This window comes from Lagenorhynchus albirostris, chromosome 10, assembly GCF_949774975.1.
Source record: "Lagenorhynchus albirostris chromosome 10, mLagAlb1.1, whole genome shotgun sequence".
Lineage (NCBI taxonomy): Eukaryota > Metazoa > Chordata > Mammalia > Artiodactyla > Delphinidae > Lagenorhynchus > Lagenorhynchus albirostris.
In genome coordinates this window covers 47,017,188-47,087,920 of record NC_083104.1, presented here as the reverse complement: position 1 = coordinate 47,087,920, position 70,733 = coordinate 47,017,188, and the positions used below count along the sequence as shown (strand labels likewise).

Sequence of the window (70,733 nt, the reverse complement as noted above, 5' to 3'; positions counted from 1 at the left end):
ATTCAAATGCAGTGAGTGTAGGAAAGCCTTTAATCAGATCTCTCAACTTGCTGACCATGAGCGAATTCATACTGGAGAAAAACCCTTTGAATGTAATGAGTGTGGTAAGGCATTCAGTCTGAGTAAATGTCTCATTCGACATCAGAGACTTCACACGGGTGAAAAGCCCTATAAATGCAATGAGTGTGGAAAATCCTTCAATCAAAACTCATACCTCATTATTCATCAGAGAATTCACACTGGTGAGAAACCTTATGAATGTAATGAATGTGGGAAGGTCTTCAGTCATAATTCTAGCCTTATGGTACATCAGAGAACCCATACTGGGGAGAAACCATATAAATGCAAAGATTGTGAGAAATCTTTTCGTGACAGCTCACAACTCACTGTGCACCAAAGAGTTCACACTGGAGAGAAACCCTATGAATGTATTGAATGTGGGAAAGCCTTCAGTCAGCGTTCTACTTTCAGTCACCACCAGCGAACTCACACTGGAGAAAAGCAGTCAGGTCTGGCTCGGTTTGTTTTTTAAGATGTGATTCTCTAAGACAGCAAGGAACTCTGAGTTAAGGTTTCTATAGAAGAAGTATGCTCACCCTGGTCTCCTCTTGGAACCACTAATCAAAGTGGATCATTCCCTAAATGCTTTCTGGTGGTCAGGAAGGTGGGAGAGTGGGAGTAACAGTACCATCCTTCCCCACTAAGGACTACACATTTCATGTGCTTGTAGGTTTCCTTTTTCTTCACCTTTTTTTTTTTGGCCATGCCATGCGGCTTGTGGGGGAGCTTTCCTGACCAGGGATCAAACCCACGCCCTCAGCAGTGAAAGCAAGGAGTCCTAACCAGTGGACCACCAGGGAATTCCCGTCTTTCACTTTTAAAAAAAATTAAAATCTATCTTGTTTCTTAATTATTTGTCCCACAATTATATTCTTAAGGAAAGAGATATTTCCTTATTCTATTCCACCTCCTCCATTTTACCATTTATATAAAGTCATTCTCCAAGACTCTGAGTCATACTTTCTACCTCTTGAATGTGCCCCTTTAAAAATTACTTTAATCTAGACTCTCATCACTTGTGTTCTCTACCTAGAAAAGCTTTTCTTCCTGTTGGCCAATCTGTGTCCCTTGAACCTTTAAGATCTAGGTCATCTCTGAAGGACTTTCTTCTTAAAATGCTCATTTTTTCCTCCTAACCTGTTGATTGACCTCAGTGTTTTGAATTAACCTGTGCTGTAATTTGCAATTGTTATATAATTGCCTTGTTAATTCTCAACCTAATGCCCCTTTGTGTCCTTTTATACTAACTTCATGTAGGCTTTCAGGTTGGGTATAGTATCTATTTCTTTTAGCATATAGATAATACTTTGCTTATTCTAGTTGTTAAATAGCTTTTAAAAACTCGCCTCTCCAACTGAACCATGCTTAAAGTGGGCATGAACTCCCCTTTCACCACCAGACCTAAAATTTCTAAAGATGGGTATCATAGGATATCAAATACAAAGGCCTCATTCATATCTTCTCCTTGTGTCCTTTAGAGTCTTACTACTGTTACCTCAGCCTCAGAGAGTTAATGGATTTGTGTTTTAGTGTGTGCAGGTGTGTGTGTATATGTATGTATCTAGGTATTGGAGGCAGCTGTCACGTTCCAGTGATAATGTACTTTGCCATGAACACGGACTCCGGTTCTGTACTAGCTTTCTCCACCCTGCTGTCTAAGTACAAGAACAGCATCAAAGTTTACTGCAAAGAAGACTCAACTTCCATGGCAATTTCAGTTCCTAGCATTCTTGGATGATTGAAATGAACAGTAATGAAGTTTGTGACAAGATAATAGAGTCACACCATTCTGATTTCCTTACCAACTGGTTCTAGATGCCTGCAACTGTCATCTGATTTTTAGGTGAGAGGTGTACGCTTAATTATTGTGATTATCTTCTGGGCCAACTTTCATACCTCAAAGGCATAAGAAAATCTCTTCAGGGGATTTCCTCTTCTACAGTCATGTATCAGACACAAGTTTTTCTTTCCATCCTTGTAGTAGGGCCTCAATGCTAGGGGATCTTTGCCCCTGGTAGCTACCCTCTTCCTCTTAGCAATATGACAGGATCAGCAGTGTGGCAGAGGAGGAGGAGGTTAGAGGGGCAATGTCAGGCACATAACCTAGAGGAGAGAGATTTTTGTGAGCTGTGATTTATGTCTCCAAGACAGTGGAGAAGAAGGGGAAGAGAGTTGAGGCTCAAGAAAATTAAGAATTAGGGGCTTCCCCGGTGGCGCAGTGGTTGAGAGTCCGCCTGCCAATGCAGGGGACACAGGTTCGTGCCCCGGTCCGGGAAGATCCCACATGCCGTAGAGCGGCTGGGCCCGTGAGCCATGGCCGCTGAGCCTGCGCGTCCGGAGCCTGGCTGGGCCCGATAGCCATGGCCACTGAGACTGCGCGTCCGGAGCCTGTGCTCCGCAACGGGAGAGGCCACAACAGTGAGAGGCCCGTGTACCGCAAAAAAAAAAAAAGAAAGAAAATAAGAATTAGATATGATTCTGGGTGAGGCATCTCAGAAAATGTTAGAGTGTTTATTAGGAGCCTAAAAAATTACTGAACCGAGGACAGAACTGGAAATTTGCCATTTGTGAATATTTTAAATTTCTGTTATAGCTATATTTTTGGTGTTTATTTTCATTTTTTTTAAACCAATAGGACTTTCTTTTTAAAAATATTTTACTTTGGAAGCTCCCAGATTCCAGGGGAGAGCCTAACCCCATATGAACACACGGGTCCAGCCCTCTACTCTGATTTCAACATGACTGGTTATGTCTTTAGTAGAGAACCCTCTGTCAAGTATTGTAATTTTTTATCTTCTGGTTCTGCTTATACCGTACCACACTAAGGCTCTGGAGGGAGGGGTCCAGCACTGTTCATAACCCTGTTAGCTGACCACCATCCGTCCGGGTTAGGTGCTAAGTAGCAGTGAATATCCTTACTTGCTAGAAAAGCACTCAGGCTCTTGGTTGCAGGAAAAGAGGCTACGTTTAAAAGCCACACCTCAATTTCTACTGGTTATTGCTAGTGTTTTAATAATTAGTGATTTAAAAAAAATTTTTTACTTGGATCCAATTACCTTGCTAGATTAGTTTTGGTTTGAAGAGTTTTTCAGTTTCATTTCCTAGCTTTTCTAGGTATACAATAAGTAACGATTAGTGTTCTCTTAATTCTAATCTGTATGCCACTTACGTCTTGCATGAGCACAAATATTTTTAAAATGTTGAATAGTGAATAACAGGCGTTCAGTGTCTTGTTCCTAACTTTCAGGAGAAAGGTTTTTTAGGATTTCACAGTTTTATATGGCGTTCACCCTCATTGTTTGTGATAAATTTCTGTTTGGGAAGTTTTCTTCTATTCCTATTTTTAGAAGAAGCAATATGTTATAGTGGTAAAGAGCACAGATTTTGTGCCTGGAAGCCTAGGTTCAAATCCTGCCTCCACCGCTTTCTTTAGGTGTGTGATCCTGGGCAAGTTGCTTTGCCTCCTTTCGTCTTCCATGTGTAAAATGGAGCTACCTCATAGGGCCTTGAGGATAAAATCAGTTCGTAAGTGTAACGCACTTGAAACAATACTTGGCATGTAGTATACCCTATAGCAAATTATTATTATACTTAAGTTTTTATTAGGAATGGATGCTAAGTTCTGTCCGACTTTTAAAAATCTGTTGGTGTAATGTTATGGTTTTATCATTCTTTTCAGAATCGATTTTGCTGACAAGTTTCCAAATGAAATTTCCTTGTGTTCCTGGAATAAAATCCATTTTTTTTGTGGTGATTTTATTTTAATTTTTAAGTACAGAACTAGATTCAATTTGCTTTGCAAAATGAATTTGGAAGTTTTGTTTTATTCTCTTATTACCTGGAAGAGTTTGCATAATGAGGGGATTATTCTTTGAAGCATAAAAATAACTGGGCCTGATCCCTTTTTGGGAGGAAGGGGATTGGGGGGGACATATCTTTAGCAGCTGTCTTAGTTTGGGTTGCTATAACAAAATACCACAGACTGGGTGGCTTAAACAACAGACATTTATTCCTTACAGTTCTGTAGGCTGGGAAGTCCAAGATCAAGTTGCTAACATGGTCAGCTTCTGGTAAGGATCCTTTGAGTCTTGGCTGCCATCACCTTCTTGCTATAGCCTCACATTGTAAAGAAAGAGAACAGCTCTCTGTCTCTTCCTCTTCTAATAAGGACATTACTTCCATCATGAATGCCCTACCCACATAAACTAATCTAACCCCAGTTACTTCCCAAAGGCCCAACTCTACCTACCATCACCCTTGGGATTAGGCTTCAATATATGAATTTCAAGGAAACAAACATTTGGTCCATAAATTCTGAGTCCGGCTTTCCCAAATTCATGTCCTTCTCATTTGCAAAATAAGTTAATTCCATCCCAACAGCCCCAAAGTCTTAATTCAGCACTCCTAGTGGAAAGGCTGAAGTCCACAAATTCTCATCTAAATCAGATATGGGTGAGATTTGAGCTACGATTCATCCTGAGGCAGAGTTCCTCTCCGGCTGTGAACCTGTGAAACCAGACAGGTTATGTGCTTCCCAAATACAGTACTGGGGGCTTCCCTGGTGGCGCAGTGGTTGGGAGTCCGCCTGCCGATGCAGGGGACGCGGGGTTCATGCCCCAGTCCGGGAGGATCCCACATGCCGCGGAGCGGCTGGACCCGTGGGCCATGGCCGCTGGGCCTGCGCGTCCGGAGCTTGTGCTCCGTCACCAGAGAGGCCACAACAGTGAGAGGCCCGCGTACCGCAAAAAACAAACAAACAAACAAAAAAACAAAATACAGTGCTGGGACAGTTATAGGATCAACATTGTATGTTGAAAAAACCTGCAGTTCTTCCCTCCTGTGTCACCTTCACTACTCAGAACGTTTCAGTTCTTACACTTGAGGTCACCAGATGTGTGGGTGGCTTCCCCCACACTAATTCTCTGCAACACCAGCTGGGTGTCCTACTATTTAACTCAATTCTGACACTACGTGGAAATAGATCGCACAGCTTAAGGGCTTAGTCTCATAAGACTCACACACACCTCATCCCCCCACCCCACCCCCACCAACTTTAGATACTAGTTCCAAGCCCAAGTTATCACCTGTGTTACTGACCAACCAGCTATAGATGAGAGGTTCCAACAGCCCCCTCTTTGGGTTTAGTTTGCTAGAGTGGCTCACAAAACTCAGGAAAACAGTTTCCTTACATTTACCGGTTTATTATAAAGGAATATGATAAAGGATACATATGAATAGCCAGATGAAGAGATACATAGGGGAAGGGCTGGGAAGGTCTTGAGCGCAAGAGCTTCTGTCCCTGTGGAGTCAGGATGTGTCACCCACTGGGGAGCTCTCTGAACCTGGTTCTATTGGGATTATTATGGAGGCTTCGTCGTGTAGGCATGGTCAATCATTAAGTCCATTCCCAGCCCTTCTCTCTTATCAGGAGAACGGGACTGGGGGAAGGGGGCTGAAAATTCCGAGCTCTGAATCATGGCGTGGTCTTTCTGGTGACCAGCTCTCATCCAGGAGCTCACCCAGAGTTGCTTTATTAGAATAAAAGATGCTCCTATCACTTAGGAAATTACAAAGGTTTCAGGACCCCTGTGTCAAGAACCAGGGTCAAAGACCAAATATTAGAACAAAAGATGCTCCTAGAGCTCTTATAACTTAGAAAATTCCAAGGGTTTCAGGGGCTCTGTGCCAGGAACTGGGGGCAGAGACCATTGTAATCTCACACATTCCAATTCCAAAAAGGAGAAATCAGAAGGAAGAAACTGTGCTAGGGCCTGAGCAAGTCTAAAACTTAGCAAAGCAAGTTACATGAGATCTTAAGGCTCAAGAATAACTTTTTGGTCGGTCCTCTGCCCTCCAGGACCACTGGGGTGATGGTCCCACCTTCTGGATGCTCTGGGGAGCATCCAGAGCTCAGATGGAGTCAGAGCTCCAGGGGAGTCTATCCCAAGGCTCTGGGTGGCTCTGCCCCCATGGCTTCTGTGGAAGCTGTCTGGTCTGTTTGAAACCGAGGTGGTAAACCCTGATCATCTCTGAATCACCTTCAGGGTTATTCTTCCTTTGTCTTGAAGAATAAGCACACTTTTGCAATCTGTCTTCATTTCTCGTTTTAGGACTTCAGATGCAGTCAAATTGGAGGTTAGGGCTTCAACATGTTAATTTAGGGGGGACACAATTTAGTCCATAGCAATACCTCAATTCCCCTGCAATACATCGCCAGTGGTCGGCCTAGATCTGCAGCAAGTCTAGTTATCCCCAGAACTACTTTTCATCCACTGTGTTGACATCCTCATTGCTGGCCTGACCAAGAAACACCTTGACCAGTCCGTACCTAAGGTTGTAGATCTTATGACATGCAGGAAGGGCCGACAACACTGATGAGATGCAGAGACCTGCTCAAAAGTGCAGTTTCTGGGAGCCACCTGGGCCAGTAATCAGAGGAGTATTCCTGAGAAAGTCAGCCGAAAACTGCTGTCCTTGGCAGCCCCCGCCAACAAGAAAGAGCCTCCATAACTGGTAGGCCTTCTTGGCTGTCAGAGGCAACATGTATCACATCTGGGTATTCTTTTGGTCCCTTATGTCATGGTTACTCACAAGACAGACATCCTTGGATGGGATCCCCAACAGCAGCAGACTCTAGAGGCTGTGCAAGATGCATTGGCATGGACGCCGTCATTGGGACCAATGGTGCTTGCCAGCCCTCTGGAGCTCCACATCTTGGCGATTTACTTGTGAGGATTGGAGCCTATGGCAACAAGAGACTGCTACTTGGGTACATAGGCCCCTTGGGTTTTGGACTGGTGAATACTGAAGATAGCTGCCAGATACACCCCCTTCAAATGGCAACTCCTAGCTGGCCTTTGGCCCTAATGGAAACAGAGCTCCTGACCACCAAAGCCCTGTATGTGACCTTAAGACCTGAGCTGTCCATCCTCAAGTGAGTACTCACTTATGCTACTAATAAAATAGGACAGGCTCAGCAAAGTGCTATCATTAAATGGAAATATTACATCCAAGATCAAGCCTGAGTGGGATTCCAGGGGGTCAGCCAACTCCATGAAGTAGCTGTCTTTCCAGAAAAGGCTGAACAGGCTGTAGGCTCTCGCCACTCCCTTAGTGAAGTGCAGCCCATGGTTCAAAGATGTTCCAGCTGATGGTATAGTTTGTGTTTGCACTTTTTTTAAACGAGTTGGTCAGTCAGATGCAGCCAGAAGAGGAGACAGAGGAGAGGCACCAGAGAAAAAAAGACCCAAACTTTATTATACTCACTGATCCTAGAGACAGGAGGCATGGCACTCCACACTGGACCACATGGGTAAGCCACCAGGGTGGTGAAGAGTCAGGGGTCAGGAGTGAGGGGAAGGTTTAGGTCATGGTCTTTACAGGGATTTTCAAGGGAAAGGCAAGGCAGTATTTGATGGGTTTGGGGCTGAAGGGGTGGTTCCTAGTTGCCTAGCACCTGGCCCTGGGATGATAAAGGCAGAGGAATATTGTCTCCTGGGGTGTATGGGCCAGTAGAGGTGGTGAGGCTCTGGACTGGTTAGTTTGCATATCAAAGACATGCCTCTGGCTGGGACATTTGCTATCTCTAAGAATTGGCTAGCCCTAGGAAGGGCAGTCGCCCCAGCCAGAATGTTCTTTTGGGGGAGATGTCAAACATCATAGCATACAGAAAATTAAAAAAAATATTTAAGTACAATAAGTCCTCTGAAGTTTTGGCATCATGTTAACGAAAGTTTGGGGTGATGATAATGGAGATGTTTAGAGAGTAGGGCAAAGTTGCCCTAAACAGCATAGAAAAGATTTTATTACGAGAGTAAAATAGAGGAACATTCTGTTCTAGAATGTAGAATTATAAGGAATCTCTGCAGGCCAGCCCATAAATAAGTTTCCCATTTTTTATGGCATTAGCCAAGAAAAATAGATTTGAAATTTTGGGAGTCTAAGAGCCTCAAGGTTAAGAAAAACAACCAATCACAAACAAGTCACTGGGTTTTCCCAAATAAATGCAACCACTTCAGCTATAGCCAATCAAGCAATTTCCTTGCTTTTCTTCCTTGTCCTCTCTATAAAAACCTTGCATCTAGCTCCTGTTGGTGGAGTGGTCCTAACTACTTCCAGGTTGGTGCTGATTTGAATTGATGTTTGCTCAAATAAACTCTTAAAAATTTTAATGTCTCAATTTATCTTTTAACAGTACCAACTGTTGGTGATGTTAAAGGGACATAGAAATTGTCATGACTCCTAGTGGAAGTCCCTCTCTATCAATTCTTCCCTTTGCCTTCCTCTGATCCTAGAACTGGAATAATGCCTTTTGCTGATACAGATGGTTAATGGTCCCTGAGGAATAATGGTCATGAGTCCCCCAGGGGGAGGAGAAACCTCCGGTTCCGGTTGATATGAATGTGCTTCTTCATTAGTGGTCAGATTCTATCTTTGGCTTTGACTCAATGTTTTACCAAGGCTTTTGACCCAGAATCATACTCCTGCCCCTTCCTTGAATAGAAACCAATTATCTCAGTTTCAGAAGGAAGCTGCAAAGAGAAAAAAAACACGGACTTCTTAGAACCACCTAGGCCCAAGATGGTGGAAGATTTGACTTCCAGTAGATCTTGAGCCTCATTATACACTCATTGTAATACATTAGGATGCTAAAATACACACCCGCCAGCACCGTGACAGTTGACAATTGCCATGACAACAACCGGAAAAACCCATTCAAGGACTGAAAAGGCGTGTTGCATCAGTTCCACATCCAAACCACACCCCTGTTCTTAGATAAGTCGTAAATATTCCTCCCACTCTTTCCAATTCCCTACCTTTAACCTCCACCCTCCTATGTATTTGGCGTTTCTGCCCGAACTGGGTTGAGAAGTTGATTTGTGAACTAGGTTTCGGGTTCTCCATTCTTTGGCCATTGAATAAAGCTTGTGCTGTTCCGGTCTCAGCATCGGTTTCATAATTGGCTGTGTGAATCTAATCGGGAAAAGAACCTCCCTGGCTGAGACAAAAGGTCGCAGGTCCAGTCAACCAATTTGGTAATACTTTGAATCCCCCTGTACCTCTTTCAGCGGCACTGAGTACAGCTGCTAATGCCTCTGGATGGTCATCTGCCTGATCCTTCCTGTATGCAAATTACCTGCATCATTTCTTTGGTCTCAAACTTCCTTCTCAGTTCAGAGGTTATTGTGGAGCTTAACAGTAGAACAGCCATCTTAGGCTGGGGAGGTCATTTCAAGATAAGAGAATTGCACCCTCCCCCAGTGGAAAATTACCAGCAGTCACAAGAAGTTGGCGGTCCTGGAAGAGTGAGTAACGACACACCCAGCCCTAACCACCACATGGGTGGAACATTAATCCGAGGGTGACCAGAAGGGACCATAAAAAAAGTCCAGTTTCTCTCCCCCAGGGGCAAACCTCCTCTTGGTCTCACCCGCTGCTCCCTTGCAGTGTACTCAGTAAATCTCGCTTTCTACCCTTGCTTCTTTTTTTTTTTTTTTAACCCTTGCTTCTGACTCAGTAAATTCTTTTACAGCTGGAGTTGCTGCCCCATCACTTCACCCTGCGGTGGTTATCATTACATACCCCTGCCATCCAACACTTGGAATACAGCAATAAACAAAAACAGATTCCATAGTCTTTCTTCCCCATGTCTATGGCCTGACACAAAGATAGACAGATCCCCTACCCATTACCAATAGAGTTTCAACTCCCCATGAGAGCCTTCCTGATGCTGTCTCTACCCCTGCATCCAGAGGCATACCATAATCTTTTTGGAGGAAGATAGAGGAGGACTTAGGGGGGTAAGGGATGGAAGTATGTGTGTGAATTCCTGGTAAGGGAAAAGGGGCTGAATTCCATTTTAAATCCTTTTTAGTACTACTTAAAGTATCAGTATTTCTTTGATACAAGTTAGAAAGTAGTTAAAAAATTCACTTACAAACATCACTTTGTAAAAGAGAACACATTGTTTGATTTCCTGTTTTTTCCCCACAAAGAGGGGCTCAGGGTTTGTGACCAGAAAGAGTGAAAATCCCACCAGGACAATTTTCTTTCTGTCACTTGGCTACAGCTGATTCTCAGTTGTACATTCTGATCTTTCTTCGGTCACAGTCCAGACCCCCATCCTCACTCACCATACCCAAACTTACCTCTTCACATTTCAAAATAGGAGGTAAAGGAAACTCCCTGGCAGTCCAGTGGTTAGGACTCCAAGCTTCCACTGTTGCGAGCCTGGGTTCCATCCCTGGTCAGGGAATTAAGAACCCCACAAGTCTCGTGGTGCAGCCAAAAATAAAAAACTAAACAAAATAGAAGGTAAAAATTAAGGGGGAACCTTTCCCCCTTCTTTTTCAAAGTCAGAAAGCTGATGCAATTTAAATTTGAAAACACGCAAATGAACAAAACCCTTCAGTCTGTGGCTTTTGCACACTGCAGGGAATCAGGGTAAAAGGAAGGATCCTGCACTCCCGGGTAGTCAACTTTGGCTACATGTTGGGATCACCTGGGGAGTTAAAGAAGTAGGAACGCTTGGGCCCCACCCACAAAGCTTTGCGCTTAGCTGATTGTAAGGTCGGATCCTAACAAACGGCACCGCGAGAAACAGAGGAAAGCTTCAAGTGAGCTTTATTAGGGAGCGCTCCCGGGCGAGGTTCACTGGTCCGAGAGAAAGGGGCCAGAGAAGGTGCACCCGGGCGAGGGTTGGGCAAGATTTTATAGGGGAAGAAGGGAAAGGGGTGTGGTGAATCTGGGAGGGCGCAGGGTATTCCTTATTTGGTGGTCTTTTCGGGTATCCTGGGGGACCGTTAGTCCCGCCCCTCGAAAGGCGGGAAGGCTGGGCCGGGTGCAAAGTCCCCAGGTCAGTTCCTGGAACTGGGTGGTCCAGAGAATTTCGGTCTGATGCAACCTGTGAATCTGATTGTGTTCCCCTGCCTCGGGCCAGTTGGCCTTACATCCTGACATCTTTGGTGTAATGCGGCGGCGTTCTGATCTCTGGCTACTTCATGCTGAATGGGGGCGTCGAAAGGGGAGTCAGGCGACCAGAGGTCCGAGGCTTAGGGGAGACCAGTGGGGGGTTCTGTAGGAAGCAAGGTGTAAGGACCGAGGCGCATTTGGTTTGTGGCCACCCGAGAGACTTCCTCCATGCGCCTGCGAAGGAACCTAAGAAAACAGGGAGCAAGCATGCTACGAAGAGGGTGCGGTCCGGGTTTGAAAGAGGGGTGTCAAAGAGTCCCTCTCTCGGCAGGCTGAGGGCCTCTACGACTTGGGGGTAGGAGTGGGAAGGGGAGGTCCCGGTATCGGAGATAGGCAAGAGGGAGGCCGGGTTTAGGCGGTGGGGAGAGGTCGAGGGAGATAGCAGGGTTTTCAATGAGCAGTAGGTGGAACTCCTGGATGCGGGAGGGGCCCAGGAGGGAGAGAGACTTGTGGCCTAGGAGGTCAACCAGCCGGTGGGAGGAAAACACGGTTAGTGGGTGGGCCAGAGTCAGTCTGAGTGTTTGTTTGGTCAGTTCGGCTGCCGCTGCTAGGGCCCAAAGGCATGGTTGCCATCCCCGAATGGTTGGGTCTAGCTGTTTGGAGAGGTAAGCCACGGGGCGGTAGGAAGGCCCTACAGGCTGGGCAAGGAGTCCAGTGGCTATTCCGGCCCGTTCATCCACAAAAAGGTGAAAAGGTCGGTTTGGGTTGGGCAGAGAAAGGGGAGGAGAAGATATCAGAGCGTTACGGAGGGTGAGAAAGGCCTGTCGAACGACGGAAGGAGAGGTGAGGGGTCCTTGAGGGGTTTCTTTAGCGGCTAGATATAAGGGTTTAGCGAGGGGAGCAAAGTTAGGGATCCAGACTACTGGGTGGAGAGGAATTATGGCCTCATTGATTAGTCGAAGGTCCTGGACCAGGCGATAATCCCCAGAGGCCTTGCGGACAGGCAGGATGGGAGTGTTGCAGGGAGAGTCCGTGGGGATGAGGAGTCCCTGGTTTAGGAGTCTGGTGATAATAGGTTGTAGGCCCCTAAGGTGAGTCTCAGAGATGGGAAATTGGGGCCTTGATGGAAATTTGGAGGGGTCCTTTAGGCTGATGAGGACGGGGGAATGGTGTGTTGCTATTATGGGCTTAGAAGTATCCCAGACTTGGGGATTGATTGGGTTCGGTGTGATTGGAAGAGGGGGATAGGAGGGGGAGGGTTCTAGAGACAGGCCGAGAAGAGGAAGCAGGAGTTGGGAGGAGGGGACCTTAGGGTCAAGTCTAACCAGCTGGAGGGAGGCCCCTAAGTGGAAAGAGACATCTTGGCCTAGCAAGGGAACTGGGCAGGATGGTATGACTAAGAAAGAATGAGTAAAAGGGAGTCCTTCGATATGACATGGGAGTGGACCGGTCTGGAGTGGGAAGGATGGTTTGCCATCAATACCCATGACCGAGATCTGGGAAGGAGAAACTGGCCCAGAATAAGTAGGCAGGACCGAATAGGTAGCCCCCGTGTCCACCAGAAATGAGATGGACTTACCCGCTACCTGTAGCGTTACCCTGGGCTCGGCGAGGGTGATGGGGGGTCTTCGAGTCCGGGCGCCGTCAGTCGTCAGCCAATCCCAGCAGTTCGAGTGGTAATGCCGTTGGGTCGGCCTGCCCCCCGCGTGGAGACGCTGAGGGAGGTCCAGTCGTAGGGCAGTCACTCTTCCAGTGGCCCGTTAGCCCGCAGCTGGGACAGGGCTTAGAAGGAGGTTGGGGATTGGGACATTGGCGAGCCCAGTGGCCTTCTTTTCCGCATTTGAAGCAGCCCCCGGCGGGGTTGCCTTTTGCGGACCCCGTGGATGCTGTGATCCATGGGAGATGGCCGGCCTCAGGGCAGCTACAAGAGCTTGGGTTTGGAGGGCCACCTTCTGGTGCATCCGAGCCTGTCGGCTGGATTCTGCCAAGTCCTCACGGCCATTATAGACTTTAAAGGCCATCTTTACCAGATCTCGAATAGGGGTTTTGAGGGCCGTCTTCTGCCCGTCTTAATTTCTTTCGGATGTCCGGGGCTGATTGGGTGATAAAATGGGTGGCTAGGACCGCTGCCCCTGCCGGGGTGTCGGGATCCAGCCGGGTGTGGAGAGTTAAGGCCTCTGTAAGGCGACTGAGAAAGATAGCTGGATTTTCGTTAGGTTCTTGGGTTATCTCTTTTAGTTTTTCAAAATTGACCACCTTATGAGCGGCAGCCTGCATGCCAGCCAGGAGGCATTGGATCATGAGGTCGCGTTTACGACGGCCATCTTGGCCATCCTGATAAGTCCAGCCTGGATCGGTGCCAGGTACAGCAGTGGCTCCGACAGGTATGGAGTTGTTGGTAAGGTGAACCTGATCTGCATGGTTTCGGGCAGCAGTCTGAATTCTTTCCCTCTCGTCAGGGGTCAGAGTAGAAGATAGGATCACAAAGATATCGTGCCAGGTTAGATCGTAGGCTTGAGAGAGATAGCGAAATTTTTTGATGTAGTGGGAGGAGTCGGCAGAGAAGGAGCCTAATCGTTTTTCAATTTGAGAGAGATCCTGGAGAGAGAAAGGGACATGGACTCTGACCAGTCCTTCCGCTCCTGCTACCTCCCTCAGAGGGCAGAGGAGATTTGAATCTTGGGAGTCGTGAGAGCGTGTATGTGCACTAATTGGCGAAGCAAGGGGCGTGGGAGGAGAAACCGTTGAGGGAGGCGGGGGAGCGGTTGGAGGGGCCGGAGCGGGTTCGGGAGGAGGAGGGACCGCTTCAGGGTAGGGTGGAGGTTGGAGAGGAGTTCTGAAGGGGGGAGTGGTAAGAGATTCGGGAGGATCGGTTAGTGGGGAGGAATCCAAGGGGATTGAGGTTTTGGATGGAGGAGATGTTTGTTTGGCAAGGAGGATTTGAGAGGTAGAACAATTGACGCAAAGGGAGGGGCGGGAGCGCAAATACCAAAAAACCTGGACATAGGGCACCTCAAGCCATTTGCCCGTCCTGCGGCAGTAATTATCTAGATCACGGAGGATGTTAAAATCGAAAGTCCCTTCAGGAAAATAGCGAGGGCTGTAAAATTGGCTAGGAGACACCCCAGGGGCGTCTTAGGATCTGGTTTCGATTGTGAGGTTCCCATGACCCCCAGTCTGTCCCTGGGTGAATGGAGAGGGAGAGAGGCGTCCCTGGTCTCAGTCTCCAATTCACGGCAGGTCGGAGGGCGGTCAGGCGATTGGGACGTCTCCACAATCACCCGAGGCCCGGCGGGTCGGAGAGCGGTCAGGCAATTGGGACGTGTCCACAGTTGCCCGAGGCCCGGAGAGAGGACGGAGGAATCCCTGACGCGGCCGCGATTAAGGACAGGGAGTCCGGTGGGCAAGGACTCTGGGGGTCGGAGGGAACAAGGGAGGGGGACTTACCCCGTTTTCTGCCGGATCGGGTGGACGAGTAGAGGTTCCCTGGTTGTCTCCTGTGGGAGGGGAGGAGCGGCCCGCGCGGTAACCCGCGGGGCTTGGTACCCCTCCCGGGTTTCGGCACCAAATGTAAGGTCGGATCTTAACGGCACCGCGAAACAGAGGAAAGCTTCAAGTGAGCTTTATTAGGGAGCGCTCCCGGGCGAGGTTCACTGGTCCGAGAGAAAGGGGCCAGAGAAGTCGCACCCGGGCGAGGGTTGGGCAAGATTTTATAGGGGCAGAAGGGAAAGGGGTGTGGTGAATCTGGGAGGGCGCAGGGTATTCCTTATTTGGTGGTCTTTTCGGGTATCCTGGGGGACCGTTAGTCCCGCCCCTCGAAAGGCGGGAAGGCTGGGCCGGGTGCAAAGTCCCCAGGTCAGTTTCTGGAACTGGGTGGTCCGGAGAATTTCGGTCTGATGCAACCTGTGAATCTGATTGTGTTCCCCTGCCTCGGGCCAGTTGGCCTTACACTGATGTGCAATATAAACGCTTTAAGAGCTCCCCAGGGGATTATACTGTGCAGCAGAATTAAGAGCCAGTGATTTACATTCACAATTCTTTGCTACTCAAAGCCTGGTACAGGAACACAACATGCTCACACCTGTGAGTTTGTCAGACATAGTCTTTGCCCCCTCCCTCGCCTCCCAAATTAGAATCTGCAGTTTAACCAGCTAAGCCTGTTTAACCTCAAGTGATTTGCATTCCTATGCACATTGAAGTTGGAGAAGCTCTGCCCAGGGCTCCTGCCAAGCAAACTGGCCCAATGTGGAAGGAGGTAAAGCACTCAGGAAACAGAGCTCAAGAATAGGCCCCCAACTGGGGGACGGAAGAGATCTCCTTGTTACAGGCTCTGTGTTGTGGCTCTCAGGGAAATCAGGTAGTGGCCGAGGTGGGCTGAGCCTCAGGGAGCTGGGCAGGACTTCAAAACAGCTGCTCTCTGAGCAGAGCAAACAGAGCAAAGAGACTGCTTCTGCAGCGGTGCAAAGGCTGGAGGGGCCGATCTGCTGGATCTGTTTGACCACACCAGTCTGGGTGCTGTCCATGTTAGCTGCTGTCCCGTGACATAAGCACACCCCAAACACAGAACCTGCTCGAGCTCTGTGATGGGAACATTGTGTTCTCAAACAGACAAAACAAACAACTCTTTACTTTGAGTGGTTATGAATTTTCATTTCCTACCCCACCACCCCCTTCAGCCCCACCCCTACGGAGACAAGTTATCTGGAACATTATTTGTCGAACAATAATTAGTACCAAGGCTGCAAAGAACTGTTGACTTATAGAAAGACACAAAGTTAGTGTTTGAGTTAGTTAGTTTGAGTTTTATCTGGGGTCTTGCTGAGGACTAAAGCCTAGGAAAGAGCCACTCAGGTCTGGTGAACTGCTCTGAAGAGGTAGGGGAGAAGCCAGGTTATATATGGCTAGGAAATAAGTGTAGTCAAGCATACATCTTGGTACAGAATTTCAAATGCGTGCATCAAAAGAAAAAGATAATGCAAATCATAAAGAACAGACATCTCAAGTTAATAGTTTTTGTGCTTTTCTATGTATGGGAAGTTTCAGAAATCCAGGGCCATTAAAATTTTCCCTGAGATATACATCTAACTATCTGTGGTCCTGCCTGTTCACGTGTATCCAAAGCACAAGGTGCCTCATCCTGTTTTTTTCTTTAAATTCCTTTTGGAGTGCAACTGTCAGGTCAGCAGCTGCCGTGGGTTATGACTTAACCCTTGCAGAATCGGGTGGTGAGCAGCACTCTTTGGCTTAGCGATCCTACTTTTTCTGTGTCCATAGAACAAAGAGCTTTATTTGGGGTCTTGGGAATTGCAAATTGGGAGACACAGATCTGGGTAAAACCGAAAGAGTGTTCTGAAGAAGAGAAAGAATCAGAGACTTATAAAGGCAAAAGCCACAAGATTGTTAAAGTTGTCTTGCAAGGATTATGATTAGCTCTAATGCAAAAAGGAAATATTTGCCCTTAAGGGATAGGCTGTCATGATTTATTTAGGGTAAGGGTCTGTTAAGTATCTTAAGTTTCTGGAACATTGTGTAGATGTTCTGGATGCCTGCCTTTATAAGTCAATAAGTGGTCAAAAGTTCAGATGCCATCCTGGCTGAGATGTGTATAAGTCCCACTTCCTCAATTACCTCCTGGCTCCATCTGAGTGAGCTCTCTTAGCAATACTGACTCCATTTTTATTTTCCTTTCACATAGTTCAAAAGGAAATTCATGGACACATTAGGCATAGACGAGCAGTCCCCATTTTCCTTTTTGGGTATTTTGGATATTTTCCAGTGGCACCTTCCCCCGCCCCCCTATATTAACTCTTGGTTCTTCTCAACCCTGCCTTAAGACTTGAAAAGATGACCTTCTTGGACTGCCCTCCAGCTTCCAGTTGGGTTGGACCAGTGGCAGGCTCTGGCAGAAGGCCAGAGGGAGAGTCAGGTTCAGGTACTTATTCCCCCAGCTCATTTTGTATTGGACCATGGGTTGAGTATGTCCCTAAACTGAAGGCCACAGCTTCTGTCAGGTAGCCTGCTCCTACAGGTGGTCATAGCTTCCTATTAAAAAATGAAATTCAACTGAGCAAATTTTAAAGATCTTGTTGGCCATATTCAGCAATTCATGAATCAGGCAGCATCCAACCTAGCAGATAGAAAGGAGCTCTGAGGAGCTTTGCAAAATGAAAGACTTTTATAGGCAGAAGGGAGCAGGAACAACGAAGTTATACAAGGCAAAAAAGCAGGTTGGTTATAAGGTTACTTTCCTTTACAAGGGAATGGCAGGGGTCTATCAGGCAGATTACCTAACTAGTGCTGATCAGGAAATTCCTGATGGACTGGGGCTGGTTTAAAATTCCACTTCTGGAGGAGCCAAAACTTTTTTAAAAAATTTATTTATTGATTTTGTCTGCAGCAGGTGTTAGTTGCAGTATGCGGGTTCTTCATTGCAGCGTGTGAGCTCTTCGTTGCGGCATGCATGTGGGATTTAGTTTCCCGATCAGGGATCGAACCTGGGCCCCCTGCGTTGGGAGCATGGAGTCTTACCCACTGCAGCACCAGGAAATTCCCCCAAAACTTTTAGTTAAGTTTTATTTTGGTGGCTTGGCCCTTAGCATGAGCTACTCCATTTTGGGCCTGTTGCTTTGTTTTTACTATTTCAAATATTGTTAGCCTTGGCGTTTTGTACCACCTCATGGCCCATTTCCTTAACAGTTACAATTTTACATGTCACCCCTTGAACTCTCCTCAGTTATTCAGTTTTCATGGGCCGTTGGTTTCTCTTCCATCGCATCAATAGCTCTCTTGTGCCAGGATCCATTCTCTCTTTCCATCCTTGGTGGCTGGGGCATTGACAAAGAACCTGGGGTGGTTCAGACGACTGGAACAGAGCCTCAGCACACAGATGAGCATCCCTCCTACTGAAACATCAGTTGGCAACATGCTGAGGCCTGGCACTAGGATGCATGTACCACAGGGCAACCAGGACAGCTACCTGGCCCCTTGACACAGCAGCTTGCACGTGTCCTCCAATGGCAGCAGGTGGTCTTTACGGCATTGGCTCCACACCCTCCAGGTTGTCTGATGCTGTCAATAGAAGACATTTGCTCCTACAGGGACTGGGCAGTCTCCTGATGTGACTTCAGCCCTTCTTCAAGCAGCCTCTCTACCCACAAACTTACCCCTCCAGAGTTCTACATACTGGCAGATAGCACCATTGTTCACCCACTAGGTGAACCCTGTTAGAACTCACCTATAGGAGTTTTAAAGATGAGACAACAGGCCCAAAATGGAGTAGCTCATGCTAAGCCCCACGTGACCAAAATCAAACTTAATTTAAAGTTTTGGCCCTCCTAGAAATGGAATTTTAAACCAGTCCCATTCCCTCAGGAATTTCCTCATCAGCACTAGATAGGTAAACTGCCTGATAGAGCCCTGCCATTCCCTTGTAAAGGAGAGTAACCTTGCAATGACCAATATCCTTTTTGTCTAGTATAACTTCCTTTTTCCTGCTCCCTTTTGCCTATGAAATCTCTTGCATTGCATAGCTCTTTGGAGCTCATGTCTATCTACCAAATTGTGTGCTGTCTGATTCATGAGTTGCTGAATTAAGGCCAATAAGATCTTTATTTATTTTTTTAATTTTTAAAATATTTTTTTGGCTGTGTTGGGTATTCGTTGCTACGCTCGAGCTTTCTCTAGTTGCGGCGAGTGGGAGCTACTCTTCGTTGCAGTGCACGGGTGTCTCATTGTGGTGGCTTCTCTTGTTGCAGAGCACGGGCTCTAGGTGCGCGGGCTTTGGTAGTTGTGGTGCACATGCTCAGTAGTTGTGGCTCACAGGCTCTAGAGGGCAGGCTCAGTAATTGTGGTGCACGGGCTCAGTTGCTCCACAGCATGTGGGATCTTCCCAGACCAGGGATCGAACCCGTGTCCCCTGCACTGGCAGGCAGATTCTTAACCACTGCGCCACCAGGGAAGTCCCAAGGCCAATAAAATTAATTTACTTCATTGAATTTTGTTCTTTAACAGTTTTGGTGATGACAGTGGGATCCAAGGGAGTCTACTAACATCCTCAAGGACAATGGGAAACATAGGCATTGGCACCAGCTGAACCCTTTTGTTCTCTTTCTCGCTGCTTCTGAAGGCCATGGGTAAGTTTCTCTTGGATCTGAGCTCTGCTCCCTTTGCATCTGAGCTTGCTGCTCTCATTGGTTTTCCAGACCAGGGTTAACAGGGCAGTCTGGACTGACAGGAGGCTTTAACAGAGCACAAGTCCCTAGCTCCTGGTCAGTCCACAATACCATTTCTTTGGTTACTGCTGACATCCACAGGTCTATTTCCTGCTCAGTTATTATTGGTTTCTGCTGATATACACATAAGGTAAAAGAATGATCGATCTATTGTTAAAGGGAATCTTGGAAGGCAAAGTTGCAAAAGATGCATTCAGGTTGAGCACCTAAAAGCTGTTTGAGCTCACCATCTAATCTAAGACCCCCATTCTAGGATAAATTGGTTAGGGAATGGGTTAGATCAGTACTAGGTCACCTGCCAACCTCAAGAAAATTTTTGTGCAATGAGATGCCCTGTAAAACATAAAACATCACAGAATCTCCAACCCAGTGGCACATTCCTGTTAGGGATGAATTTGGTTCCAAGAGACCAAAGTCTTCACTGAAGAAATAGGGTCCTCAAGTTCCAAAGAACTGAGTGTTCTATCTTCTGGCACACCTGCTTATTTTACGTCTAAGAACTATGGTCCTGGAAGCTATAGATACATACAAAAATGTCAGAATCTTACTAAAGACAACCTAGATTTACAATGACCATTATGGGGAACATTCCAGTTAGACAAGGCCATTCATTCAAAAACTACAATTGTAATCGAGTGTTCCCAAATCAAACCAACAGAACGGGATACCTGTTATTTTAACTGATATGCAGAAGCCTCCAAAAGGCTTCAAGATTCCAAAATAGCTTCATTGAAAGATTCATTGCAAAAGGCTAATGAAGGGACTTCCCTGGCAGTCCAGTGGTTAAGACTCTGAGCTGCCGATGCAGAGGACATGGGTTTGATCCCTGGTCGGGGAACTAAGATCCCACATACCGCAGGGCCAAAATTTTTTTTTAATGAAAGCACTAATGAAAAGTTAAAGACATAAGAGTTAACCAAAACCAAAGGCTGTAAGACTAACGTGACTCTTACCACTCCCATCTATCTTCCTTTACCTGAGTACTCCCAGTCTACTAATCCTCTATCTGAATCGCCTTTCCACTCCGAAGAGACTATTAGTTACCTTTTATTTTATTTTTATTTTGTGTTTATAGTAAACTTTATTTTTATTGATTTCATTTAACATAATTTCAAAGTAGGTCTGTGCTTTAAGATAAGCAAAAGAACAGATATCCTAAATCTCATTAAGAGATCTTTTTCACACTCTTCCTCTGAGCAGGACACTGGGTTTCAGGGGCCCCAGTGGTGATACCTAACATTTTATCCCTGGAGATATTACCTGTAGATACAGAAAGAACAGATAACACCAACACACAAGAATCAAACTGTATGAGGGTACTACAGGAAGAAGCTCTTATGTTATACTTTATCTACCTCTTTAGGGTTGTAATGATAATGACTGACTTTTTTCTCTGCAAAGTTCAGTGTTTTTTTGTTGTTGTTTGTTTTTGTTCAGTGTTGTTTTAAATAAAATGTCAGAATATGTGAAAATGCTGTACTCATTTATCTTAATACAGTAAAAATAGTGGAAGTTTAAAAATTCTTCATGAGTCCAATCTGGGTCATAACTACCACTGATGGGGTTTACCCAGCACACTAATTCCAAGTTTGGTGACCATCAGCAAACTGGCTCCCGCAATTAAGCCTGCAGGCATAAATTTTCCAGTGTGGTAGAATCTCATTCCCATAATGCCAGCCAAGGTTCCAGATGTAACGAAGAAAACCTAAATGTTCCTTGGATCCTGAGACCCCTGATAGGCACCCGGGCCTGCTAAACCACCGAAGAGGAGCCCGGCAGCCAGAGACGGGACACTGCCTGCTTTTGCATAGCCAGTGATCCCACTTATCCCACCCGAAGCAACCAGTGCTGCGTAGCCAAAACCAATACAATATAAAGGCACTAGTGGGCTGGAGTCCTTCTGCATTGTTCTCTTTCACTCTGTCCAGACAGATTACACCAGGCCTGCACCTCCTTCCCGAAGGTCTGCACTGGCCGACAAGGGCGCACATGCCTTGGGGTGGAGAGTCGCTAAAGTTAACTTTTAACATTTTTTAAAATTAATTAATTAATTTTTGGCTGCGTTGGGTCTTCGTTGCTGCACACGGGCTTTCTCTTGTTGCGCTGAGCGGGGGCTACTCTGTTGCGGTGCGCGGGCTTCTTATTGCGGTGGCTTCTCTTGTCGCGGAAGACAGGCTTTAGTGCGCGGGCTTCAGTAGTTGTGGCATTCAGACTCAGTAGTTGTGGCTCTCGGGGGTCTAGAGCTCAGGCTCAGTAGTTACGGCACACGGGCTTAGTTACTCCGCGGCATGTGGGATCTTCCCGGACCAGGCCTCGAACCCATGTCCCCTGCATTGGCAGGTGGATTCTTAACCCCTGCGCCACCAGGGAAGCCTTTAACTTTTAATGATCTCCTTTGGGTATCTTTCAGTCCTTTGTCACAGACTAAGGGCCACAGTTAAAGAATTTTTCCTAAACACAGGGAGCATCCCCAAAAGTATTTTGAAGAATTGAGTCCTCATCTGGGCTGTCAGATCTTCACCAGCTTGTGCACATGTAGGAAAGCCCCAGAATGGATGCAGGAGGCAGAATGGTGTAACTCTGAGAATGATACTCAAGATCCTGGATCTCCAACATGGTCCCCTTGTGGACCAGAAAAAGCTAGCAAAATAGCAGTGGATCTTTTAAAAGCTCTTCTCAAGGTTTTCCCTGCCTGAAGTGGTTGCTCAATTATTCACACCTGCAAACAAAAGAAAGATGAATTTAGGGCAGACTTTAAAGCCCATCTGGAAGCTCTCTTCCTATGGCATTCTGATTTCCATACAATAGATGATGCTGCCCAACCTGCTCTAACTGTCTTATTGGTAAATGTATTTTCTCCCCTGAGGTAAATGGATTGATTAAAAGGCAGAAAATAGATGGGAAGTCACAGGTCTGACCAAATTTTGAGTTGTTTGTATATTTTGGAAATTAAGCCCTATTGGTCGCATCATTTGCAAATACTTTCTCACAGTCCTTAGGTTGTGTTTTCCTTTTGCTTATGGTTTCCTTTGCTGTGCAAAAGCCTATAAGTTTAATTAGGTCCCATTTGTTAGCTGAGCACTTTGAAAGGATATCTCTCTCTCTCTTTTTTTTTTTTTTGGCCGCGCAGCTTGCGGGATCTTAGTTATCTGACCAGGGGTCGAACCTAGGCCCCCGGCAATGGAAACATGGAGTCCTAACCACTGGAAAGGATATCTTTTTATGTGCCCTACAATCTGTCCTTGGTATAGAGAGGAAGAATTCCAGCCCAAAATCCCTAATTTAATCAGTTACCCTAATATCTGCGGGCTACCTCTAATACTGACATTGGGAGATTAAAAAGTGCAGAACCTATAAATATTCAGATAGACGTAACTAAACCTCTTCCCAAATTATCTCAATATCCATTAAAATCTGAGGCCACACAAGGCCTCACGTTAGACCAAATCACCCAGGGGCTAACTGTTCCCTGTACCAGACCCGGTGTGTGGCTGTTAGCATAACTGATGCCATCTTGGGCCCTTACAATTTCTACTGTTTTTCACTGACCCTACCCAGGACTGTACTGTGCAGTGAATCACTTCTGTACTGTACCGTGCAGTGAATCACTTCTCTGTCATCAAGGGCTTTTTAGTTAATAAATATCGTTTAATAATCATTAGGTCCAGGAAGCCTCTATGCTCTGTTAGTCCCCAAACAATGATGAAAACCTTCCCTGACGTATTCCCAGCACCCATGAGACTAGTTACCCGTTCATAAATCTTAACTTACAAACGCACCTACCGCCATATCCTAGGTTAACTATAAAGAATTGTCCCAATGGTCCTTCATTTCTATTCCCTTCTGCCTATAAAACCTCTTGCTTTGTATACTCTTCAGAGCTCCTCTCTACCTGCTAAATTGGATGCAGTCTGACTCAGGAATGTCATGGTCCCAACGCGGGTTGGGAAAGAATTTCCAGATACAAGGCAGAATGTAAAGAAGATAGAATTTATTAAAGGGAAGAGTCGCTGCCAGAAGAGCAGGCCGGCTTCCTGATAATCAGGGAGAGCCGACCCGGAGCAAGTGTTACTGGTCTGTTTTTATATCCAGGGAACAAAGGAAGTTACGAGTCACCTGCTGATTGGGCAGGGTATGCATACTAACAGCGTGGCAGAGCAGGAGAAGAACGGGGCAAATACCTTTCCTTATATGGGTTGGGAAAGGGATAGGGCATGACACTTGGGAGGAATCAGGGATATTGTAATGGTTGCTACATGACAGTGATAAGAGCCTGGTAACTCCCTGTCCCTCGATGTTGGCCCTTTTGAGTTTATCTTGTCCGTTATCCTTGGAGCACCACAATGAATTGCTAATTAAAGCCAAAAGGGCTTTAAAATTTACTCAGTTGAATTTTGTTAACGGGAGAAAACAGCTGAAAGCTGTGGTCAGGAAAAATTTTGTGTGCCTGTGGACTGGGAATGAGCAAGTATCCCTGGTTGTGGTGGTGATGGGGGAAGGGACTGTCCTGAACGGAGCCTTCCTTAGGATTTGGTTCCCCTCCTTGAACGGGGCCCTAGAGGGTAATGAGTGGTCCCCTTTACAGCTCCTCCTGGCCAGCCTGGTCATCTAGATCTTGCTGGTCTCTGATTTGACCCCTGGCTTTGATCCCGTTCTTCCCTGGGGGGAGGCAGCCCTGGAGGGATGCCCTGCACACAAATGGGGAGGGGTGTAGGAAAACAGGATAAGACGGATGGAGCTCTGGGGTACCAAGAGAAGACAGGCGCCCAGTGGGTTAGGTGGGGTGTGTGGGGACCACCTCCTGGGTTGGGCTCAGAGGTCGTCCAGCAGGGCACTTGGTCCCGGGAGAAGCCGAGACGTCGGCCCTCCCAGCTTCCTAGAGAGGCCGAGAGGCCCGGGGCGGTGACGCGCTTGCGCGATACGGGCCAGAGGAGAGCCGGGCGCGGGGCTACTGGCGCGGCCTGGGCCGTGTGGTCAGGGCACCTAGGAGCTCGCGGCCGCGGGAGTCGGTGAGTGGGGCGGCAGGGCGGCGGGGCGGCGGGGCGGCGTTGGGGGGAGCGGGGCGGCGGGGGTTGTCTTGGGGGCGCGGGGTTCCCGGCGGGCGGCCGGTGAGGCTCGGCCTGGAGGCTGCGCCCGGGCTGGGGTCTGGCCTGGGAGCCCAACCGCCGCGGTGAGGGCGTATCTGCCTGCGCTTCGCTGCCCGGGGCGGGAATCTGGAGTAATGGTTTCTGTGTTTTATCACTTCTCCCAATTATGCAAACAAAGCGTATTCATAACATGTAATTAGATGACGCGGGTGAGCGTTAGAAAAGTGAAAGTACCCGCAATCCGTTGTTTTCGTTCGGAGGCTTCCTGACCTTTTAAAATCTGTGCACGATTATGCAAACTCTTATACATGTACAAATATATATTTTTAAGAAGTGGGATTATTTTACTGGTTTTTAAAGATATATAATCCATATATTTTATTTTTAATTAAAAAAATTGAGGTGTAATCCACATAGAACAACATAGTGGTTTTAGGTGTACAACATGATTCCGTATTTGTATACTGTTGCTTTTAAAAAGCTTTTTTTAGTAGTATTGTGATAAAATGCACATAACATTTACCACACGATACATAAAAATTGATCATTTAAGCCATTTAAAAGTGTATAATTCAGTGACATTATGTACGTTAATATTATTGCTTTTTGAAAATTATATCGTCTTCAACTTGTGGAATGCATTTGTTCATATATTGGTTAAATTTGGGGCCAGCAGTGTGACACCACTGAGACATATTTTTGCAAGTATAATTTAAAAAAAAAATTTGTTTTCCATAGTACACATTACATGAAGCTGTAAATGCTCAACAAGTGATGTGTATTAGGTTGATTGTTTTCAGAATGAAAGTACTATATAAAATACAGTTTTTAAACACAAGGTAAAGCTGTAACCTAAAACCACTCTACTGTCTTCTCACTTACATTGGCCTAAGAAATCAGAGAATGTTCACCTTCTTAAAAGTGTGGCGCAGTGGTTGAGAGTCCGCCTGCCGATGCAGGGGACACGGGTTCGTGCGCCGGTCCGGGAAGATCCCACATGCCGCGGAGCGGCTGGGCCCGTGAGCCATGGCCGCTGAGCCTGCACATCCGGAGACTGTGCTCCGCAACGGGAGAGGCCACAACAGTGAGAGGTGCTCGTACCACACGCACACACACACACAAACCCTTTTTATTTTGAATAATTGCAGACACACAGAGGGTGTCAGAACTTTACAGAGTTCCCTTATATCTTTACCTGGTTTACCTAAAGGTAATGTCTTGCATAACTACAGTACAGTCATCAAACTTAAGAAATTTGCAGGGGTCCAATACTATTAATTAAACTGCTGATTTATCCAGAGTTCATCACTGTCTCGCTAATGTTCTTTTTCTGTCCCAGGATCCAGTATACAATCCCTCATTCCATTTAGTTGTCACGTCTTCTAGTCTCCTTCAGTCTGTGACAGTTCCTCAGTTTTACTTGTTTTTCATGATTTTGAAGTATTTTGTATTTGTAATTTTAGAGTGACCCTCTCGATTTGGTTTTGTCAGATGTTCTGCTTAGATTGAGGATGATATCGATATGTCTTCTTACTGGTATACTACTCTCTTTGTTTTTGGTTGTGTGGGGTCTTAGTTGCGGCTCGTGGGCTCCTTAGTTGTGGCAGGCGGGCTCCTTAGTTGCAACTCGCCAGCTCCTTAGTTGTGGCATGTGAACTCTTAGTTGTGGCATGCATGTGGGATCTAGTTCCCTGACCAGGGATCGAACCCCAACCCCTGCATTGGGAGTGCGGAGTCTTATCCACTGCGCCACTAGGGCAGTCACTAAATTATTCTAACTTTGGCCATTGGGAACTCTTTCAAGTTGGCTCCTGTTTCCCCTTACATGCTCCTTTCCTTTTTTGTGTCTTTCTCTGATTTTCAGGCACCACAAGCTATTCATCTTGTATTTTCACCTCCCCCAGCCCTGGAATCAACCATTTCTGCAAGGATTCCTGGTTTCGTTTATTGTAGAATGGTATTGAGAAACCAAATTTTGGGCACTAGGTTGAGTTCATTTCTTAATTGGCAAATTGGTATAAATATTATTTTAACATTTTAAATGTGTACTAGAAGCAATCTTTCTTTAGTGGCAATTGTCTTAGAAATTTGTTTATTATTAGTGTATAAAATAAACCTTATGTACTCTCTCACTGGCAGGAAAAAGATGAAAACAAGAGATTACTTAATGGGGATTTTAAAAGGAAATCAAAATTACATTGCATATTGCTTTGCAATGTTGTGTTGCTTTCTGCTGTGTAACAGGGTGAATCAGCTATATGTATACATGTGTGCCCATATCCCCTCCCTCTTGCGTGAGCAAATATTTATTGATTACCTATTGTGTGTCAGGTAATGGGGACCTATTGTAATAAATATGGCAGTTCAGAATCCTGATCTTATGAAGTTTACACTGTAATTGGGGAAAAAGGGAACAATAGGCACATCATTGAAATTTCTGAATATATCACCTAAAAGGTATGTAACCTAAAAGGTATGTAAGAAAGAAAACAAATTCATAGAACACCAATGACTTAGATATAATTTAAAAATAATCCTTCTTTGACACATCTGTTGACATAGCATTTCTTAAAGATGTGTCATACTGAAAAATGGGGAGTACTATAGTGCCATTCTATTGGCAGATACTCTTGGAGATTCCCAATTAATATATTACCAGGCTCTGAAACGTTCTGAAAGTAAGATATGTTTCATTTTCTCTAAGCTTTCCAAAGCTTGTATTTTTTTTTTACAAATGCAGCTCTGTAGTTTTTACCAGATCATATAAAAATGTATTTGAAATACTATCATAAAGAACAGTATAAAGAAGCAAATATAAATCATCTGAAGTCACACCATCCTGAGATAACCACATAAACATTTTGCTGCTGCCGTTCCTTTCTTTCATCTCTCCACATCTGTATAACGACACAGTCAAATGTGTATTTAGAGATTGTTCTAAAATACTGTCCTTATTGTATATGTACTTTTCTCTTTTTTCCTTTTCTCTCACCTCTCCATCCTCCATCCTGAAAATCACTATTAAGGATCTGGCTGTTACTTTGTTCCATATTCATATCATCATGTACAAGTTTTTGTGTAAGAAGATGTTAAATGGGATTGGTCCTGTACTCGGAGTGGGCTGAAACCCTAAACAGAAATGGTGAATGATAAGTGTCAAAACATTCTAACCATTTTTAGAGAGAGGCCCCAGACACATTTTCACGTGACTTATTAAAAGGTGAACAAAATTGGGCCTGTGAATCTTAGTCACCCCCCAACTTGAGCCTATGTGTGAATACTTATTCATATGAAGAGTGTTGGTTGGCCTGACAGTGAGCCAGCATTTTCTCTTCCTCATATAGCAGGGGATGCTATCTTCCCAGGTGCCAATCCAAGTGCAAGAGTAGGGAGTGAGGAAGGCAGTAATAAAGTCCTTTGAGAAGATTAAAGGAGGCTTGCATAAGAAGATTCTGCCATGTTATTTTCTGACTGGATGCTTGTTGACCTAAGGAAACTAACTCATCAGCCCAGCCAGCACCACATCCACTTCTATTTACAAAAGAATTCTGAGAATATGATATAGTCCTACAAGAGTTTGGGGAATACGCCATAAAATCAGAGGCTGCTAGAATTCCCCTGACATCAGCATAAGAAGAGAAGATTGTGATGGGGGTAAAGTACATTTCCACAGATGTGGGGCAAGAGGGTAAGTTTTCCATAAGTCAAATGATACCATAGATGTAAGTAGGCTGAAGCTGCCTTAAAAGAATCCCCTTTCAGGGTACCTGGCAGAAGGAAACGACCCCAAATATAAATCCTTTGAAAAGGAGGTAAGAGAAAAATTTAAAAGGATAAACCAAAAGTGCATCACGCGGGCTTCGCTGGTGGCTCAGTGGTTGAGCGTCTGCCTGCCGATGCAGGGGACGCGGGTTCGTGCCCCGGTCCGGGAAGATCCCACATGCCACGGAGTGGCTGGGCCCGTGAGCCATGGCCGCTGAGCCTGCGCGTCTGGAGCCTGTGCTCTGCAGAGGGAGAGGCCACAACAGTGAGAGGCCCGCGTACCGCAAAACCAAAACAAAACAAAAGTGCATCACTCAAATTAGGAAAAGGTGGACTATAAAAGGCCACTTCATCAAGGTGCCTGGGGTAGGGGTGCCAACAAAGAATCTACAAATGCATTCTCAAGAGGAGCTAGCAGCAGTTGGATGTCTGCCATAACAGACAGCATATAAGAGCCAAGAAAGAACTCCAGACAGCATCAGATTTTGCCTGGTTGCCTCTCATTTCTTTTCCCTGCTCTGGCACTGGAAGAATCAGCAAGAAAGTAAGGAAGGCAAGCAGAACAAGATAGAAAAACAGTGAAAGAATAGATGATACTGCATCACTACTCACCCCGTCCCTTCTCATCTTCCTCACTGCCGCTTTGCAGAAGCAAGAATCCAGCCTGAGCTAGGGGTAAGGGAGAAGATTTGAATTGGTTGAGAGATTGAAGTTTTGGTATTAAGTTAGACTGGGTTTTTTTATTATCTTTTTAAAGAAATATTTATTTATTTATTTGGCTGCCTCAGGTCTTAGTTGCAGCACACAGGATCTTTGTTGCCGCACCTTTTTAGTTGCAGAATGCAGGATCTTTAGTTGCGGCATGCAGGATCTAGTTCCCTGACCAGGGATCGAACTTGGGCCCCTTGCGTTGGGAGTGCAGAGTCTTAGCTACTGGCCCGTCAGGGAAGTCCCGGTTTTTTATTATCTTAAAAAATGGGTGGAACTGCCAAGAGATCTGAGATCAAGATTAATTCAGGGACAAGGAATATCCCAGAAAGTCTGTTTGGTCATCAGTGGAGAAAAGTAAGTTATTTCCTTTTTGCATTCCCTTGAGACTATCACATTTAATAAATAATATATAGATATAGATAGATACATATAGATATCTTGTATATATATATCGTGTGTGTATCACTATTAAATATATAAAATGCAAAAAAAATTACATTGCATATAAGATGATAGAGCAAAATGACAGAAAGAAGAAAATGTCCCTGAAAAATGCCCATATGCTTGCTTGGGAAATTTTCCCATTCTTTTTTTTTTTTTTTTTTTTACATTTATTTATTTACTTTTGGCTGCGTTGAGTATTCGTTGCTTCGCGCAGGCTTTCTCTAGTTGCGGTGAGCGGGGGCTACTCTTCGTTGCAGTGGGCGGGCCTCTCATCTCACTGGCGTCTCTTGTTGTGGAGCACGGGCTCTAGGTGCGTGGGCTCAGTAGTTGTGGCTCGCAGGCTCTAGAGCACAGGCTCAGTAGTTGTGGTGCACAGGCCTAGTTGCTCCGCGGCATGTGGGATCTTCCCGGACCAGGGCTCGAACCTGTGTCTCCTGCATTGGCAGGCGGATTCTTAACTACTGTGCCACCAGGGAAGTCCTCCCCTGTTCTTTTGAAAGCCATTTTCATTTGGGAATGAAACTGGGTGGAGGGATGAAGCTCTGGGGGAGAAGAGGCCTGCTCCATCTCAGGTTGCTCCCCAGGCCTGGGGGCTCCCATTTGTGGTATAATCTTAACAAGTTGATGAATGAAGCTTTTCTTCTGTCCTCAGAAGCTAGTTGGGACCTGGAAGGAACCCTGAGGCATTAGGATACCTAAATTTAATTGGGCAGTTTCAGCTCATTGGCCCCATCTCTTTACTATGCTGTGGGGCTTTCATTCAGACTTCGAAAGGCCCAGGAGGTCATTAACTATTTTTTTTCTTTTAAAGGAATGGTTTTCTTTTTTTTTTTAATTTTTTTTGGCTGTGTCGGGTCTTAGTTGCGACATGTGGGATCTTTGTCTCAGCATGTAGGAATTGTGGTGCACGGGCTTCTCTCTGGTTGTGGCGCTCGGGCTGCATGGCGCGTGGGCTCTCTAGTTGTGGCGTGTGGGCTTAGTTGCCCCGCGGCATGTGAGATCTTAGTTCCTTGACCAGGGATTGAACCATCGTCCCCTGCATTGGAAGGCGGATTCTATAACACTGGACCACCGGGGAAGTCCCAGGAAGTCACTAACTTTTATCCATGTTCATGGTTGCAGGGGCTGGGCTCAGAGGGCTGGAATCTTTTGCCATATTCACAGACAGTTGCCCTCATTTTTCTGTTGGTCCATCTTCTCATCACCTCTTTACAAATACTTCACTGACCTCTTTGGACATTTCTGCAGCAGCTGCTTCAGAACAGGTCAGCTTGGAGGCTTATGTTTGGTGCTGATTTCCCTGTGGGTCTCAATTTCCTGAGATAGGTCAGTGCCATTTACATTTCCCGCTGGGTGCGTTTCTTCAAAATATTTCTCTCTGGTCTCCAGTTCATTGTGTTGCGTCTCACACCCGGATTTCTCTGCACCTGAGTGTCTTTCTCTTCCCCAGTCTTTCTGCAAGTTTGGCTGGGAAAGTCTCTCGCCTCTTTCTCTGACTCTCAGCTCCCTCCTGAGCAGCTCCCGTTGGTGCTGCTGCGGCTCAGCAAGGCTGGAGCCTGCCCCTGCCGCTCCGGAGGCACCTTTCCTCTTCAGCCTCCCCTTGTTGTGTCTTCAAGCCTCTTTTTATAGGCCTTCAGTTATGTACCTTATCACTTCTCAGTTTTTCTTTGCTTTTGTTTTCTCTGTGTACTTATTTTCCTTACCCCATCCCCTTCTTTCGCAGCAAAGCTTCATTTCTCTGCCAAAACTTCAGCAGCTTCGTCAGCGCGTATGATCCCGAAGTAGTTCTTCAATTGATTCTCCATCCCCTTGTAGCAGCACTGCAATTTCTTTTATCTGGATGATGGTGGGGATATTGAATAATAGCCTCCGAACTGAGAAGAAACTTTGAGACCAAAACGTGAAGCAGGCAACTCCATGAAGTATAATTATGATGTTTATTGTGGGTACTTATATAGGGGCAGTACGGGCGGACAACCACCAGAGGCATTTGTAGCTGAACTCTATGCTGCCAGAAGGGGCGTGGGGGAATTCATTTATTTATTTTTTAAAAAATGTTTTCTTATTTATTTATTTTATTTATTTATTTTTGGCTGCACTGGGTCTTTGTTGCTGTGCGCAGGCTTACTCTAGTTGCGGAGAGCCAGGGCTACTCTTCGTTGTGGTGTGCGGGCTTCTCATTGCAGTGGCTTCTCTTGTTGCAGAGCACGGGCTCTAGAGCACAGGCTCAGTAGTTGTGGCACACAGGCTTAGTTGCTTTGCGGCATGTGGGATCTTCCTGGCCCATGGCTCGAACCCGTGTCCCCTGTATTGGCAGGTGGATTCTTAATCACTGCACCACCAGGGAAGCCCTGGCATGGGGGAATTTAAAGGGACCAAAGCTAAAGATAGAATCTGACTACTAAGCGAGAAGCACATTCGTGCCAGTGGGAACTGGGGGTTTCTCCTCCCTTCTGAGGTCTCATGAACATTATTCCTCATGGACCATTAACCATCTAGACTAGCAAAATGCATTCTTCCAGTTTTCATATCAGATAAAGGCAAGAGTAAGAGTTGATAGGGAACTTATCTGGCTTTGGGTGCATTCCTTGTGAGTAGGCTAAAGCTCAGAAAGGGGACTGTGGGCCTAAGATGGAGCTGACAAAGTGAAGTCAGTGTGGTCCAGCCACATAGATGGCATGCTTTCTTCATCCCATCTCAGTTTACAGTCATCTGTTTGGAGAGTCCTAGCAGTACTTGCTGAGTTCAGGAGATGTTTGTAGGTGATGATGGCTTCTGGTTGAAGTAACGGTTTCTTTAAATTTTCTTAACAGTGGTGGGAGGTGGAAGGTTCCACCCTTTCAGGGGAAGATGACCATCATCTGTGACTTGGTGCACTGAGTAATGGGGTCACTTTACAACAGGTGCCAAGGTCTGCAGTCTACCTCATACTTCAGTTGGAGGATGGAGGGAATGAAAAGTGCCCATTGAACTGAGAAGATAGCTTAAGACTGAAAAAGAAGGCAGGCAGCTCCATATAATCAGTGGATCAGTTTATTAGAGGGTAATTTACTCACATGGTGAGATCAGGTGGGTGAACTAGAAGCATTTGCAGCTGCACTCCGCACCACTGAGGGGCCTCTGGAACAGTTTTATTGTTAACCTAGGTATGGGGGGGGGGTATGTGCTTGGAAATAGGAAGTGCATTTCTTTTTTCTTTTTTTTTCTGGGAAGTGCATTTCTAAGTCAAGTTTTATGAATGGGTAACTCGTCTGGTGGGCGATGGGAATGTGTCAGTGAAGATCTTCATGCTGTTTGGAGACTGTTAGAGCATAGAGGCCACCTGGAACTAATGATCCTAAAACAATATCTATTAACTACAAAGCCCTTGATGACAGAAAAGTGATTTTACCTCATAGTACAGTCACAGGAAGGGTCGCTGGAGGGACAGGAGGAATTGAATGGGCCCATGATGGTGGCAGTTATGCTAACAGCCATACATACTTCTTTGTAGACTCTTGGTTTGATTTTGTTTTAATATGCTCTTTCTTGCTTTTTTCTTTTGCATGTTGTGGTTTTGGGCAGCATTTTACTCTCTTTTGTTCTCTACCTCAGTCGTCAATTTTTGTCTTACTTTGTTCTCAGTTCAACCAGCCTTCTTTGGTTTGGTTGTTGACTCAGTGGCTAAAACAGAACAAGGGTCAGCAGGGTTTCTTTTCCCTTTTGCAGTTACTTGAGCTGCAGCCACCATCTACATACAACTGCCCTTCAAGGACATGTAACCTATTCTGCTGAGTGCCCACCTTTTCAGTCCTGGGAGCTGGTACTCAGTACCTTTTTTTTTTTTAATTGGCTGCACCCCGTGGCATGCGGGATCTTGGTTCCTTAGTTTCCTGACCAGGGATTGAACCTGGTCAGTGAAAGCGTCCAGTCCTAACCACTGGACCTCCAGGGAATTCCAGTTGCTTTGTTTTTTAAGCAGAATTATTGATCACTTTGCTGATTATAAAAATAATGTACAATTCAGGGAACATAGACAAATAGGAATGGAAAGCTCTCTAGTCCCACTTGCCAGAGGAGATTAACTGCTGAAAACACTTTGGTGGCCAAGGCTTAGGAACTTTTTTGTGCCTATGCAAACTGTGCTTTATTTTTATTTTGTTTAAAACATAAGTGAGCTCATAAGTATAATTTCTAAAACTTGCCTCTTAATTTACTTTTTTGGGGGGGAAATTGGGAAAAGACAAAAAATACAAAGAAGAAAATAACAGGCAGGCGTATTTCCAACACACAGGAGTAACCTCTTCTAACATTTCGGCATATTTGCAGTCATCATTGTACAATCTTAAAAGAAAAAGAGACCTTGAACATAAATGTTGTGTTAAAAAAATCAAATCACTACAAATAAAGTCTCCCTTTAACTGTTATTTCCAACCTCTCCACTTCCACAATCAGTAGGAGTTTTTGTAAATCTTTTTAGGCCATTTAAAAACCTTTCAAAAAATAAAAAAATAAAAACCTTTCAATGCTTTTATGTACATCAGACCTAAGAAATTTAAACATAAATATGATTTTAGGTTTTTTCTCCAGTTATACCTAAGTTCTTTTTAACTTAGCATACGTTTTTGATACTGTTGGGAAAAGCAGTCAGGCGTAGCTGCTTCTCTCTAGCATAACTCTGCAAGAGTAGCCCTGGCTGAGGACATTTTCTTGCAAAGAAATCAAGAGCCCTCATAGCCTGTGCTGTGCTTAGCCTTTTGAGGGACTATCTTTACCTGTTCAGTGCTTAATGTGTACCCCTTTTTTCTTCTTTTTTTTTTTTGAGAATTATGTTTTTTAAAAAAATTTATTTTATTTTATTTTTGGCTGCGTTGGGTCTTTGTTGCTGCGCGCAGGCTTTTCTCTGGTTGCGGTGAGTGGGGGATACTCTTCATTGTGGTGCGTGGGCTTCTCTTGTTGCTGAGCACGGGCCCTAGGCATGTGGGCTTCAGTAGTTGTGGCACGTGGGCCCAGTAGTTGTGGCTCGCAGGCTCTAGAGTGCAGGCTCAGTAGTTGTGGCGCACGGGCTTAGTTGCTTTGCGGCATGTGGGATCTTCCCAGACCAGGGCTCGAACCCGTGTCCCCTGCATTGGTAGGTGGATTGTTAACTACTGTGCCACCAGGGAAGCCCCCCTTTTTTCTTCTTAGGTGCATGTGTCAATGGCCCCCAGGCCCTCCCTTGCTTTCTGTATTTCAGACCCCATGGGTAAGGGGCCAAGGTTCTTCTACTGTATCATGAAGGGTGGTGCTGGTATCTGTTCCACCTGCATGGCTTTGGCTGCGAAGTGGATCCGTTGGTCATGGGGGACCAATGGTTTGCAGGGGGTTGAATCTTGTACACTTTGTTTTCTTCTCTTGCTCTAAGCGAACACTGTATCACTTGAGCCTCGTGTGTGTGTTGTCTGTTCTCAGGAACTTAGAATTACGCTCTGTCTCTTCTGTGGGTGGCACTGATCTGCTTTTTAACCTTGGCTGCATAGCTTGACCACCCAGTGAACAGTGAAACAATTGTATTCTTTCTTAAAGGTCTTGTACAGTCTTTTAAATTGTTGTATGGTATTTCATCCTATAAAGTGCTACACTTTTATTTAGTTGTATTGATGGGCAAGTAGGTCATTTCCAATATTGTGTTATTACAAAGAGTACTCTAGTGAACACCTGTGTAAATGCCTCAATACCTGTGCAAGTGTTTTTCCAGGGAGCTTCCTAGAACTGAAATTTCAGGGGCATAGGTAATATGACTTTTGAGCTTCACTGCAGACTTTCAAACTACTTTTCCTAGTGGCTGTAAACATTTACACTTCTGTCCAGTGGTTTGTGCTTTTGTTCTTTTTTTTTGGACAAGAGGTTTTAAAATACTGAATAGTCATATATCACCCTTTTTCCTTTGTTTCCTTAAGAAATCCTTGCTTACCTCAGGGCTCTTACTCCTTTTTGTTTGTTTTAATATTAATTAATTTATTTATTTGGCTGCATCAGGTCTTTGTTGTGGCACACAGGATCTTTAGTCGCGGTATGCGAACTCTTAGTTGTGGCATGTGGGATCTAATTTCCTGACCAGGGATCGAACCCAGACCCCCTGCATTGGGAGCAAGGAGTTTTAGCCATTGGACTGCCAGGGAAGTCCCTGTTTGTTTTTGAAGTTAAATCTTTAGCTAGAACTCGTTTTTTGTGTGATCCCCTGCAGGTACTGAAGGATGGCTGTATCCGTCTATCTGGGAATGGAGTTGCAAGTAGTAACTGTACGTTTAACTTAATGATGCGTGACTGTTTTCCAGTGTGGCTGCACAATTTACATTTCCACCAGCAGTGTATGAGTGTTCCAGTGTTTATCTCTACATCCTTACCAACATGTTATTTTCTGACTGTTTGATTCTAGCCATCCTAGTGGATGTGAAGTGGTATCTTATTGTGGTGTTGATGTGCTTTTTCCCTGATGACTAATGTTGAGGATCCTCTGTGTTTTTCAGCCATCTTTATAGTTTCTTTGGAGAAATGTCTGTTAAGATGCTTTGTCTAATTTTAATTGTGTTGTCTTTTCATTATTGAATTGTAAGTTATTTATATTTTCTAGTGACAAGTCCCTTATAAGATATGTAATTTGTAAATTTTTTTTTCCCACTCTGTGGGTTGTCTTTTCACTTTCTTCATGAGACCTTTGAAGCACAAGAATTTTAATTTAGGTGAAGTTCATTCAGTTTATCTATTTTTTCTTATTTTTGCATGTGGGATGCATTTGGTAGAATCCATTGACTAATCCATTGTCACAAAGTATTACACTTACATTTTATGATAAGAATATTATAGTTTTAGCTTCTTACATTTGGGTCTTTGATCCATTTTGAGTTAATTTTTGTATATTGTATTATGTAGGGGTCCAACTTCATTCTTATTCATGTAGACATATAGTTGTCCATGTACCACTTGTTGAAAAGACTATTCTTCCTCCCTTTGTGTGGTCTTGGCACACTCGTTAAAAATAAATTGACCATAGACAATTTGTGGACTCTTAATTCTGTTTCATTGATCTTTATGTCTTTCCTTATGCCAGAACCACACTGTCTTGATGGCTGCTGCTTTTTTATAAAGTAAGTTATGAAATCTATTCTCCCAGCTTACGCTTTTTAGTTTTAGTGTTTCATTTTTTTAATAGATTATACTCACTCAAAGTTATTATAAAATATTGCTGTAGTCCCTGTGCTGGACAATATATGCTTGTAGCTTATTTATTTCATACATAGTAGTTTGTAACTCTTAATCCTCTACCCCTGTCGTGCCCCTCCTCCCTTCCCTCTCCCCATTGGTAACCACAAATGTTTTCTCTGTTTCTGTTTTGTTATATTCATTTGTTTGTTTCATGTTAAATTTTAATTAATTAATTTATTTGGCCATGCCACACGGCATGTGGGATCTTAGTTCCCTTACCAGGGATCGAACCCACGCCCCCTGCATTGGAAGCTCGGAGTCTTAACCACTGGACTGCCAGGGAAGTCCCTGTTTCATTTTTTAGATTGCATATTTAAGTGATAACATACAGTATTTGTCTTTCTTTTTCTGATTTATTTCACTAAGCATAATACCCTCCAGGTCCAACCATGTTGCAAATGGCAAAATTTCATTCTTATTTATGGCTGAGCAATATTCCACATCTTCTTTATCCATTCATTTGTTGATGGACACTTAGGTTGCTTCCATGTCTTGGCTATTGTACATAATGCTTTTATAAGCACGGAGGTGCATGTATCTTTTCAAATTAGTGTTTTTGTTTTCTTTGGGTATATACCCAGGAGTGGAATTGCTGGATTATATGATGGTTCTATTTTTAGTTTTCTGAGGAACCTTCATACTGTTTTCCATGGTGGCTGCACGAATTTACATTCCCACTAACAGTGTACTAGGGTTCCACATCCTCACCAACATTTGTTATTTGTGATCTTTTTGATGATAACCATTCTGACATGTGAGGTGATATCTCATTGTGGCTTTGATTTGCATTTTTCTGATGATTAGCAGTGTTGAACATCTTTTCATGGGCCTGTTGGCTGTCTATATGTCTTCTTTGGAAAAATGCCTATTCAGGGTTTCTGCCCATTTTTTAGTTTGGTTGTTTGTTTTTTTGACATTGAGTTGTGTGAGCTGTTTATATATTTTGGATTTTAACCCTTTATCGGTAATATCATTTGCAAATATTTTCTTCCATTCAGTAGATTCTCTTTTCATTTTGTCAGTGGTTTCCTTTGCTGTGCAAAAGCTTCTATGTTTAATTAGGTACCATTTGTTTATTTTTGCTTTTGTTTCCTTTGCCTTAGGAGACAGATCCAAAAAAATATTGCAATGATTTATGTCAAAGAGTGTTCTTCCTATGTTTTCTTCAAGGAGATTTATGGTTTCTGATCTTAACATTTAGGTCTTTAATCCATTTTGAGTTTAATCTTTACTTCATTTTGAGTTTATTATTGTGTATGGTGTGAGAAAATGTTCTAATTTTCATTCTTCTACATGTAGCTGTCCAGTTTTCCCAGCACCACTTATTGAAGAGACTGTCTTTTTTTACATTGTATATTCTTGCCTCCTTTGCCGTAGATTATTTGATCATAAATGTGTGGGTTTATTTCTGGACTCTCTATTCTGTTCCACTGATTTATGTGTCTTGTATGTGTATGTGTGTGCACACATGTGCAGCACCATACTGTTTTGATTACTGTAGCTTTGTAGTGTACTCTTAAGTCAAGGAGCATATCTCCAACTTTGTTCTTTTTTCTCAAGATCACCTTAGCTATTTGGGATCTTCTGTGGTTTCATATAAATTTTAGGATTATTTGTTTTAGTTCTCTGAAAAATGCTGTGGGTTTTTTGATAGGGATTGCATTAAATCTGTAGCTTGCTTTAGGTAGTATGGACATTTTAATAATATTAATTCTTCCAATCCATAACCACAGGATTTCTTTCCATTCTTTGTTTCATCTTCAGTTTTCTTCAATAATGTTTTTTTTAATTAATTAATTTACTGGCTGTGTTGGGTCTTTGTTGCTGTGTGCAGGCTTTCTCTAGTTGTGGCGAGTGGGGGCTACTCTTTGTTGTGGTGCACGGGCTTCTCATTGCAGTGGCTTCTCTTGTTGTGGAGCATGGGCTCTAGGCACGCAGGGCTTCAGTAGTTGTGGCACGCGGGCTCTAGAGTGCAGGCTCAGTAGTTGTGTTGCATGGGCTTAGTTGCTCCACAGCATGTGGGATCTTCCCAGACCAGGGCTTGAACCCGTGTCACCTGCATTGGCAGGCGGATTCTTAATCACTGCACCACCAGGGAAGTTCCTCAATAATGTTTTATAGTTTTCAGAGTATATAGGTCTTTCACCTCCCTGGATAAGTTTATTCCTAGGTATTTTATTCCTTTTGATGCAATTTTAAGTAAGGTTGTTTTCTTGTATTTTCTTTCTGATTCTTCATTACAAGTAAATAGAAAAGCAATAGATTTGTATATATTAATATTGTATCCTGCAACCTTACTGAATTAATTTAGTCTAACAGTTTTTTGGTGGAAGCTTTGGAGACTTTAGGGTTTTCTATATATAGTATTATGTCATCTGCAAATAGGGACATTTTTACTTCTTCCCTTCCAGTTTGGTTGCCTTTTATTTTTTTTTCTTGTCTGATTACTGTGGCTAGGATTTCCAATACTATGTTAAGTAAAAGTGGCAAGAGTGGGCATCCTTGTCTTGTTCCTGATTTTCGAGGGAAAACTTTGAGCTTTTTATCCTATGGCATTAGCTCTGGGTATGTCATAAATGGCCTTTGTTATGTTGAGATATTTCCCTGTAAGCCAACTTTGAAGGGAATTTTTATCATGAATGGATTTAAATTTTGTCAGATGCTGTTTCTGCATCTATTGAGATCATGTGGTTTTTATTCTTTATTTTGTTAATGTGGTGTATCTCATTTATTGATTTACGGATGTTGAGCCATCCTTGCATCCCTGGAATAAATCCCATTTGATCATGGTGTGTGATCCTTTTTATATATTGTTGAATTTGGTTTGCTCATATTTTGTTGAGGATTTTTGTGTCTAGGTTCATCAGAGATACTGGCCTGTAATTTTCCCTTTTTGGTAGTGTCTTTGTCTGGTTTTGGTATCAGGGTAATGTTGGCATTGTACAATGAATTTGGGAGTGTTCTCTCCTCTTCAAAAGTTTGAGAGGAATAGGTATTAGCTCTTCTTTATATGTTTGGTAGAATTCCCCTGTGAAGCCATCCAGTCCCGAGATTTTGTTTGTTGGGAGTTTTTTGATTTCTAATTTAATTTCACTACTAGCGATTGGTTTGTTCAGATTGTCTGTTTATGATTCGGCCTTGGAAGAGTGTAGGTTTCTAGAAATTTATCCATTTCTTCTAGGTTGTCCAGTTTGTTGGCATGTAACTTTTTGTAGTATTCTCTTAGGATTTTTTTGCATCTCTGTGATACCAGTTGTAGTTTCTCCTCTTTCATTTATTATTTTGTTTTCTTGGGTCTTTTCCCTTTTTTTGTTACAGAGCCTGGTTAAAGGCTTATCAGTTTTGTTTATCTTTTCAGAAAAAAACCCAGACAGTTCTTAGTTTTATTGATCTTTTCTGTTGTTTTAAATCTCAATTTTATTTATTTTCTCTCTGGTCTTTATTATTATTTCTTTTCTTCTGCTGATTTTGGGCTTCATTTATTCTTCTTTTTCTAATTCCTTTAGGTGGTAAGTTTGGTTGTTTGAGTATTTTCTTGTTTCTTGAGATAGGCCTGTATTGCTATAAACAACTGCTTTATCTGTGTCTCATAGATTTCGGAAAGTTGTGTTTTTATTTTTATTTGTCTCAAGGTACTTTCAGATGTTCTCTTTGATTTCTTCTTTGACCCATTGGTTTTTTAGTAGCATGTTTAGTCTCCACATGTTTGTATTTTTCCCATTTTTCTTCTTGTAATTGATTTCTAGTTTCATATCATTGTGATTGGAAAAAATGCTTGATATACTTTCTGTCCTCTTAAATTTGTTAAGAGTGTTTCGTGGTTTAGCATGTGATCTATCCTGGAGAATGTTCCATGTACACTTGAAAAGAATGTGTATTGTGTTGGTTTTGATGGAATGTACTATAGATATCTATTAAGTCCAGTTGGTCTAATGTGTCATTTAATACCACTCTTTGTTGATTTTATGTCTAGATGATCTGCCCATTGATGTAAGTGGGGTGTTAAAGTCCCCTACTGTTATTGTATTACTGTCAATTTCTCCCTTTATGTCTGTTAATATTTGCTTTTTGTATTTAGGTGGTCATATATTGGGTACATATATGTTAACGAATGAATGTTATATCTTTTTTTTTTTTTGGCTGCGCCGTGTGGCTTGCGTGATTGTAGTTTCCTGACCAGGGATTGAACCCACGCCATCGGCAGTGAAAGTCCTAACCACTGGACTGCCAGGGAATTCCCACATATCTTCTTCTTGTATTGATTTCCTTTATTATTGTGTAATGTCCGTCTTTGTCATTCGTTATAGACATTGTTTTAAAGTCTACTTTGTCTGATATGAGTATAGCTGCCTCAGCTTTCTTGTCGTCTCCACTTGCTTGAAATATCTTTTTCCATCCCCTCATTTTCAGTCTGTGGTGTCTTTAGCTGTGAAATGAGTCTCTTATAGGCAGCATATAGATGGATCTTGTTTTTATATTCAATTAGCCACCTTTTGTCTTTCGATTGGAGCATTTAGTCCATTGACATTTAAAGTGATTATTGATAAGTATATACTTTTTGCCATTTTGTTAACTTGTTTTCTTGTTTTTTGTAGTTCTTCTTTGTTCTATTCTTCTGTTCATTTCTTCCTTTGTGGTTTGATGATTTTCTTTAGTAGTATCCTTGTGTTCCTTTCTTTCTAGTATTTGTATATCTATTATAGTTTATTGATTTGTGGTTATCATGGGGTTCATATATGTTGACCTGTAACTATATCTACTTGTTTTAAACTGATAATCATTTAAGTTCAAAATACATTCTAAACGATTTATATTTTTCATTCCCCTCCCCCACATTTTTTGATTTCATATTTTACATCCATGTTTCTCCCTTAACTGTTTACTGTAGTTACAGTTGATTTTACAATTTTTGTCTTTTAATCTTTGTGCTAGCTTATTTAAGTGGTTGATCCTCAGCCTTTACTATATATTTGCCTTTACTAGTGGGGTTTTTCCTTTCCTATATATGTATTTTAAAATTTATTTTTGGCTGCATTGGGTCTTCGTTGCTGCGCACAGCCTTTCTCTAGTTGTGGTGAGTGGGGACTACTCTTTGTTGCAGTGCCCGGGCTTCTCATTGCTGTAACTTCTCTTGTTGTGGGGCACGGGCTCTAGGCATGTGGGCTTCAGTAGTTGTAGCACATGGGCTCAGTGGTTGTGGTTCATGGGCTCTAGAGCACAGGCTCAGTAATTGTGGCGCACGGGCTTAGTTGCTCCGCGGCATGTGGGATCTTCCTGGGCCAGGGCTCGAACCCATGTCCCCTGCATTGGCAGGTAGATTCTTAACCACTGCACCACCAGGGAAGTCCCCTTTCCTATAAATTTTTACTTTTTATTGTAGCCTATTCTTTTCCACTTAGAGAAGACTCTTTAACATTTCTTTTAGGGCCTGTTTAGTATTGATGAACTCTTTTAGTTTTTTGCTTGTGTGAGAAGTTCTTTATCTTTCCATCAATTCTGAATGATAACCTTGTTGGTTAAAGTGTACTAGGTTGTAGGTTTTTCCCCTTTAATACTGTAAATATATCATGCCACTCCCCTCTGGCATGCAAAGTTTCTGCAGAAAAATTTGCTGATAGCCTTATAGGGGTTCCTGTATATATGACTCTTTGTTTTTCTCTTGCTGCCTTTAGAATTCTCTTTATCCTTCATTTTTGCCATTTTAATTATAACATTTCTTGGTGTGGGTCTCTTTGGGTTCATCTTGTTTGGGACTCTCTGAACTTCCTGTACCTGGATATCTGCTTCCTTCTTCAGGTTCGGGAAGTTTTCAGTCATAATTTCATCAGATACCTTTTCAATCCTTTTTTCTGTCTCTTCTCCTGGAACCCCTATAATGTGAATGTTGATATGCTTGATATTGTTTCAGAGGTCTCTAAAACTGTTCTCATTTTTAAAAAAAATCTGGTTTTTTCTTTGCTGTTCTGATTGGGTGATTTCTATTATTCTACCTTCCAGATCACTTGTGCATTCCTTTCTATCAGCTAGTCTGCTGTTAATTCCTCCTAGTGTGTTTTTCATTTCAGTTATTGTATTTTTCATTACTGACTGGTTCTTTTGTACATTTTCTAGTTCCTTTTTAAAATTCTCACTGTGTTTATCTATTCTTTTCCCTAATTTAGTTACCATTCTTATTACTGATGCTTAGAACTCTCTATCTGCTAAATTATTTATTTCTCTTTCATTAGTTTTTTTTTTTAGGGGATTTATCTGGTTCTTTCATGTGAGACAGACTCTTCTGTCTTCTCATTTTACTTAACTTTTTGTGTTTCTGTGAAATTAGGTGAAACAAGTTACCTGTCCCAATCTTGAAGGGGTGTCCTTGCGTGAGAGCATTCCTATACAATCTGTGTGTGCCCAGTGGCTTTGGTGCGAGAACTGGATCTGACGTGAGCATGAGTCACACCTTCCCCCAGGGTGTGCTCACAGCTCTCACCTTAGTGGGAGGTGGGGCTGGAGATGGAGGGGTTAGAGCTAGAGCCAGGTGTGAGCCAGAGCTTCTCCTATGCTCAATAGCCAACACCACCCTATTGGGAGCAAGGGTGTGTCTCAAGTTGCTGGAGCAAAAGCCCTGAGGGTCGGGTCCAAGCCTGTTCTGTTTCTTTTAAGTATGTGCTCTCCTCCCTCCCAGGACTGGCACCCTTGCCACCCTTGCCCAGTCTGCTGCCTCTGCATCTCCAGCAATAGCCACCCTCAGATGCAGTGTCAGGTCTGTTGCCCAAGTGTGCACTCTCCTTAGCAATGGCAGCCTTCACCCTAGTGGGGAGCTACACCAGAGTTAGAGGGACTGGAGTGGGTGCTTGCTGTGGGCCAGGTTGCTTGCTGGGGTGGTCGCAGGAAACCAGCCAGTGCCCCGGGTGGTTTCAGTCTGCTTCCTTTACTTCCTTTACTTTGTTTCCGGCAGTGTGCATGCTGTTCACGAGTGGAGCCCTCCTGTAAGTCCCACTGGTTTTCAAAGCAGCCAAAGGGACTCGTCTTCCTGGTGTTGGACTCCAGATCTGGGGTGCCCAATATGTGGTTTGAACCCCTCATTCCCCAGTGAGGATCTGTGAGCCCATGATTATCCCCCTCTTCTGTGTCCCCTCCTCTCGGCTTAGGTCCCAACATAATTTCTTCTCCTCTCTTCCTGCCCTACTCCTTGTGGATCTTTCTTTATAGCCTTGGTTGTAGAAGAGTTTTTCTGCCCATCTCCAGCTTGTTTTTAGTAAGAATTGCTCCACATGGAGATGTGTTTTTTAAAAAAATATTTATTTATTTATTTGGCTGTACCAGGTCTTAATTGCCTAGTGTGGGATCTTCGATTGTGGCATGTGGGATCTTTTAGTTGCAGCAAGTGAACTCTTGGTTGCAGCAGGTGGTATCTAGTTCCCTGACCAGGGATTGAACCTGGGCCCCCTGCATTGGGAGCTCAGAGTCTTAGCCACTGGACCACCAGGGAAGTCCCATAGATGTATTTTTGATGTGTTCTTGGGGATATGAGCTCATTGTCCTCCTACTCTGCCATCTTTTTTCTACTCTGCCATCTTGATCTCTTCCCTCTCTTCCAGCTTATTCTTTTTCAAGATTGTGTTGTGTATTATGTGGGTCTCTTGAGTTTCCATATGTTAGGATCAGCTTTTCAATTTCTACAAAGAAGCCAGCTGGGATTCTGATAGGGATTTTTTTGAATCTATGGATAAATTTGGACAGTATTGTCATCTTAACAATGTTTTGTCTTCTGATCCGTGAACAACGAATGTCTTTCCATTTATTTAAAGTTTTAATTTCTTCTAACAGTGTTTTGTAGTTTTCATAGTATAAGTTTTGTTCTTATTTTGTTAAATTCATTCCTAAGTATTTTATTCTTTTTCATGTGATTGTAGATGGAATTGTTTTCTTAATTTTATTTTTGGTTTGTTCATTTTTACTATGTAGAAATACCACTGATTTTTTTTTAAAGTAAAAAAAATTTTCTTCTAGTTTTTTTGAGATATAATTGGTATACAACACTGTATAAGTTTAATGTGGACAGCATAATGATTTGACTTACATACATCATGAAATGATTATCACAATAAGTTTAGTGAACATCCATCTCATTTAGATACAAAATTAAAGAAATAGAAAAAAATTTTTTCTTGTAAAAAAAATTTTTTTCTTGTGATGAAAATTCTTAGGATTTTCATCTTAACAATTTTTATATATAATGTACAACAGTGTTAATTATATTTATCAAGTTGTACATTACATCCCTAGTACTTATTTATCTTATAACTGGAATTTTGTACCTTTGACTGCCTTCATCTAGTACCCGCGAGCCCTGCCTCTGGTAACCACACATATGATCCCTTTTCCTGGTCTGCTTGATCCTGACAGGCTCCACTGTGCAAATGTTCATGAGTCCTTTTCTCAGAAATCTAAAGATGATCCTAACTAACAGCATCTACTTTGCACCATCCTTCTCACATCCCTCCTGAACAGTAATGTTGGTTATTTCAGTCTCTTGCCAGCGACTTCTGATGTCCCAGCAAATGGCATTGTCCCCAGCAGTGCTGAAAAGATACTCCCGAGGGCCCAGCAGTGATACATACAACTAACGCAGACTTGCTTGCACTCTGGTGGGTAGACCTTGAACAGGAGTGATGCCTCCAGGCAGGTGGTATGCTGTCCATCCAGCTCAGGCCAAGGCTTCAAGGGAGCGAGGACGCCTTCAGATGATAAAGAAGGAAGAAGAGGATGAAAGCTACACTTCAGTGCCAGCTGCCAGACCACAGACACTCAATCGTCCTGGCCAGGAGCTGTTCCGCCAGCTCTTCAGACAGCTTCGCTACCATGAGTCTTCTGGGCCTCTAGAGACTCTGAGCCGGCTCCGGGAGCTCTGCCGCTGGTGGCTGAGGCCAGATGTTCTTTCAAAGGCCCAGATTCTGGAGCTGCTGGTCCTGGAGCAGTTCCTGAGCATCCTGCCAGGGGAGCTTCGGACCTGGGTGCAGCTGCATCACCCTGAGAGTGGTGGGGACGTTGTGGCCTTGCTGGAAGAGCTACAGAGGGACTTCTATGGGACACCATGGAGGGTGAGTGTGAGCAAGCGTGCGGTGCCCAGTGAACTCTGCCTGCTCGTGAGCCTGCTTGTGGGTGGGGGGGTGGGCCTCTGAACCTTCAACACGGAAGAATTCAGGGGAGGTCTTCCCTTCTCATTCCCATGGCACCTGAGCAGCTAAGAACTCGACCCTAAGCAAAGGACCATTTAGCAGGCAGCCCTTCCCTCTTTCCCAGAGGAATATAAGCTCCAGGAAGAAGAGGGTCTGCAAGTATCCATAAACAGTAATGAGGTTTTGGACACATTGACTTAACAGTGCATAAAGTACATCTCCACATACCTAACTTGACTTGTACTAACCTGTAAAGTGGGGGTGGTATCTCTTGCTCGTACACGGGGGAATTAGTGTCAGGATCCTTGGCTTCTAAGTACATCTTGAGACCTAGAAGAGCAGTCTACACAAACCATGTTACTTCTTTCTCAGTAAACTTTTGAGGATTTGTTCTTTGCGGGGGAGATGGGGAAGAAGAGTGGTGAGGGGCAGCCCAGGGCTAGGAAATTGGAAGATCACAATTTTAGACTGCATTCCACAACCTTGGTGTTCTTGCCAACATTGTGGTACCTTCAGAGCCTCAGTTTTTGAAAACAAAATGGAAAACTGATCTAACGGTGAGAATTTGTTCGTTACATATTTGAGTGCCTACCATGTGCCCAGCCCTGGGCTTGGTGCTAGGAAACAGAGCTGACAGTCCCAGTGCAGGCAGTAGAGCAGTGGGTCAGTTAAAGTGCACTCTGCGTGCCCCTCTGCCCCACTCAGGCCAGCCTTTCAATACTTCTCCATACCTTTGAGGTTTTTTTTTTTTTAAAGAGCATTTATCATTTTTGTAGGCTTTTAAAAAATTTTATAAAGTATGTGTAATTCTACATGATGATTCATGCATAAATGAAAGTTACTTTTAAGATTTCTGAAACATATTTGACATACTTCTCCCCTAAATTTAATATAAAAATTAAATCAATTAAAACATTGAACATTGTCTACCAGCAATAAATGATAACAAATATTAAACAAGAAAACCTTTTGCCCAACATTGGGTACTATTTTTTAAAATCTAAAAGAACATTTATAATTTTTACCAAAACCATGAGTTGTTCAAAATGACCTAAAGATAACTTTTAAAGCAAATAAGGTACATAGTAGGTACAAAATTGTGGCTTGGGTATATTCAAGTCAGTCGAGAGCTAGGTGTGTGGTTTAAAAATCCATGAAAACATTGCCAAATGAGCGGAAAGGGCCTACCTGGTTGAAAGCTAGTTAGAAATTAGAAAACAAAAAACAGAGCCTGGAAAAAAGCCTACCAGATTCTAAAAAATGAACAGAAATGCTCAAGATGCATATAAATTATAGTTTATCAAAATTACCAAAATTTGAGAAACAGGGGCCTGAGAAAGTTTGTCCTTAAACTCATTTGTCTATGCTTCCATATTGTTATTTTTTCTTTATTCTCCCTTTGGTAGGATTTGGGAGGAACAGGAGATAAATTGCTGTGATCACTTTATCTTCTTCAGTCTATAGCTCGGTATTAGGTACTTAATGGCCTCAGGCTAAGATTCGTCCATATCAGTGTAGAGAACGTCTTGGCCACAGGGCCAGAAAAACCTGAAGTTCACTGGCTGTAGCTTCCTATACTCACTTTTGCATCAGGGATAGCCTTGCCTCCAGAGACCAAGACTGTTTGAAGTCCCAGCACAGAGACCACCTTTCTCCAGGTCTCTGCTTGGATGGGTACCTCCCTGTTTTCGCACCTGAGACTTTTTCTTCTGTGATTCCATAGCTGACCCTCACAGTTAGCATTGTCTCTCTAGTGGTGTTGCTATTTTAGTCAGGTTTATAGTCTGGGAGCCTTCCTGCCTCTTCGAGGTCACTTTGCATATCATTACCTAGAGCAGTGCCCGAAACTTGATAGATGTTATCTGACTGCATCTCTGCTGTGAACCATTATCAGTTTAACTCTCAGGGATAAATTTCTTATTTCTAAGTTCCTGGCCAGGGGTGGGGACTGAGGGCTAGTGGGGAGGTATCCTGCAGCACCTGAGGCCTGACAGCAGTGCTGTCACTGACTTGCCATTTGCTTTCCTATGTCAGGCAGGAATCTGGCTTCACCTGTCTCCCCATGGCCCGCATTAGAGCCCAGGGAGGTGGAGGGGTGAGGGGATCCTCCCTGGGCTTTCTATTCCTCCTTTTCCCTCTACCTGTAGGTAATAAAGGACCTAGCTCACCGCTCCCTGGGCCTCTACCTTTTAGAGATTGGCCATGTGGCCAGTTCTGTGAGTTTGCTTTCTGATTCCCACGAGGATCCTCTCACAACATTTTCTTCTTGCCAGGACCCAGCCCTTGCCCAGAGCCCAGATGTGCATTGGATGGGCACAGGAGCCCTGCAAGCCGCACAGATATGGCCCCCTGCTTCACCTCTCAGGAGCGGCTCGGCTCTGGGGGACCACCTGCAGCCTCCCTATGAAATAGGAGTGCGTGACTTCCTGGCTGGGCAACCCGGTACTTGCCGCCTGGCTCTAAGACCCCAGCCTATGCCACACTTCCCAAATTTCCTATAACGTTGTCTTTTCACCCTCTGTCCTCTCAGGAGAATCCCTTCTGTCCTGGCCTTGAGCTCTGTGTCCTTTCTATCCTGTGACCCATGTCTACCTACCTTCTCCTCCCATTGTACCCCCCACTTCCTGACCCCAGCAGACACCGGGGAAATGTGAAATGGGTGTTTAAAACAGTCCATACCTGCCTGTGGGCCCGGGAGTCCTCCACGTGGGGGGAAGAGTGGGCTTCTCAGTGGGATACCAGAGCTGGGCTGCCCTCCCTCATGACTCTTTCTTCTTCAGATCCTCCTGCTGCACAGGTTTCTGCCCTTTCCCAGAGAGAGGGATGTTCAGGAGACCTGGTGACAGTCCAGCCTCAGGTGAGCCACAGAACCTTCGGTCCTTCCTGATGTCCCACCGTTGCTGCCTCATGGGGTAGCTGTAGCTCCCGCCTGTCCTGTGTCTTTCTGTCCAGTGACCTCACATCCTGAGACGCATGTCCCAGAGACCAGATTATCCCCCAGGAGCCCAGAGCTCTTCTGCTGGGTGATGATCTTCTCTTTCCCCTTTATCAGATCCATCCTGTACTCAACTCAGAGCCAGCCTCATTCCCCTGCCCCCTCCTAAAAGCTGGGAGTTGTGGACTGGCTCTAAGGCATAGGACCGTGTTTTTTCAGGAGGCTGTGACTTTCAAGGATGTGGAGGTGACCTTTTCCCAGGATGAGTGGGGATGGCTGGACGCTTCTCAGAGGAACCTATACAGGGATGTGATGCTAGAGAATTATGGGAACGTGACTTCTTTGGGTAAGGCATTGATATCCCCATGCTTCTACCTACCTCTACTTCTGCCTTCTTAGTTTTCATTATGGTGCATAGAAAGGGGCCTGACCTGGGTTTAGGTCCTGGTCTCTCTAACTACTAACCAAATCACTTAATCTTAATGCCTGTCATGCTAAGTTAATATAAAGATTAAAAGTCATATGTGTCAAGTTCCTAGTCCATTTAGGCATCCAAAATAAGTTGGCTGATTTAACTAGTTGACTTGTCATGTGGCTCTGGAGAATGCTAGCGATCCTTTTGTCTGTGGTTTCTCTCAGCCTCTCTTGTCTCTGCTCAGAGCTGTCAGAAATTCCTGTCTAGGCCTCCTGTCCTAACTTCCTCCACCTGCCTCCCTGGCTTTCCCTCCTCCCTACCAGGAGCTCAGGCCTGAGAGGGTCCTGGAGAGTAGTTCTGTATGATTCATCTACCTTCCATTCACATCCCATTTTCTTCTCTTCTGCAGTGGGGCCATTCACCAAACCTGCTCTGATCTCCTGGTTGGAGGCAAGGGAGCCGTGGGGCTTGAATGTCCAGGGAGCTCATCCTAAGGGGAGTCCAAGTGCTGCCCCTGCAGGTGAGTTCCAGAGAACTGACCAGGTCTTGCTCCTCCCGCATCTACTCTCCTCTTTCTTAAGGTCTTTTATACTAAGAAAATCATGGGGAACTTACTCCATTGTTTACTGGAAGGAAGATCCTTAGCAGTGTTGCTAAGAAGTACTGGGTGCCTGGGCTTCTCCCCTCCAGACCGGCCTATTAGACATTGGTTTCTGGTCCTGCCCCTTCCCCAGCAGTGCTCTCAGTAACAGCTCTTGCCCACTGAGGGCTTCACTGTCCTTGTCAGTTCACTGATGCTCCTCCTCAGCCCTGTGCTGCTCTCCCCTTCCCGCTCCTAGGAACCCTCATCCCACTCCTGCTGCTCCTCTTTGCTTGGTCCTTCCCCCGTGGTAGGCTTGACCTCTAGCCCTTGCAGCCAGTCCTCCTAGGAGCCCCACCTCTCAGCTCTTGGAGACCTTCCTATCATGCTCTGTGTCATGATTCCTCTCCCCTCTCTTGCTGTTTAACACCTGCTTCTCAACCCTTTTTGTTTTTCACTGGATGTGTACAGCTAGCTGCCGTACCCGTCTTGCTTCTCCTCTCCCTTTCCTGTCGTCTGGAATACTCTTCCATATTTTGCCTTATCCCTGACTATTTTGTAAAGGTATTGGCAGTCAGGCAAAAGCCTCACCACCTAAGTTCATGACATTTTTTGGTTCCTTGGTGCTTTCTGCAGTTCCAAGTATGGGAAAAGAGAACATTCTCTTTCCCTTTTTTTTTTTTTTTTTTTTTTTTTTGCGGTACGCGGGCCTCTCACCGCTGTGGCCTCTCCCGCTGCGGAGCACAGGCTCCGGACGCGCAGGCCCAGCGGCCACGGTTCACGGGCCCAGCCGCTCCGCGGCACGTGGGATCCTCCCGGACCGGGGCACGAACCCACGTCCCCTGCATCGGCAGGCGGACTCTCAACCACTGCGCCACCAGGGAAGCCCCCCCTTTTTTTTTTTTTTTTGGCCACACCTAGTGGCTTCTGGGATCTCAGTTCCCTGAACAGGGATTGAACCCAGGCCACGGCAGTGAAAGCCCAGAATCCTAACCACTAGGCCACCAGGGAACTCCCAAGAGTACATTCTCTTCTGTTTTATTTGTGTCAGGAAATGAGCTCCATGTGAAAACAGACAAGTTCATCTTAAAACATGAACCTTTGGAAGAAGCTATGCCATCAGGATGTCATGGTGCAGCAAATATTTCTGAGGGAACAGGGCTCAGAGAATCTTTTGCACAGAAGAGCAGGTTAAAGGAGCAATGTGGAAACCCCATACAAGTGACAGTTAAGAAAGAAGAGACCAATTCCAGCTACGGGACAGGAAAAGACTGTGAAGAATCGGGAAGAAGTAATAGTCTTCATCTAAAACATATTACATGTTTGAGAGGACCCAGAAAAAAGCAGTCCCTTAAACATGGCTATGGCAAACACTTCAGAGGGAGTTCATACCACTGTGATTACAAGGAATATGGGAAAGGGCTCAGACGCGTGATTGGGGGGTTTAGCCTACATCAGAGAATTCATGCTGGACTGAAAGGGAAGGCAAAGGATGCGCACGGGAAGGACTTCAGCCTTAGTTCTCATCACCAACACGGGCAGAATCTTCACATGGTGGGGACATTGTATACGTGCAGTGACTGTGGGAAGACTTTCAGTCATAGCTCCCATCTTGCATGTCATCAGCGACTTCACACTCAAGAGAAGCCGTTTAAATGTAGGGCCTGTGGGAAAGCCTTCAGGTGGAGCTCAAACCGTGTGCGACATGAGAAAATTCACACTGGATTGAAACCTTATAAATGCAGTTTATGTGACAAAGCTTTCCGACGCATGTCTGCCTACCGCCTGCACCAGGAAATTCATGCTAAGCAGAAATTTCTTGAATCTTATCAGCACGAGGAAGCTCTCTCTTGTGGCTCAGGGTTTGATCATCATTTGAGAGACCAAAATGGGGAGAAACTCTTTGACTGTAGCCAGTGTAGGAAATTCTTCCACTGTAAGTCATATATTCTTGAACATCAAAGGATTCACACCCAGGAGAAACCCTATAAATGCATCAAATGTAGGAAAACATTTAGGTGGAGGTCAAACTTCACTCGTCACATGAGACTGCACCAGGAAGAGGAGGTCTGTGATCCAGACAAATGTAGAGAAGACTTTAGGCAGACCTCCAACTACAGTCAGCCCCAGAGTGCCCCCACTGTGGAGAAAGCTCTTTTGTGTCAGCAGTGTGGGAAGACCTTTAATCAAAAGAAAGCTCTCATTGATCATCAGAGAATTCACACAGGCGAGAAACCATACCAATGCAGTGAATGTGCAGAAGAGTTTCCTCATAAGTCGGCCTTTATCGTTCATAAGAGGCAGCATGCCGTCGAAATAAAGCCTGAGGACGTGCCATCGTTTAGTGAGGACGTGCCATCGTTTAGTCAGGACGGAGCATTCCAAGTTCCTCAGAGCAGTCACACCACAGAGGAACCCTACAAATGCAACCAGTGTGGCAAAGCCTTCCGTAATCACTCATTCCTCCTTATCCATCAGAGAGTTCATACCAGAGAGAAGCCTTATAAGTGCAGGGAGTGCGGGAAGTCTTTCAGATGGAGTTCTAACCTCTCCCGACATCAGAGGGTTCACTCTTTGGGGAAACCGTATGAGTACCATGAAAGTGAAGATGCTCCAAATCTGCAGTCACAAATACTCACTGGTGCAAAACCTTTTTGGTGCCAAGAATGTGGGAAAAGCTTTACACGTAAAAGAAGTCTTTTAGATCATAAGGGAATACACAGTGGAGAGAAACGCTATAAATGTAATCTGTGTGGGAAATCTTACGACAGAAATTATCGCCTTGTTAATCATCAGAGAAACCACACGAAAGAGAGACCATTTAAATGTCAGTGGTGTGGGAAAGATTTCATTGGAAGACATACTCTCTGTATTCATCAGAGAAAACACACCAGAGTGGCCCAGTCTGAATGCAGTGTGGCTGGGTTGTCTTCTCGCCAGGATACAGGGGTGAGTTTACAGGAATTAAAACCAAGTGAGGAGAAGAAACCTCTTGAAGATTGTGAGAAAACTTGTGATCAGAACTCCGGACTCACTGGGCTCCAGGATATACCCACTGGGGGAAAGTGCCACAAATGTACCACGTGTGGGAAAACTTTTAGCAAGAGCTCACAACTCATTAGCCACAAGAGATTTCATACTCGAGAGAGGCCCTTCAAATGCAAAGAGTGTGGGAAGACCTTCAGGTGGTCTTCAAATTTGGCTCGGCATATGAAAAACCATACTAGAGATTAGCTTGGGGTCTGACAGTGTGGGGAGGGGGTCCTGGCTACCCTGCTAGAGAACCCCTGATTGTAGGCAGTGTGGGGCAGACCTTCATAGAGGGCCCAGCCCTTTCTATTTTGGAAGCTAGTGGCAGAGAATCCTGAGGATTCAAAAATGCAGGGCAGGCACCCCCATCCTACTGCTGGAAAATGAGGTGCTGGGGAAGAGCAGCAACGTGTTCCAGAAGGAGGCTTGGACCCCTAGGAGTGGTCTTTGCACAATGGCCTGGAGCTCCCCCAGCCAGATCTCCTTCTATAACTCTAAAGGGAGAGACCATTGCCCTTCTTGGTTCAACAAAATGTCCGTGGCATGGTGGGCTGTGGCTGCTGGGAAGGGGCCAGTTGGATCCTAAGTTTCCCTTTTGAGTTTGGCTTGTGATGGTGCCTAGTCTGTTTGACCTTAAAAGCACCAGCAGCAGTAAGAACTAGTCTCTTCTGATGCCTCCAGGGGAGTTCTGGCTGCGGCTTCAGTCTTCACAGCTGACTTTGGATATTTGCCGTGGGCGTAGAGTTGTCTCAGCTGCGAGTGGAGAACAGGGTACTGGGCTTGATCACCTGGAGAATGAAGCTCGACCAGTGCCCCATCGCCATCTCCGTCCCACAGGCCTGTATGGGCAGCAGCCGTTCATCTGCTAAACAGAAATGTGCTGAGCATCTCTCATGGGCCAGGCACTGTTGTGTGTGCCAGAGACCCAGCAGTGAGCGGAACAAAAAAGTCTGCCATCTTGGATCTTTACAGACGATAAACAAATGAGATATATATAGTATTTCGGATGATGATATGTGTTGTGGACAAAATGAATCAGAGTAGAGTGAGAGGGAGTGCTGGATTGGGAGGTAGGTTGAGATTTTAAATGGGCTGGTCAGAGAGGGCCTCAACTGAGAAGGTGAGATTTGAATAAAGACCCAAAGGAGATCATGGAGGAAGCCCTGTAGGTCCCTAGATGCTACATAGGACCCTTCACAGGAGGTAGGGTCTTGTCTGGTCTCCTAGGGAATGGCAAGTAGGCCCCTGAGCCAGAGTGGAGTGAGCCAGCTGGAAGTGAGGAAGCCAGAAAGGTGGAGGGCCAAGGTGCATGAGCATCGTGGGTCCTCACTGGGGCTTGGCTACCTCAAAGGGAGGTAGGGGGCTTTTGGACAGTTTTGAGTTGAGGATTATTGTGGTCTGAATCTGAACCCTTATAGAATGTAATTCAGATTCAGAGTCCCATGTGTTGAGGGCCCAGGGTCATGGCAAGGGCCTTGGAGTCATCAGATCTGCATTCCAGGCTTGGTTTGTCTTTTCTTGGCAGGATGATCTTGAGTAAGTCACTGAGCATCAGCATCTATTTCCTTGTGTGTGAAATTAGAGTAGCTGGCTCTGCTACCTGGCTATTGGGATTGGTGAAAAGAAGGCTTGGTTTACTAAGATTCTGGGTTAGGGGTCTGATCTCTAGACCAGAGCCTTCACAGAGCTGCAGATCCCATGTCAGTTGATGCTACAAGCACAGAAATACCCCTTTACTGTCCAAATTTTTCATCCTCCCACTCCTTGTGTGCCACCTGGTACCTCATAGAGTTCCTGCCCCAATAGGGGTGTTTCTACTGCCATTTTTATAAATTGATATATATTTATTTTTAAACATTCAAATCAAATTTTAAAAAATGTAAATGTAGTAAAAATCAACAAAAATCTCTCTGTATTGAGGTAAGCCTTGAATATTTGGGGATAGTGCTGATGCAGTCTGTTCAGTAACCTGAGTTTTAAAATAATTTTAATTATATAAGTAGTATGTGATTATTATAGAAATATTAGTAAATACAGATCAGCTGAAAGGAAAAGTCTGACTACTTGGAGCTAACTACTAAACATTTTGGTGTAATCAGTGTTGGGTTTAACTTCATTGCCCTTGCCTGAATGCCCCTGGGCGGACCTGCCTTGTGCTGGCTCCCTTCACCTTCACGCCGAGTGCCACACTCCTGTCCAAGCTGGCCCAGGTCCTTACTCTTTTAAGTTCCAGCCTTCCCTGACCTGTGTGTCTCTAAGCCCTCTCCCCAGGTCCCACCTCTCCTAATGCCTGTATGTTGCTCTGTTAGGTGTTGTCTGGGTTTCCAAAAGTTATTCCCACTACTGCAGCCGGACCAAGTACTTTGGAAGCCAGGTTTGGGTGCTTATTTATCCTTTGGCTGGGCAGAGTAGATTTTGCACAAAGTTGACTCTTTTAAGGAATATAGAACTGGATTTATTATTTCAGCTAAGTCAGGATTGGAAGTTTTTGAAGGGGTCTGTGAGTGAAATGTTGACTAGAGACCGCCCACAAGCACGCCTGCTACTTGGGAGCCCAACCATGGGTGGTTCCGAGTCATAGGACGCTCAGACAGTTTCTGACTGCCCCAGCTATCAGTGCTCACCTCACACCCCATCCTGGCCTGGAGAACATACCCCTTATTCCAGCCCTGCCCCGCCTTCTCTCCTCTTCCTAGGAAGAACTGAAGTTAGGGCCGGCGGGAGCCAGATGGGCTGGGACTCCATGGAGAGGAGTGGGTATCAGGAGGTCTTTCAGGCAGGTGTTCAGTATGGTTGGTCTCACCCTTGCTGACAGAGACTGTCAGCCCAGACAGAGGCATGTGCAGAGAAGAAAGCGCAGGAAATGTAAATTGATATGGACCATCTTACACTCATAAAGTTGGCAAATTTTTAAAAGCCATTGTGTGGGTAAGTGTATGGCCCATGGGAACTCACTGCCATGGGTGTGCCAAGCAGTTTGCAACATCTTGTAAAATTGTGTGTACTCTACCACTTAGAATTCTAGTCTTGGATAAACCCTAGAATAACTCCATGTGAAGAAGGAAATGTGCATATGACTGTTCATTGCAGCACTGTGTAGATAGTAAGACTGGGAGAAGCCTAAATTTCCATCAACAGAAGAACGGGTAAATACATGGGTTGTTTGGTACTTTGGGAAGTGAACATGAAAGAGCTCGAGTTACATCTGTCAACACAGATGAATCAAAAATGATGCTGAGAAAGTTGCAGAAGCTATGAATACCATTTATGTAAAGTTAAACATACTGTGTATCTGTGGGCGCATTATTTAAACTTACTTGTGTTTCACTTTTTCTGTAAAATGAGACAGTAGTGCCAACCTCACAGGGTGATGGGGGGAGGGGGACAGTTAATGAATTAATGCATGTAAAGTGCTTAGAATAGTGGCTGGCATGTAAACCTTGTTGGCATATAGTAAACAGTGTTACTCTTTTATACAATAATATATTTCCTATGGATTCAAATTATATGAAGAGTGTAAAATCATGTGTTAGAATGAGGTGTGAAAGCCATGCTCTGCTTTCCCAGAGCAGGAGTTGCTGATGGAATCACGGAGGGTATGTGGAGGCTTCAGTTGTGTTTTATTTCTTTTAAGAAGTTGATGTAGATGGGTCAGCATGTTGATGTAATGGGATAAGTGGTGGGTTCTTTTTTAACTGTTTGTTTAAAACATCTCAAAATAAAAATATTTTTGAGCATGGGCTCTGCCATTTTATGATTTTATAGAAATCCTGGCTCTGCCATTTATGTGATGTTTCTTAGAGCGAGCCACTCCATCTCTCAAGGCTTCAGGTTCTCACCTGCAAAAATCGGGAGCAACACAGATGGCTCTTAGTAAAGGAGTGGTTGAACAGGTCTGATACATCCATGATAGAGAACTGGGCAGCAGTTAAAAAGAATGGGAATGTTCTCCATGTATTGACAGATGATCCCCGAGGCCTACAGTTTATAGGAAATTATAAGCTCCATTTCCTTTCATTCCTCCTTGCCTAAAAATAACAAGTGATGCCAGAAGCTGTAGCCTTGTAAGTTTAATGAAGAAGTGGGAGCCTGTGAATGGAAGATGCCGAGTCATCCATTCCACTTTTTTAGGTTGGTGAGTAAATAGGTTTACATACCAACTACCCCACCTTTTATGTTAATGCTAACCCAGCTAAGAAGAGCAAAGAGGTTTTGTGTCAGCAGGTTCTAGTCAGGAGCCAGAAACCATATTAGTTAATTTAACAAAAAACTTGTAAAGAATTGTTCACTAGATCTGTCTAAGTAACTGTAAAGGCAAAAAGAGAAGGCTAGGGTATCATGGAGGAAGTAACTGTGAGAAGGAGCTACCACCCAGGACTGGAGGAGCTGTGATAGAATCTGGCCTCATTTTGGATGTTTGACCACTGACAGCTTTCAAGCCCTGTCCCCATTTTGCCTCGCATCTGGGCAAGCTGATAAGAAATCCCAAGCACACCCTCTCAGCTCTGAAGGGGAAGTTTATGCAAATCCTGGCCTTTTTTGTTGCACTGGAATCCTCACCCCTAACCACAATAAAAACCAGAGCCACTCACCCCTCCTTTATCAAGGCAAACAACCTGGCTTTGGTACCTGTCCTGCTGTCTCCACAGAGCCTCATTATATGAATAATAAACTTTTTCATAACCTCTTGATGTGTGTGTGGTCATTATAGTTTCAACATCTGAACCAGTTTGCGGTGGTGGTATCATAGTGATCCCGCCTCCACAGGGCAAGATACAAAGCAGAAACAAGGAGAAACGGTTAGAATCGTTAAAACGTTAGACATTGGAAGAGAGCCCCTGTGGAACTGAGCTCAGACCTATGAGCAGGAGAGCACTGCTGGGCTGGTGCTAGTGTCTGAGCTCGGGGGAAGGGCCCCATGTAGGCAAAACCTGTAAGCTGGACTCTGCTGCTACCAGAAGGAATTGCCACTGCTGGGGTGAAGAAGCATTGGGAACAGGAAGCAATGCCCACAAAACCCAGGAAGGAACAAGCCCCCTCTTCCTCCTTGTATTAGGATTCTCCAGAGAATCAATCAATAGAAAAAATATATAGGAAGAGAGAAAGAGAGAACAAGGAATTGGCTCATGATTATAGAGGCTGGCAAGTCCAAAATCTGCAGTGGGCCAGCAGGTTGGAGACCCAGGAGAGCCCATGTTCCAGTTCCACCCAAAGGCTTTTTGCTGTAGAACCTTTAAGAGCTGATGTTGCAGGTGAAGTCAGAAGGCAAGTCTGCTGGAGAATTCTTTCTTGCCTGGGTTGGCCAGTCTTTCTGTTCTATTCTGGCTGATTAGAAGAGGCCTGCCCTCATTACGGAGAGTAATCTGTTTCATTCACAGTCCACCAGTTTAAATGTTAATCTCATCCAAAAAACAACCTCACAGGAATACCCAGAGTAACATCTGACCAAATGTCAGTGGCTCAGACAAGTTGACACACAAAATTAATCATTACACTTCAACAGTGCAGCTTTCCTCTTGCATTCCTTAATTGCAGAACCTAATGGAACCAGTGAGCAAAGCAGAGATGTGGATTGCAGAATTCAACCCCGTCATCACAAAACATCTATAGGAGGGCAGCTTTGAAGCAGAGAGACAATAAGCTAAATAAATGGTGCAGCGTTCCTGAATTATTTATTTTTAAAATTCCTAGGATATTTGACTTAAAAATTTGAGACCAATAATATTTGTTGAGGAAATCATGTGGTGACTGGTGACTTAAAGGTATAAATTATGTCATAAGCAGTTGATTTTACCCACTGGCCTTGTAATAACTAGCTGTTCACTGTGACCTTACTCCTCTTGCTGTAATGAACTCAAAGCCGCAAGAAGAGTCTCTCAAAATTAAGAACACAGTTAAAGGTATTCCACTTTATAAACATTATTTTACAACAAATTTCAATAAATTAATAAATTTAATAAAGCAAATTTGTGACTTTAACAAAACATAGCAGAATCCCAATTTACCTCAAATGGAGCAGTGACTTGGATAAACCCCCAGCAGAGCACAGAGGAAACCAGACAGCGAAGTCCTATAGCCCTGAATTTGAAAAGAATCTTCCAATTAAAAAGACAAGGATGCCTCCATTTAAATCCATGGTTGAGCTGTCTTTGTTGCCCAAATGACCTGGGAGCACATCAGTTCGTGCCTTTCACAATTAAATCTGTATAAGTTAGGTAAGGCAAGGAGAATGTATGCATCTAGTTCTACTGGTTAAGATTCATAGGCTATTAATGTGGTTTCAACAGATGGGTTACTATTTGTGTGAATCAAAGAATCTGATAAATATACTGGGTAGAGGTAGAAAAAAAATTGTCTAAGTATGGATGTTTTCCCTCTGCAACTTGAGGTTTGAATGAGAGTAGAAAACAGACTGCCTGCCCTCAGATACATCATTGTGGTTTACTTAAAATGGCTGTGGAAGATTCTCCCTTGGTGAGAAAGAGTCCAAGGAGTCATCATGTACATAAACCAATACTAAATATTGAAGTCAGCAACCCAAGAGAAGTATACTTTTAGACTAGTGCAAACATTTCCACATACTAGTTGTACACATGAATCTTATTCATATAGAAATATAAAGTTGTTGGGAAAATCCACAAGTTTTGCTTCTTTTTGGGCCATTTACAATTAAAATAATTATGTACATTTAAGGTTCTATCATCAGATCCACAACTGAGAAGCTCATTCTACCAAGGTGCAGTCTAATGTGAACATAAGCAGAAACTTTTATATGTTAAAAAAGAGAAACAAGTAGCAGTTATACATAAGAAGAAAGTCTGGTTGGAGTCCTAAGAGCAAGCATGGTGGCTACAATGTCATCAGAAGGAGCTATGTTAGGTAAGTAGAAAGTCTTACTACTATGATTTTAATTGTATGAGGTGGATTGAAGAAGGTTCCAATTGGTAAGCCTTGGCCACTAGTACTAGAGTAATCCAATGTCCAATAACAAGTGGTGTTTTCCTGTCCTCAAATGTGTCATTCACACGCTATGAAGCTTCAACTGTGGGATGACTTTTAACTTACCATTGGTCACATTAGTTGGAGCTGGCAATCATTCATTCATGGGAATCATTTTTTTTTTTTGGCCACATGTGGCTTGTGGGATCTTAGTTCCCTGACCAGGGATCGAACCTGAGCCCTCGGCAATGAAAGTGCAGAGTCCTAACCACTGGACCACCAGGGAATTCCTGGGAATCTTTTTTTTTTAAATCGAGGCAACATTGGTTTATAACACTATATAAGGTTCATGTGTACAACACTATAATTCTGTACATACTGCATTGTGCTCACCACCAAAAGTCTAGTTTCTATCCATCACCATACAGTTGACCCCCTTTACCCTTTTTGCCCTTCTCCCCAGCCCCCTTACCCTCTGATAACCTCCAACCTGTTCTTTGTGTCTATGTGTTTATTTTTGTTTGGTTTGGTTTTATTTTTGTTTTTTTATATTCCACATATGAGTGAAGTCGTACAGTTTATTTTTCTCCATCTGACTTATTTCCCTTCGTATAATACCCTTAAGGTCCATTCATGGTGTTGCAAATGGCAAGATTTCATCTTTTTATGGCTGAGTAGTATTCCATTGTATATATATACATCTTTATTCTTCTGTTGATGGGCACGTAGGTTGTTTTCATATTGTAAATACTGCTGCAATGAACATAGGGTGCATATATCTTTTCATATTCATGTTTTCATATTCTTTGGATAAATACTCAGAATAGCTGGGTCATATGGTAGTTCTATTAATGTACTGAGGAATCTCCGTATTGTTTTCCATAGTAGCTACACCAACTTAACTTTCCCATCAACAGTGTATGAGGGTTCCTTCTCCACATTCCCTCCAACACTTGCTTTTTCTTTTCTTTTTTATAATAGCCATTCTAATGGGCATGAGGTGATAGCTCATTGTGTTTGATTTGCATTTCCCTGATAGTGATATTGAACATCTTTTCATGTGCCTGTTGGCCATCTGTATGTCTTTGGAAAAATGTCTATTCAGATCCTCTGCCCATTTTTCTTTTTTCTTTTGGCTACCCTGTGCAGCTTATGGGATCTCAGTTCCCTGACCAGGGATGAACCCGGGCCATGGCAGTGAAAGCACCGAATCCTAACTACTAGACCACCAGGGAGTTCCCCTACCCATTTTTCAATAGGGTTTTCTTTTCTTTTTTTTGGCGGGGGGGTTATTGTTGAGTTGTATGATTTCCTTACATATTGATATTTTGGATATTAACCCCTTACTGGGTATATGATTTGCACATATCTTCTCCTATTCGGTAGGTTGTCTTTTTGTTTACTGTGCAGAAGCTTTTTAGTTTGATGTAGTCCTATTTGTTTATTTTTGCTTTTTTTTTTCCCTTTCCTGAGAAGACATCCGAAAAGATACTAAGGCCAATGTCAAAGAGCATGCTGCCTATGGTTTTGTGGTTTCAGGTCTTACATTCAAATATGTAATCCTTTTTGAGTTAATTTTTGTGTATAGCGTAAGATAGTAGTCTGGTCTCATTATTTTGCATGTGGCTGTCCAGTTTTCCCAATACCATTTATTGAAAAGACTTTCCCTTTTCCATTATATGTTCTTGGCTCCTTTGTCATAAATTGGTTGTCCATATATGTGTGGGTTTATTTCTGGGCTCTCAATTCTGTTCCATTGATCTGTGTGTCTGTTTTTCTGCCAACACCATGCTGTTTTGACTACTAGCTTTGTAGTATAATTTGACATCAGGGAGTGTGAAACCTCCATCTTTGTTCTTTTGGCTCAGGATTGCTTTGGCTAGCTAGGATATTTTGTGGTTTCATACAAATTTTAGGATTTTTTGTTCTATTTCTGTGAAAAACATCATTGGGATTTTGATAGGGATTGAATTGAATCTGTAGACTGCTTTAGGTAATATGAACATTTTAACAATGTTAATTCTTCCAATCCATGAGCATGGAATATCTTTCCATTTCTTTGTGTCTTCAATTTCTTTCAACAGTATCTTATAGTTTTCAGTGTATAGGTCTTTTTACTCCTTGGTTAAATTTATTCTTAGGTATTTTATTCTTTTTGTTGTGATTGTAAATGGGATTTTTTTCTTAATGTCTCTTTCTGCTAGTTCACTGTTAGTGTAAAGAAATGCAACAGATTTTTGTATGTTGATTTTGTACCCTGCAACTTTACTATATTTATTTATTATTTTTAATAGTTTTTTTGTGTGGAGTCTTTAGGATTTTCTATATATAAAATCATGTTAGGCTTCCCTGGTGGTGCAGCGGTTAAGAATCTGCCTGCCAGGGCTTCCCTGGTGGCGCAGTGGTTGAGAGTCCACCTGCCGATGTAGGGGACATGGGTTTGTGCCCCAGTCCAGGAAGATCCCACATGCTGCGGAGCGGCTGGGCCCGTGAGCCATGGCCACTGAGCCTGCGCGTCCGGAGCCTGTGATCCGCCATGGGAGAGGCCACAACAGTGAGAGGCCCGCATACGGCCAAAAAAAAAAAAAAAAAAGAATCCGCCTGCCAATGCAGGAGACACGGGTTTGAGCCCTGGCCCGGGAAGATCCCACATGCTGCGGAGCAACTAAGCCCGTGCACCACAACTACTGAGCCTGTGCTCTAGAGCCCGTGATCCACAACTACTGAAGCCCGTGCGCCTAGAGCCCGTGCCCTGCAACAAGAGAAGCCACTGCAATGAGAAACCCGCGCACCACATCGAAGAGTAGCCCCTGCTCACTGCAACTAGAGAAAGACCTCACCCAGCAACAAAGACCCAACTCAGCCATAAATAAATAAATAAATAAATAAAATTAAAAAATCATGTCATCCACAAATAATAAAAGTTTATTTCTTTTTTTTGCCACACTGCATGGCTTGTGGGATCTTAGCTCCCTGACTAGGGATTGAACCTGGGGCCATGGCAGTGAAAGTGCCAAGTCCTAACCACTGGACTGCCAGGGAACGCCCAAAAGTTTACTTCTTCCTTTCCAATTTGGGTGCCTTTTATTTTTTTTTCTTGCCTAATTGCTCTGGCTAGGACTTCCAATGCCAATGTTGAGTAAGAGTGGTGAGAGTGGGCCCTTGTCTTGTTCCTGATCTTAGCGGGATAACTTTCAGTTTTTCACCATTGAGTATGATGTTAGCTGTGGGTTCATCATATATGGCCTTTATTATGTTGAGGTATTTTCCTTCTGTACACATTTTATTGAGAATTTTTTTTAGCATAAATGGATGTTGAATCTTGTTAAATGCTTTTTCTGTGTCTATTGAGTTGATCATATGATTTTTATCCTTCATTTTATTAATGTGATATATCATGGTGATCAATTTGCAGATGTTGAACCATCTTGCACCTCTGGAATAAAATCCCTCTTGATCATGGTGTATGATCTTTTTAATGTATTGTTGTATTTGGTTTGCTAATATTTTGCTGAGGATTTTTTCCATCTGTAGTCATCAGAGATTTTGCCCTGTAATTTTTTTTCATGTGTGTTGTCCTTAGCTGGTTCTGGTATCAGGGTACTGTTGACCTCATAAAGTGAGTTAGGAAGTGTTCCCTTCTCTTCAATTTTTTCAGAGAGTTGGGGAAGGATAGGTATTAAGTCCTTTCTTATTTTTTTTCTCATTAAGAGCTTTAATTCCAATGAAATTTCTTTCTGTTTAACAATTATTTATGTAAATTTACAACATTTTTTGTTTTGATTGATTATAATAAGTGCAATTATAATTCAATCCAGGAGAAAAATTCCTCCTCCCCACCCCCACTGGATACTTTTTTTTTTTTAAGTCCTTTTTAAAAAATGTTTGGTAGAATTCACCAGTGAAGGCATCTGGTCCTGGACTTTTGTTTTTTGGGAGTTTTTTGATTACTGTTTAAAATCTCCTTGCTAGTGATCAGTCTATTCAGATTTTCTATTTTTTCATGATTCAGTCTTAGAAAGTTATAATATTTAAGAATTTATCCATTTCTTCTAGGTTGTCCAATTTGTTGGTGTATAGCTGTTCAAACTAGTCTCATAATCCCTTGTATTTCTGTGGTATCTGTTGTACTTCCCCTTTGTTTCTGATTTATTGAACCTTTTCTTTTTTTGTGAGTCTAGCTAAATGTTAATTTTGTTTATCTTTTCAAAGAACCAGCTCTTAGTGTCATTGATCTTTTCATTCTCTTTTTAACTCTATTTCATTTATTTCCACCCTGATTTTTATCATTTCCTTCCTTCTACTGACTTTGGGCTTCATTTATTCTTCTTTTTCTAGTTCCTTTAGGTGTAAGGTTAGATTGAGATTTTTCTCGTTTCTTGAGGTAGGCCTGTATTGCTATAAACTTCCCTGTTAGTGCTGCTTTTGCTGCATCCCATAGATTTTGGTATGTCATATTTTTATTTTCATTTGTCTTGCCATTTTTTAAAAACATAAATTTATTTATTTATTTTTGGCTATGTCAGGTCTTCATTGCTGCATGTGGGCTTTCTCTAGTTGCAGCAAGTGGGGGCTAGTCTTCGTTGCGGTGCACAGGCTTCTCATTGTAGTGGCTTCTCTTGTTGCACAGCACGGTCTCTAGGCATGGGGGCTTCAGTAGTTGTGGCACTCAGGCTCAGTAGTTGTGGCTCGTGGGCTCTAGAGCACAGGCTCAGTAGTTGTGGCGCATGGGCTTCATTGCTTTGTGGCATGTGGGATCTTCCTGGACCAGGGCTCGAACCCATGTACCCTGCATTGGCAGGCAGATTCTTAACCACTGCACCACCAGGGAAGTCCCTGTCTTGGCATTTTTTGATTTCTCCTTTGATTTCTTTGTTGACCCAACAGGTGTTCAGTGGCATGTTATTTAGTCTCCACATATTTTGATTTTTCCAGCTTTCTTCTTGTAGTTGATTTCTAGTTTCATACTGTTGTGGTCAGAAAAGATGCTTGATATGATTTTAATTTTCTTAAGTTTATTGAGATTTGTATTCTAACACATGGTCTATCCTTGAGAATGTTCCACATGCACTTGAGAAGAAAGTGTATTCTGCAGCTTTTGGATGGAATGTTTTATATATATATATATATATATATATATATATATATACACACACACACACACACACATATGTATATATATATGTATATATATACATATATGTATATATACTTATATATATACATATACATGTATATATATACGTGTGTGTGTGTGTGTATGTATGTGTGTGTCTACTAAGTCAATCTGGTGCAATGTTTCACTTAAGGCCAGTTGGATGATCTATCCATTGATGTAAGTGGGGTGTTTAAGTCCCTTACACTTACTGTGTTGATGTCAATTTCTCCCTTTAGGTCTGTTAATAATTGTTTCATATTTTTTGGTGCTTCCAGGTTAGGTGCCTATATATTAATAAATGTTATGTCTTCTTGATGAAGACATTTTGTCTTTATATATTGTCTTTGTCTCTTGTTAATCTTTTGTGGCTTGAAGTCTGTTTTGTCTGATATGAGTATGTCTGAACTCTTCCTTTTGGCTGCCGTTTGCTCAGAGTATCATCTTCCATCCCTTCACATTGAGCCTACATTTGTCTTTACTTTATTTATTTATTTATTATATTTATTTATTTGGCTGTGCCGGGTCTTAGTTGCAGCAGGCGGAATATTTTAGTTGTGACACGCGACCTCTTAGTTGTAGCATGCAAACACTTAGTTGCAGCATGTGAACTTAGTTACGGCATGTGGGATCTAGTTCCCTGACTAGGGATCGAATCTAGGCCCTCTGCACTGGGAGCGTGGAGCCTTAGCCACTGGACCACCAGGGAAGTCCCTACCTTGTCTTTAGATCTGAGTTTTGGGAGGCACCATATAATCGCATCTTGTTTTTTAATCCATCTAGCCACTCTGTCTTTTGATTGGTGAATTTAATTCACTTACATTTAGGGTAATTATGAAGACTTATGACTGCCATTTTTTTTTTACATCTTTATTGGAGTATAATTGCTTTACAATGGTGTGTTAGTTTCTGCTTTATAACAAAGTGAATCACTTATACATATACATATGTTCCCATATCTCTTCCCTCTTACGTCTCCCTCCCTCCCACCCTCCCTATCTCACCCCTCCAGGCGGTCACAAAGCACCGAGCTGATCTCCCTGTGCTATGTGGCTGCTTCCCACTAGCTATCTACCTTACGTTTGGTAGTGTATATATCTCCATGCCTCTCTCTCACTCTGTCACAGCTTACCCTTCTGCCTCTCCATATCCTCAAGTCCATTCTCTAGTAGGTTTTTGTCTTTATTCCTGTCTTACCCCTAGGTTCTTCATGACATTTATTTTTCTTAAATTCCATATATATGTGTTAGCATACGGTATTTGTCTTTCTCTTTCTGACTTACTTCACTCTGTATGACAGACTCTAGGTCTATCCACCTCATTACAAATAGCTCAATCTCATTTCTTTTTATGGCTGAGTAATATTCCATTGTATATATGTGCCACATCTTCTTTATCCATTCATCCAACGATGGACACTTAGGTTGTTTCCATCTGTGGGCTATTGTAAATAGAACTGCAATGAACATTTTGGTACATGACTCTTTTTGAATTATGGTTTTCTCAGGGTATATGCCCAGTAGTGGGATTGCTGGGTCATATGGTAGTTCTATTTGTAGTTTTTTAAGGAACCTCCATACTGTTCTCCACAGTGGCTGTATCAATTTACATTCCCACCAACAGTGCAAGAGGGTTCCCTTTTCTTCACACCCTCTCCAGCATTTATTGTTTCTAGATTTTTTGATGATGGCCATTCTGACTGGTGTGAGATGATATCTCATTGTAGTTTTGATTTGCATTTCTCTAATGATTAATGAAGTTGAGCATTCTTTCATGTGTTTGTTGGCAGTCTGTATATCTTCTTTGGAGAAATGTCTATTTAGGTCTTCTGCCCATCTTTGGATTGGGTTGTTTGTTTTTTTGTTATTGAGCTGCATGAACTGCTTATAAATTTTGGAGATTAATTCTTTGTCAGTTGCTTCATTTGCAAATATTTTCTTCCATTCTGAGGGTTGTCTTTTGGTCTTGTTTATGGTTTCCTTTGCTGTGCAAAAGCTTTGAAATTTCATTAGGTCCCATTTGTTTATTTTTATTTCCATTTCTCTAGGAGGGGGTCAGAAAGGATTTTGCTGTGATTTATGTCATAGAGTGTTCTGCCTATCTTTTCCTCTAAGAGTTTGATAGTGTCTGGTCTTACATTTAGGTCTTTAATCCATTTTGAGCTTATTTTTGTGTATGGTGTTAGGGAGTGATCTAATCTCATACTTTTACATGTACCTGTCCAGTTTTCCCAGCACCACTTATTGAAGAGGCTGTCCTTTCTCCACTGTACATTCCTGCCTCCTTTATCAAAGATAAGGCGACCATATGTGCGTGGGTTTATCTCTGGGCTTTCTATCCTGTTCCATTGATCTATCTTTCTGTTTTTGTGCCAGTACCATACTGTCTTGATTACTGTAGCTTTGTAGTATAGTCTGAAGTCAGGGAGCCTGATTCCTCCAGCTCCGTTTTTCGTTCTCAAGATTGCTTTGGCTGTTCGGGGTCTTTTGTGTTTCCATACAAATTGTGAAATTTTTTGTTCTACTCTGTGAAAAATACCAGTGGTAGTTTGATAGGGATTGCACTGAATCTGTAGATTGCTTTGGGTAGTAGAGTCATTTTCACAATGTTGATTCTTCCAATCCAAGAACATGGTATATCTCTCCACCTATTTGTATCATCTTTAATTTCTTTCATTAGTGTCTTATAATTTTCTGCCTACAGGTCGTTTGTCTCCTTAGGTAGGTTTATTCCTAGATATTTTATTCTTTTTGTTGCAATGGTAAATGGGAGTGTTTTCTTGATTTCACTTTCAGATTTTTCATTAGTGTATAGGAATGCCAGAGATTTCTGTGCATTAATTTTGAATCCTGCTACTTTACCAAATTCATTGATTAGCTCTAGTAGTTTTCTGGTAGTATCTTTAGGATTCTCTATGTATAGTATCATGTCATCTGCAAACAGTGACAGCTTTACTTCTTCTTTTCTGATTTGGATTCCTTTTATTTCCTTTTCTTCTCTGATTGCTGTGGCTAAAACTTCCAAAACTATGTTGAATAAGAGTGGTGAGAGTGGGCAACCTTGTCTTGTTCCTGATCTTAGTGGAAATGCTTTCAGTTTTTCACCATTGAGGATGATGTTGGCTGTGGGTTTGTCATATATGGCCTTTATTATGTTGAGGAAAGTTCCCCCTATGCCTACTTTCTGCAGGGTTTTTATCATAAATGGGTGATGAATTTTGTCAAAAGCTTTCTCTGCATCAATTGAGATGATCATATGGTTTTTCTCCTTCAATTTGTTAATATGGTGTATCACGTTGATTGATTTGCGTATATTGAAGAATCCTTGCATTCCTGGAATAAACCACACTTGATCATGGTGTATGATCCGTTTAATGTGCTGTTGGATTCTGTTTGCTAGTATTTTGTTGAGGATTTTTGCATCTATGTTCATCAGTGATATTGGCCTGTAGTTTTCTTTCTTTGTGACATCCTTGTCTGGTTTTGGTATCAGGGTGATGGTGGCCTTGTGGAATGAGTTTGGGAGTGTTCCTCCCTCTGCTCTATTTTGGAAGAGTTTGAGAGGGATAGGTGTTAGCTCTTCTCTAAATGTTTGATAGAATTCGCCTGTGAAGGCATCTGGTCCTGGGCTTTTGTTTGTTGGAAGATTTTTAATCACAGTTTCAATTTCAGTGCTTGTGATTGGTCTGTTCATATTTTCTATTTCTTCCTGATTCAGTCTTGGCAGGTTGTACATTTCTAAGAATTTGTCCATTTCTTCCAGGTTGTCCATTTTATTGGCATAGAGTTGCTTGTAGTAATCTCTCATGATCTTCTGTATTTCTGCAGTGTCAGTTGTTACTTCTCCTTTTTCATTTCTAATTCTATTGATTTGAGTCTTCTCCCTTTCTTTCTTGATGAGTCTGGCTAATGGTTTATCAATTTTGTTTATCTTCTCAAAGAACCAGCTTTTAGTTTTATTGATATTTGCTATCATTTCTTTCATTTCTTTTTCATTTATTTCTGATCTAATTTTTATGATTTCTTTCCTTCTGCTAACTTTGGGGGTTTTTTTGTTCTTCTTTCTCTAATTGCTTTATGTGCAAGGTTAGGTTGTTTATTCAAGATGTTTCCTGTTTCTTAAGGTAGGATTGTATTGCTATAAACTTCCCTCTTAGAACTGCTTTTGCTGCATTCCATAGATTTTGGGTCGTCGTGTCTCCATTGTCATTTGTTTCTAGGTATTTTTTTATTTCCTCTTTGATTTCTTCAGTGATCACTTCGTTATTAAGTAGTTTATTTTTTAGCCTCCATGTGTTTTTTGTTTGTTTGTTTTATTTGCGGTATGTGGGCCTCTCACTGTTGTGACCTCTCCTGTTGCGGAGCACAGGCTCTGGACGCGCAGGCTCAGCAGCCATGGCTCACGGGCCTAGCCGCTCCGTGGCATGTGGGATCTTCCCAGACTGGGGCATGAACCCATGTCCACTGCATCAGCAGGCATACTCTCAACCACTGCACCACCAGGGAAGCCCAATTTGTTTGTATTTTTAACAGATCTTTTCCTGTAATTGATATCTAGTCTCATAGTGTTGTGGTCAGAAAAGATACTTGAAACAATTTCAGTTTTCTTAAATTTACCAAGGGTTGACTTATGACCCAAGATATGATCTATCCTGGAGAATGTTCCATGAGCACTTGAGAAAAATGTGTATTCTGTTGTTTTTGGATGGAATGTCCTATAAATATCAATTAAGTCCATCTTGTTTAATGTATCATTTAAAGATTGTGTTTCCTTATTTATTTTCATTTTGGATGATCTGTCCATTGGTGAAAGTGGGGTGTTACAGTCCCCTACTATGAATGTGTTACTGTCAATTTCCCCTTTTATGGCTGTTAGTACTTGCCTTATGTATTGAGGTGCTCCTATGTTGGGTGCATAAATATTTACAATTGTTTTATCTTCTTCTTGGATGGATCCCTTGGTCATTATGTAGTGTCCTTCTTTGTCTCTTCTAATAGTCTTTATTTTAAAGTCTATTTTGTCTGACATGAGAATTGCTACTCCAGCTTTCTTTTGGTTTCCATTTGCATGAAATATCTTTTTCCATCGCCTTACTTTCAGTCTGTATGTGTCTCTAGGTCTGAAGTGGGTCTCTTGTAGACAGAAAATATATGGGTCTTGTTTTTGTATCCATTCAGCCAATCTGTGTCTTTTGGTGGGAGCATTTAGTCCATTTACATTTAAGGTAATTATCAATATGTATGTTCCTATTCCCATTTTCTTAATTGTTTTGGGTTCGTTATTGTAGGTCTTTTCTTTCTCTTGTGTTTCTTGCCTAGAGAAGCTTCCTTCAGCAGTTGCTGTAAAGCTGGTATGGTGGTGCTGAACTCTCTCAGCTTTTGCTTGTCTGTAAAGGTTTTAATTTCTCCATCAAATCTGAATGAGATCCTTGCTGGGTAGAGTAATCTTGGTTGCAGGTTTTTCTCCTTCATCACTTTAAATATGTCCTGCCAGTCCCTTCTGGCTTGCAGAGTTTCTGCTGAAAGATCAGCTGTTAACCTTATGGGGATTCCCCTGTGTGTTATTTTTCCCTTGCTTGCTTTTAATATGTTTTCTTTGTATTTAATTTTTGACAGTTTGATTAATATATGTCTTGGCGTATTTCTCCTTGGATTTATCCTGTATGGGACTCTCTGTGCTTCCTGGACTTGATTAACTATTTCTTTTCCCATATTAGGGAAGTTTGCAACTATAATCTCTTCAAATATTTTCTCAGTCCCTTTCTTTTTCTCTTCTTCTTCTGGAACCCCTATAATTCGAATGTTGGTGTATTTAATGTTGTCCCAGTGGTCTCTGCGACTGTCCTCATTTCTTTTCATTCTTTTTCTTTATTCTGATCTGTAGTAGTTATTTCCACTATTTTATCTTCCAGGTCACTTATCCGTTCTTCTGCCTCAGTTATTCTGCTATCGATCCCATCTAGAGTATTTTTAATTTCATTTATTGTGTTGTTCATTGTTGTTTGTTTCATCTTTAGTTCTTCTAGGTCCTTGTTAAATGTTTCTTGCATTTTGTCCATTCTATTTCCAAGATTTTGGATCAT

At 43.3% G+C, this 70,733-nt stretch overlaps 2 protein-coding genes, 1 non-coding gene and 1 pseudogene across 5 annotated transcripts in view; 2 read left to right on the top strand and 2 right to left on the bottom strand.

Annotated features, from left to right (window-relative positions):
* The window catches only part of LOC132528056 (zinc finger protein with KRAB and SCAN domains 7-like), an 11,605-nt gene extending 10,695 nt beyond the window's left edge, over positions 1–910 (top strand). Inside the window, exon 2 of the mRNA XM_060164079.1 lies at positions 1–910. This exon is cut by the window's left edge and continues 919 nt beyond it. Within this exon, the coding sequence (XP_060020062.1) occupies positions 1–532 (532 nt within the window). The 3' untranslated portion in view covers positions 533–910.
* A 19,841-nt stretch (positions 911–20,751) lies between these two features.
* LOC132527871 (transmembrane protein 14C-like) lies at positions 20,752–21,108 on the bottom strand (annotated as a pseudogene).
* Positions 21,109–24,121: 3,013 nt separating this feature from the next.
* Positions 24,122–53,382, top strand: ZNF445 (zinc finger protein 445). Of its 3 annotated transcripts, XM_060162296.1 has the most exons (8): positions 35,425–35,466; positions 36,276–36,312; positions 44,948–45,519; positions 47,871–48,039; positions 48,378–48,454; positions 48,752–48,878; positions 49,357–49,467; positions 50,579–53,382. In XM_060162296.1, exons 3-8 carry the CDS (start codon positions 45,091–45,093, stop codon positions 52,759–52,761), a joined length of 3,096 nt encoding a protein of 1,031 aa, XP_060018279.1. In that variant the 5' UTR covers positions 35,425–35,466; positions 36,276–36,312; positions 44,948–45,090; the 3' UTR covers positions 52,762–53,382. The 3 variants fall into 3 exon arrangements, with proteins under 3 accessions (XP_060018278.1, XP_060018277.1, XP_060018279.1); XM_060162295.1 differs by lacking the exons at positions 35,425–35,466; positions 36,276–36,312 and adding an exon at positions 24,122–24,211; XM_060162294.1 differs by lacking the exons at positions 35,425–35,466; positions 36,276–36,312 and adding an exon at positions 24,149–24,211 and having other exon boundaries at positions 44,825–45,519.
* Positions 53,383–59,709: 6,327 nt separating this feature from the next.
* TRNAE-UUC (transfer RNA glutamic acid (anticodon UUC)) lies at positions 59,710–59,782 on the bottom strand. Its single transcript has one exon. It is a non-coding gene; the product is annotated as a tRNA-Glu (tRNA).
* Between the last annotated feature and the right edge of the window lie 10,951 nt (positions 59,783–70,733).

Bases quoted from the DNA above. Each gene is read 5' to 3' on its own strand.
- ZNF445 (XM_060162295.1), top strand. From the start codon at position 45,091: ATGCCTCCAGGCAGGTGGTATGCTGTCCATCCAGCTCAGGCCAAGGCT. The intron at 45,520-47,870 runs GTGAGTGTGAGC...TCTTCTTGCCAG, and splicing joins TCTATGGGACACCATGGAGG to GACCCAGCCCTTGCCCAGAG. The intron at 49,468-50,578 runs GTGAGTTCCAGA...TATTTGTGTCAG, and splicing joins TCCAAGTGCTGCCCCTGCAG to GAAATGAGCTCCATGTGAAA.